The sequence below is a fragment of the Ascaphus truei genome, chromosome 3 (assembly GCF_040206685.1).
Source record: "Ascaphus truei isolate aAscTru1 chromosome 3, aAscTru1.hap1, whole genome shotgun sequence".
Lineage (NCBI taxonomy): Eukaryota > Metazoa > Chordata > Amphibia > Anura > Ascaphidae > Ascaphus > Ascaphus truei.
In genome coordinates, this window is record NC_134485.1 from 329,165,162 (window position 1) to 329,237,250 (window position 72,089).

General features: G+C 43.3%; 1 protein-coding gene across 1 annotated transcript; it reads right to left on the reverse strand.

Moving 5' to 3' along the window:
* Nucleotides 1-208: 208 nt before the first annotated feature.
* LOC142489890 (retinol dehydrogenase 7-like) lies at nt 209-30,912 on the reverse strand. Its single transcript, XM_075591453.1, has 5 exons — nt 30,725-30,912; nt 20,657-20,990; nt 19,922-20,180; nt 3,573-3,736; nt 209-1,895 (listed from the first exon to the last, which is right to left on the reverse strand). The coding sequence occupies exons 2-5, from the start codon at nt 20,967-20,969 to the stop codon at nt 1,675-1,677; spliced, it is 957 nt and encodes a 318-aa protein (XP_075447568.1). The 5' UTR covers nt 20,970-20,990; nt 30,725-30,912; the 3' UTR covers nt 209-1,674.
* Between the last annotated feature and the right edge of the window lie 41,177 nt (nt 30,913-72,089).

Here is a 72,089-nt window from a genome sequence, read left to right on the forward strand (position 1 = left end):
GCGTCCCCCTCCTCTGGTCCCTTCTCTCCCCCCTCCCCACCCTCTGCCTTCTTGCTTTTCTCTCTACTTTTCTTGAATCCCTCTGAGAGAGACTGGCCTGGAAGCGGCCGCTTCCCCAATATGTGGTAAAAAATGAAAATAAAAAAAAATAAAAGTTCTGTAAAATACAACAGTCGAAAATTAAATATGTAAGAAATGAAAACAACAAAATGCGATTTATGATGTAATGTAAAGGTTATTATTTCATTTTGCTGTAAAAGTTGAAGTTGTAATAGTTGTACGTTAAAACTTGTTATAATATGTCACTATCTTGAAAAACAATAAAAAAATTGAAACAAAAAGAAAATGAGTTGTGTAGAATGCTGTGAGCACACCCCTTCTGTAGGACAAGATGAACCGGAGCTGCTTATATCCCATACACACTCTAATCAGCAGGGAGAGATGACAGTGGCACCACAGGTGTACTCGCCCCAGAAGGAAGTTTAGCCCCCCCCATTAGACTAACCTATGATTCTCCTGAAGTTTTGAAATAAATTCCCATGGTTAGTATAGCTAAGTGGGTGATACCAATGATGCTAGAGATAGGTGATCCTGGTGTTGTATATTGTGGTGCAGTACTACTGCGGTCTGTGAGGACTGTATTTGTGTTGATTTCACTGTACCTATGATATTGTGTACATAGAGAGGAGGCATTTGTTAGATTATTCTTTTATGTATGAAGAAGTTCCTAACAAGATCGATGGGGACATCAAGTTTTTTTTTAGCAAGGAGACACTTTGTTGAATTAAGTAGCTCCAACAGTGTGTCACCACCATCACATAGGCCTAGATACCCAGGATTTGGTGTCCGCATACTCACTGACATTAACATACACTCATGCAGCATTTATATGTAATGTTATGTTGATATGCTGTAATATGACTGTAGTAAAACTTTTTTAAAAATCACAAAGTTCCCAATTACTATATATATACACACGCACGCACGCACGCACGCACGCACACACACACTAGTTTAGTTATGGTGGGTAAAAAAAGTAACAAAAAACCTCCACTGTAAAGCATATAGCAAATGGAAATATTACTGTGTACTCATTTGCATGTCTTAGACAGGTCTGCAACCCTACCTTTCACCATTATCTCCCAGCATACAGTGCTTCCACTGTAGCAAGGGATTCTGGGAAATGACATGCAAATGAGCACACAGTGCCATCTTTTGCTTCAAATCTATTTTGACATGGACCCTTATAAGCTTATGCTTCCTGCATTGCACAGCTTTTCAGCACAGCCTGGGTTAAGATGCATAGCCAGTAAACCTACCCACAGACAGCTGTTTCAGCCTTTTGGGTCTCATCAGTGTGAGGCTGGTTATACTGGCTTTGCAATTTGAAGCTTGGATAGGTATCCACCACACATTAGTTAAGTTGTGGTGGGTTAAAAAAGTGACAACAAGCCCTCCAGCGTATAGCATATAGCAAATGGAAATATTACTGTGTGCTCATTTGCATGTCTTAGACAGGTCTGCAACCCTGCCTTTCACCATTATCGCCCAGCATACTATAAACCATGTGTTAGTCCAATAAAAGGTATCATACTTCCCATTGTTTTCATTCATTAGCCTATATAACATTGAATGAACAAACTATAATGTATTGTTGAGTAATCAGAAATACCGTTACTCTGCTCTCTGAGCTGGTTTGGGTGCAGAGCGACATATCACATAATCAGATAGAATTGTAGGGAGGTAAGAAACAGGAATGTAGAAGAGCTTGCAGTCCCAGCCAGCGGAGTATCTTGTCCAGGGGTAAACGGCAATCAGGGCATGCTCCATGCAGTCTGTGACCTTGTACAGCTTGGAGTTAGCAGGTCCCATCAAATTGTCCAGGTTCTGAGCCCCTGTGTGGACAAAAAATACAGAAATAAAATTACTAGGATTGTTAATAAAGCCCAGCATCACCTTACTTTAGTCAATGTATTTCTCATTGCTGATTAGAGTTAATACAACTAATTGTAAGTGTAGCAGGCTTCCCCCTGGGCCGCCCTTACCTCCGCTTAGCGAGGGGACCACTGCGCTGAGTAAGGGAGCTGCAGGGGTGAGCGCGTCACCGGGGGCTCCAGGCGGCATCTGCAGTCTGGCGCCGCCATTTTGTGTGCGTTCGCGCATGCGTGGAAGCTGTGTAGCCCCAGGAGATGCGGCGGCCATTACAGAGAGGGAGGCAAATCGCAGATGGCACACCATAGTGCAGGGATCCCTAGAAGTCACACATGCACAGTAAGGGTGATGCGGCGGCCATGACAGAGTTGCGCAGGCTCAGTGGAGAGTAGCGGCGGCCATTACACATCGCGCACGCGGCCCCAATTCTAAAGAGGTCCTGAGTGGACTACAACTCCCAGCAGCCTCTGGAGACTGCCCTTTCACCCAGATCCCATGCAGCCAGGCAGCCACTAAGGCTAACAGATTCTCATGCTGCATGTGGATACATTGTTGAGTGCAGTCAGGAAGCAGACAGTGAACCACATGAGTTAGTCAGAGCTGGGAGCAGGTTAGAGAAGGGTGTGTGTAGGGAGCAGTATCCCCTGCATACTAGGCCAGGTAACCCCCCTAGGCCCCAGGTAGGCCCTGAAACATAACCCAGATTGTGGTTGTGACAGGGACAGGACCTATGTAGGTGCACTACCCCTTTAGTTATTTGTTACGTTCAAGGACACAGCTGCAGTGCTGCAAGCCACTGACAAGTGTGTTCTGGGACCAGACCTACCTCACTCATGATAGAAACTATCTGACTGAGATCCCCCAGAGGGGGAACCTCTGAATTGGAAGAGGACACCATTGCTGTGTATTCAGCGCTGGACGCAGACGGATCCTCTTACCATTATTCTGCTGTAGCTGGGTGCAGGAGGCCAGGGCAGGTATACACCAAGTGCACCAACTATACACCATCTAATGGGCAGCGCTGTCTCACACTTGGATGGGGTTGTGGAACCATTGGGACTCTTGAGACACTTGGGTATATGCTGGGGGTGTGCGGCCCAGTGTGACACTGCTGTGTTGCTATTGTTGCTGTATGTGATGTGATGTTATGTTTTAGTGCATATAGTAAACTGTTTTATCCATACCCTGGTGTAAGTACTTACTGTATGTGGTTCTTGTGTAAGGGGTTATTCTACACACTAGAATCCCTACACAGGTGGAGGCGCTGTAAGCAGTCTGTTCCAGGTTACACCCCAGGCTCCCAGTGGCGCAGGTTCAGGCCTCCTGTGAGCCTATCAGGTATTGCACCACACCTGGTAACATATGTAGATTTACCCACATGGTCCCTATCTGCGATTTATGTGTTACATAAGCTTCACAGGCAGGTATTTAATGTGTTCCTAGTCTCCGATGTGCAATGCGTTGCACAATATTACAAAGGGAGGAATACAAATGACTCATGTAAATGTGTGACCTGGAAGTGCCCATTTCAGAAGTCATGTGATCACTGCCCATTCTCATGCTGTCCCTTCTACATCTCTCTTCAAGTGGAAACATTTCCTTCTACCCTTAATTCCAAGCAGACAAACAGAGGGTCTTACAGTTCTTGTAATACTGCTCTCCATAGTCCTTCTTGACCTCTGCAGGTAGATTCTCCCACAGCCGCTTCAGGTTCTGCTTATGAGGTTCCAAGGCAGTAATTGGAGTTCTGAAAGCGCCAGGCTCTATGATGGACACTTTTACCCCAAAATTGCAGAGCTCCCTTCTATAGTGGGGAGAAAAATAAGAAAAATGCATCCTTACTATCATTGGGAAAGCAACTGTTCCATCAAGTATCAACAGTAGAATGGAGTTGCGATAAGTATTTACCCATGCAACACCTCTAATGTTTTATTTGTTCACAAACAAAACACACAACCCCAGCAAGCTAATTTTAGGAACCCCTGAGCCCCCACAAAATATATATGTATATTAGTGTCAAAAAGGATAGCTATTGAGCATGGCAAATGTATACAACAATTTGTTCACAAATTAAATGGCGCAGTGACTAGTACTAACAAACATTAAACCTATACACTTTTGACCAGAATCCCGATGGTAATTGACAAAGCAATGAAGCAACAAATAGGGCAGATTTATAAAATAGTTCTAAAATAAAACATAATAGTGGCCATCTTTAATGAGCCCTGCTATTATGGTCCATTCATGTTTTTCCATACAAGATGGGGTGTAGAAACAGGAGTAGCACTCTCAGACAGTTTTGTGCTTAAAACAATAATGTGCACTATATTAAACCAATAATAATCATGTTGGTTACAATGTGATCTTAGTTTAGGACGAATAATATCACACAATAGTGAAAAATTTATAAAGTGACTATATTTAAATAAATATAAGTGCAAGCAGTGAAACATATTGAAAGGAAACCTTTAAAGAAAACAGTTCTCCAGTTCTCCAGTGCAGCAATTCCAAAGAAGTAAGGGAGCAGATGGCATCAATGTGTATATGAAAAATACACAGCAATAGACCATACGGTAGTACTGTCAGAGTAGATAGATGTAAAACAAACTGGACCTCCAAAGGTTATACTCACATTTGTGTGAGTATAATTGAGCATATCACAATCTGTGGCAATGGATGCTCTGATGTGGGTTACCTCAAAAGAAAGGAGAACCGCATTGCGCAAAAATGTTGGTAGTGGGAAAGGAGAGAAATAACAAAGCACTATATCCAGTGCTGATGATACAGCAAAAAACCTTTCTAAGTCCGAAACGCGTTGGTGTGTTTTTTAACTTATATTCTTGATCCATTAAATAGCTTTATTTTTATGGGAACGTACTCCTGGTGGTTTTTTGCTGTATCATCAGCACTGGATATAGTGCTTCGTTTTTTCTCTCCTTTCCCACTGAAGACTATCTACAAACGGAGGCACATTCAACCCTGGGGCACTGGACACATTGGACTTGCTGCTTATCGTGGATAAAGAATCCCAAGTGAGTTTATTCCAGTTTGACCCCATTCATCTTGTCCTTTATGATAGGATGTTTCATTTACTGGTCACCGGCAGGTGTATATGATTTTATCCTTACGCTTTGCTTTGTGGGATTATTGTCTACCAGACCACATCCTTTTGGACATCTATACATTATAGGGTTGTTTTTCCAGTTATTATTCTACTTTGACTATGGTTTTGTCTTTAGAGCACCATCCAACACAGTTATTCCAAAAACGTTTGTAAACTTTTTATTAAAAAGAACACACAAGCCTCACAAATGAACACTCACATTTGGGCAGTCCTTTACAGCGTGATATACTAAAACAGTAATCTGTGTGGAGCGGCGTCCTCACCGCTTCCGCGATACCGAATGGATCAGATGTTTGTCACCGGCTGAAGTTACTTCCTGTAGCGGCTGCCCGGAACCTCGTAGACCTGGCAAACTTTCCTATCCTATCACTCCTTGATAAAGTGGCATACAGGCACGAAACGCGTAGGAGGGTGTTTACCTCTATTTTTTTAACTACGGACCAAGAAAGATTATAATTTTTTACTACTTTTTGTTTGGGACCCACTCCATTGTCTGTGCGCTGAATTATTTCTATTTGGGACTCCTACTACTTCTTCTGACTGCACGCCCTCCAAGACACACTGGACTTTGAGTACATCTATGTGAATACAACGACCTAATTCTATATATTTCAAGCTGTGTGCCCCGGACTATCCCAATGAGGTTCTTGACTGGGTTCACTACCCCCAGCCTTGACCTTCAGGAATAATTATGTCCCTTCAGTGACTCCACTTCTATCAAGATTTATGTTGTTATACCTCACTAGCCCCAGTATTCAGTGTTTGTGTCTATATTAATATGTCAATTACATAAAGGATAAGAATCCAGCGCTGGAGCGCATGAATCACTAACTTGCCCTATCCCACAGGAGTCCTGTTAAACGATGCACATGATTGGAGGTAGAAAAGTTTGCCGAGGTCTACGATGTTCCGGGTGGTTGCAACTGGAAGTAACGTCAGCCGGCGACAAACAGCTGATCCATTCGGTATCACTGAAGTGGTGAGGACGCCGCTCCACACAGATGACTGTTTTAGTATATCACACTGTAAAGGACTGCCCAAATGTGAGTGTTCATTTGTGAGGCTTGTGTGTTCTTTATAATATAAAGTTTGCAAACTTTTTTGCGCGATGCTGTTCTCCTTTCTTTCGAGATAACCCACATCACAGAATCCCTAACTGGGCCTGTATCTCTGGAAGCAGGGGGTCCCCGGACCTGAAATCAACACGGTTCTGCTCCGGAGACCCCCACCTCACGCATACTAGTATTACAATTTTTATAAAAACTGTGTGATCGCCTGTGAGAGCAGTGCAGGGAGAGGTGGCCCTCTGTGCAGCTGCAGCAAGATCGCACGAGGGAGAACTTTGAGAGAGGTTGAGATCTCTTTGCTGCTGTCCCGTACGGTTAGGCATTTTCTCACCACGTAGTTTGAGAGTGCTTCAGATTCTTTTTGAATACCGTGTTAACTCAGCTGACAAACTGTTCGGCGAGAACATGCCAAAGCGTTCGAGATAGCAGCAAAGTCATTGAGGCTACTAGAATACACTCCACTGTATGATGTGATGGTCTATTAAAAAGTAATACAGCTACACCCCGTTATAGCGCGGTCCTTGGGGGGCCACCCGATCGCGCTAGAACCGGGGTCGTGATAATTAAAAAAAATAAAAATGGCCGCCTGATTTTAATGACCAAAGCTTATCAACGGCCACTTGGCACAAAAAAGCTACAGACTTCCTTTGGTATACACCTCCAATATGTATCCTTGCTTTCTCTGCTCTAGTTGTTGCTTTCCTCATTTGTAACCAATGTGTCTCATTCGCCTGGATCCAATAAGCTTTGATGCAATGTATTGCACTGTGAGACAAACACAAAAAACAGGGGCGCTTGTAGTATGCAGCAGATGATATATTGGACAAGATCTATAAAACAACAGTTAATATGTCATACACTGGCGACACACTTTATTCGAGCTCGGCTAGTCCCACGAATTCGGGTATACCCGGGTGTATTGAGGTTTGTGACTGTTTTCTGCCCGAGTGCATTGAGGTATTTTCCAAGCAGGGATTGAAGCATTTTATTCCCCCTGGCTGCAATACTGCACAGTATATATATATATACTGCATTACAATTCATGAATTTATGCCATCTGGTAGACACGCGAAGCATTGCAGCCTATTAAATCCTAATCATTATCATTTAACAGATCAGCCGCCCGTCAGCCAGGCATGAACCCAGGCTGGGAAGGCAAACGCAACGGGGCTTGTCAGAGGTGAGGAGCGGCGCATTCCAGGTATCTGCCAGGTACATACTGGGTATTTGCTCGAATAAAGTGTGTCGGTGCAGTAGACTAAAACAGAAAATAACAACATAAAATGTCAACAAAAAATGTGAACTTGTAAACTAAAGGTGAATGAAGAACCAAAAACTTTTGCCTGTGAGGGTGTTGAGAGGAGATAGCCCGGTAAAGATGAAAGCCAGGACTGTCCTGTGAAGCGAGCGGTATGTGGTCCCTCCTGGTTCACCGGTGCTGCGCGTGTCCTCAGGAGCCGTTTCAGGAACCGATGGTACTGCCACTATCTCTCCCTGTGCGGCGCTCATCCCTCGGGTGTTCCCACTCGGGGGGGTGTCGCTCTGCCTTCTGCGGTTAGGCTGCTGGTATCCTGGCGTCCTGTTGGGGGTGCTAGCGTGGAGAGTTCCAGGCATCCGGTATCCCGTACTGAAACACCGGAAGTACGCAGTGTCAGAAGGGAGGAAACTGACCCCCAACCGTATGCCAGGATACCAGCAGCCTAACCCCAGGAGGCAGCGCGACACCCCCCCCCCCCCGAGTGGAAACACCCGAGGGATGAGCGCAGCACAGGGAGAGATAGTGGCAGTTTCATCGGTTCCTGAAACGGTTCCTGAGGACACGCGCTGCACCAGTGAACAAGGAGTTCACATTTTTTGTTGACATTTTATGTTGTTATATTCTGTTTTAGTCTATGACATATTAACTGTTGTTTTATAGATCTTGTCCAATATATCATCAGCTGCATACTACAAGCGCCCCTGTTTTTTTGTGTTTGTCTTGTTGTATATTCAGGATTGGTGATCTGTGGTTCTGGGGCAGCTTTCAGTCAGCACTTTGGACTTGAACTTTACTCAACTTCTACCCACATTTATTTATAGGCATTGAACCTATTGGATTGCTACACTTGTGGACAGTGGATTTTATTATCACACCTTTTGTGCATGTGCATACTTTGCTACAACTCACTGTCATGGCAGGGGTAGCATTGGTTATGACACTTTTTGCACCTAAATATTCCCTATATAGTGGTGCTTGCATTGATTGTCCCCCCTTACAGGCTGTGTTTCTGTGTAGCGCACTTCATTTCACCCCCTTTTTCCTTTTGTTGTTGCACTGTGATCCCGCATTAACAGCCATTGACTTGAATGACATTTAACGTGGGATCACAGGGCGATACCCTGCATCACCGCTTAGTGAATCTTACACATTGGGTACCAGGGTCTATTTGGCACAGACCCACAGAGCTCAGTAAGGTCACATAATATGATGTTGACTTAACTTATCATCCCGTTAATATTAAATGTGCATCTTTAGAGTAAAGTAAAATCATGTTTTCTCCCTTTAAAGAGCATAGTGTTAACTATAACTGCGTTAGTAATAAGATTAAAATAATAGGCAAATTAGGCATGATCATAACATCACAAAGTCAGTGAAGGTTAACACAGGGACTTAACATTGTTAGTCATACCTATACTTTTCATTGCTCACATCCAGACACAGAAATACGGCTTTTCAAGGGTATGGATGGGTGCAACGCCAGCCACACTTAGACATAATTAAACTAACATACAGTACTGTAGCAGTATTTCCTGTTGTTATTTACCTCTCTCTCAACTTCATTTAAATACATATTTCTGGTATTTCAGATCAGAGTAACGACAAGACATACTCAAAATCACATTATTGGCAGATCACGCAAGGTTATGCTACCACAGAGGGATATTAAGCCTATGCTAATGAGATGTAGAGCGTCTATTGTTTTAGTATATAATTTGCTTTGAGGATACCATGTTGACTCATGATCATAACATCTATTCCTGGTTACATTATAAGCACAGATTTATCTGAGCTTTGTGGATCTAGCCGTTAAAGCTCACGGTAAGAACCTTATTCAATATAGTGAGAAGCTGCGTAACCGCTCATTGAGTATCTTATCAATCACTATACTGAATTTGTTAGGAGGATTAGTAATCTTATACAACAAAACAACAAAACTTTTTAAGTAGTAGGTTTTTTCATGCACCTATGGAAAATGGTCTATTTAGACATTTCTCCCTCTATTACAGAGGTAAATGAGAATAATCACAGTTAGTTTTAGGACCTGCATTGTGGTCAAGCCGTGACATGGCTGCAAGATTATAACGCTCTGGCCAAAGAGTTTAATTAAATGACCCTTACTTATGAGAGACAAACAGAACAGAATTGAACTATATACTTTTGCATTTGGATATTGTATTTGGGCTTTTTGATTTATTGTATATAGTACATTTGGTCACACCCAACAGCACTTCTTTTTACACAAATATGTGCATATATATGTGTGTGTGTATAACATGGTAAGTCCCTTCTACCTGTCTCTCCTACCTGTCCCGTAAGCAGTCTGGGCAGCGAAAGGTTAATCTGTGAACTTTTGACCCCCTTCTCTTTCTCCTCTTATGAGTGACAGAAGTGAGGTGGTGACTCATAGCCTGTGTGCAGCCTATATGGTATAGGTACAGACCATGAGCCCACCCCTTCTGGATGCTCATGAGTGGAGTGCCCAATTTTTTCAGTCCTGCTTTTGAAGAGGAAGAGAGCAGTGGGCTGTGAGTCTCTCCCATTGCGGGATGAGCGTGCCCACCCATAGTCCCAGGGGCTAGGGAAACATCTGATTAGACCAACAGAGACCCTGTACTAGCTGCGGTCATGCACCATCTAGATGTCTGGCGTCATCTGAGACCTACAGTGCTGTGATACTATCTATACAGTGATTGCCACAATAAAGCCCGTTCTATTTTTACACCTGCCTGGATCTGAGTCAGTAGCAGGGTGTATGAGAGATTTTCTTCAGGGGGGGCTGCTTCCATTCTACATGGAGCGCACTGAAGCTGGAGGCGCTGAACCACAGATGAAGAACCCAGATGATATCAAAAGCCTGTCCTGATCTCCATACCATCACAGATCAGCTCAGCTCTCCTGACCCTAACAGGTATTCAAACCACACCCTAGGTAGCAGAAGTGGAGTATCGTCCACTGAGGGGGTGAGGGGGGGGGGGACGGGACTGCTGAGATCAGGACAGGCTTTCAGGGCTTTATATTGCAGGCATACTTTAAGTGCAGCAGGAGGATTTCTGTGTGGGCAGAAATAAAAGAAGGGCCAAGGCTGAGGTCACGGTTGGGCACAGGGCCCCAGATGCTACCCCAGGGACCCCTGGGCACCCATTTTCCCTGAAGGAGGGTGAACCTTCATACACATGCCAGTCCAGAGGCTGGGGGCTAGGTGATTGTATGAGACATGACACTAGGTACCCCTTCACCCAACTAGCACAATGCACTGTGCTGTGGGGGAGGCATACCGGATGGAGGCGCTCGCCGGTGGAAATATTATTATAGGGGCGACTACAACTTAGACAGGGATTGGGAGAAAAAAGGAAGAATAAAGAACAGAGAGGCACTAGAAGGGTGTTAAAACTGAGATAAGGAAAGTGAGAATTCGGGATGGGGGGCTGTACATCCACAGCAGCACAGAGGGGGAAGAGGATGCTGGGAGGGGATATGGGTGGAGGAGGGAAGTTTTGGGATGGCACAATGGCAGGGAGGACCATTACAACAAATTATGATAGTGTGTGAGAAACCCCATGTCTGCATTAAGTCCACTTGTTTTGGTGTCAAAGAGTTTCCAATCCCTGTCTAAGTTGTAGAAACCTTTGTATATCAGTATTGCTGACCTAAAGAAGAGAGGAAAACTCTCGAAAGCTTGTCCTATGACATAAATTGATAGTCCAAATAAAAAAGGTATCACCTAATACTGAAGAACTCATTTATTCTGCACTATCGCAACTGGACTAACACGGCTATTTCCGTATATATATAACGTAAATTGCCGTGTTAGTCCAGTTGCGATAGTGTGTACAGTACACTGGCGACACGTTTAATTTGAGTAGGGCTAGTACCGCAAGCCGGGGCATGTCCCGGCTTGCTAGCCCCACTCCCTCGACGTGCCGCGCGTCACCTACGCATGGTCACGCGTCATCGGGAGCCTGCGCCCCCTGCACGCGCGTCTAGGGCTCCCCGAGGGAGCCCTGGTGTCCCGCGATGTGGGGGACGGCGGCAGGGGGTTCCGGGGGACCCGGCGGACCCGGCGAGCGGAGGGAGAAAGCCCCGATCGGAGGGCGCTCCTCCGCGGCTTCGGCGCGCGCCCGACACCCTCCGGCGTGCGCCAGGTTACTGCTGCGGCCGAGACCGGGCAAATGCTCGAATAAACTCGGCCGCAGCAGTATATATATATATATATATATATTGGTTGTTGGGCTCACGACTTGCAGGGATTCTCTGTGTTTGTGAGTTTCTGGGTCTAAAGCTCTTTTGTGGTAGAAAAAAACTCATGTACAATCATGTTGGTTCAACGTGGGACATCATGACTGCAAACAGGACAGATAAAAATCTAGATTAACATTAGGCATTATTAGCATGTAATACTGATACAAAACGTTACTATACAGTGCTTTATCTTAGCAAACCTTATGTTCCATTAACATGAATGTGACTAACAATTTGTTTTTTAATTACACATAATGATCCAAGAGTTTCTTAGTATTTCTATTTATCAGAGACATAACATAAAACACAGACAAAGCTCAGTGCACATCCAGAAAAACTTATATACGGTACAGTGCCTAAATATACATATATAAATAACTAATAAATAAAATGGTCTTTTAGTTTAACATTTTGGCCAAATTGTTGTAAGCCCTTGAGCCAAACTTCACGGCAGACCACGTTCAAGGGTCCCTACACTAATATAAATTCTTAATAACCTGTGCATTGCCAGGAAGAATGATTTATAATAAATCTGTCAATATGAGTTGCAAAAGTTCTAAGTCTGATTGAAGCTTTCATTAACCTGTACATTACCAGGAAAAGCACTCTGTAATAGATTTGTCACAATCACACTGCATGCAGGCAAGTTCCCCTGATAGTTGGAGATGCCATGGAGTGAGCTTTTAACCATTTAAATGTGGGAGGGAGTGAGCTTCAATTGGATAGGAGGTTGCCACCCTCCAAAACAGCCAAGACTAGCTGCACAAGAATTATAAAACATACAGAACACCTACAAGCTCAAATTGAACCCCCAAAATACCCACAACATATATATAAGCATATAAGTTTCACAGAGGAGTGCTACTGAGCATGGCAATTTATATTTAAAACCAGAGACATAACATAAAACACAGACAAAGCTCAGTGCACATCCAGAAAAACTTATATACGGTACAGTGCCTAAATATACATGTATAAATAACTAATAAATAAAATGGTCTTTTAGTTTAACATTTTGGCCAAATTGTTGTAAGCCCTTGAGCCAAACTTCACGGCAGACCACGTTCAAGGGTCCCTACACTAATATAAATTCTTAATAACCTGTGCATTGCCAGGAAGAATGATTTATAATAAATCTGTCAATATGAGTTGCAAAAGTTCTAAGTCTGATTGAAGCTTTCATTAACCTGTACATTACCAGGAAAAGCACTCTGTAATAGATTTGTCACAATCACACTGCATGCAGGCAAGTTCCCCTGATAGTTGGAGATGCCATGGAGTGAGCTTTTAACCATTTAAATGTGGGAGGGAGTGAGCTTCAATTGGATAGGAGGTTGCCACCCTCCAAAACAGCCAAGACTAGCTGCACAAGAATTATAAAACATACAGAACACCTACAAGCTCAAATTGAACCCCCAAAATACCCACAACATATATATAAGCATATAAGTTTCACAGAGGAGTGCTACTGAGCATGGCAATTTATATTTAAAACCAGAGACATAACATAAAACACAGACAAAGCTCAGTGCACATCCAGAAAAACTTATATACGGTACAGTGCCTAAATATACATGTATAAATAACTAATAAATAAAATGGTCTTTTAGTTTAACATTTTGGCCAAATTGTTGTAAGCCCTTGAGCCAAACTTCACGGCAGACCACGTTCAAGGGTCCCTACACTAATATAAATTCTTAATAACCTGTGCATTGCCAGGAAGAATGATTTATAATAAATCTGTCAATATGAGTTGCAAAAGTTCTAAGTCTGATTGAAGCTTTCATTAACCTGTACATTACCAGGAAAAGCACTCTGTAATAGATTTGTCACAATCACACTGCATGCAGGCAAGTTCCCCTGATAGTTGGAGATGCCATGGAGTGAGCTTTTAACCATTTAAATGTGGGAGGGAGTGAGCTTCAATTGGATAGGAGGTTGCCACCCTCCAAAACAGCCAAGACTAGCTGCACAAGAATTATAAAACATACAGAACACCTACAAGCTCAAATTGAACCCCCAAAATACCCACAACATATATATAAGCATATAAGTTTCACAGAGGAGTGCTACTGAGCATGGCAATTTATATTTAAAACCAGAGACATAACATAAAACACAGACAAAGCTCAGTGCACATCCAGAAAAACTTATATACGGTACAGTGCCTAAATATACATGTATAAATAACTAATAAATAAAATAGTCTTTTAGTTTAACATTTTTGGCCAAATTGTTGTAAGCCCTTGAGCCAAACTTCACGGCAGACCACGTTCAAGGGTCCCTACATTACCAGGAAAAGCACTCAGGGGAACTTGCCTGCATGCAGTGTGATTGTGACAAATCTATTACAGAGTGCTTTTCCTGGTAATGTACAGGTTAATGAAAGCTTCAATCAGACTTAGAACTTTTGCAACTCATATTGACAGATTTATTATAAATCATTCTTCCTGGCAATGCACAGGTTATTAAGAATTTATATTAGTGTAGGGACCCTTGAACGTGGTCTGCCGTGAAGTTTGGCTCAAGGGCTTACAACAATTTGGCCAAAATGTTAAACTAAAAGACCATTTTATTTATTAGTTATTTATACATGTATATTTAGGCACTGTACCGTATATAAGTTTTTCTGGATGTGCACTGAGCTTTGTCTGTGTTTTATGTTATGTCTCTGGTTTTAAATATAAATTGCCATGCTCAGTAGCACTCCTCTGTGAAACTTATATGCTTATATATATGTTGTGGGTATTTTGGGGGTTCAATTTGAGCTTGTAGGTGTTCTGTATATTTCTATTTATCAACAGATTTTGGTCAAATTCTATTCAGCATTTTTTCAACAAATGTGCAGAAAACAATTATTTTGTCAACATGTAATTTTATCCAGCTTTTAGATTTTGAAGTGAAAAAAAAACTAGATACATTTCATCTGGGTAAGTGTTTATTCACTAAAGCAATGAGAGATAACTAGGTTCAGATTAAACAATTTGGTTTTTAAAGACAATTAAGACACTGTATGGAAAACGTCTCTATTTCTTCCATTGCTGGGTGTGACAGGGTGAATAAACGTCACCAGCCATATACCTGGCAAACCTATGTTTAGGCTTGCAGTGCAGCATTGACAAGGTTAAGTTTCAGTTGAGAAGGGCTGCTTAATTAGTCTGACCCCAGCTGCATAATCAAGGTGTTTTAAAACCCCCAGGCTGTACACACATGCAAGCTAGCAGGTCAGGAGACAGGACTAAATACTGAAGAGATTACTGCTATAAGGTCTGTTTTTCAAAGTACATGTGTGATAACTGTCTATGTCCTGCATGCTGAAGAGAAGCTGCCTTGTTTTCTATGCTGAAGAGAAGCTATTTTGTTTTTGTATGCTGAAGAGAAGCTATTTTGTTTTTGTGTGCTGTATGATTTTAAGGCTCAATAAATAAGCCTTATCAAGAGAACCCGCGTGTGTGGTTGCATGTACCCTGTTACACTGGGATTAAACTGTTGTTATGTTATCCTTCTTTAAAGAAAGACGTGCATATGATCTGATGACTGAGCATGTAAAGTCCAATCTGGGGATGATAGAAACATTATAAAAAGAGTTGGGTAACCCCACTGACATTGCAAATGCATTCAAAGATTATTTTGTGAGGTGTGCTACTAACTTATTAGCGAAACGCATCCCAAATCACAAACATGAATCTCATTCTGGGAGTACCCATATAGCCCCATCCCCTCCCGACACTGCACACAATTTTCAATTTGGCCCAGTATCCAAAGAGGAGTTTACACAAGCGCTCCTTAAATTAAAACTAAGCAACCAATGTGGACCTGATTTACAGCAATCTAAGTTCCTAAGACTTGGTGCCTCAGCCATTGCCAAACCAATTGCTTCCATAGTCAACTCTATCCTGTGTGCAGGCCATATCCCTAAGACCTGGAAAACTGCCAGAGTTGTCCCAATCTTCAAAAGTGGGGACAAAAACACTGTCTCAAACTACAGGCCAATCTCTCTTCTCTCAATACTATCCAAAGTCATGGAAAAATGTGTTCACTCCCAATTGTAACGATGCGCGGAACACGCCCCTGCGGCGTATTCCTTCCTTACCGTTTACTTCTGATCGCCGCCCTCTAGCTACGAGTCAAGATCCTGTGTCTTTAAGGATTCTGAAGCAAACAACGCCATCTTGCTTCCGGGCAAATCCTGCCCTCTTCCTCCTGACAGGAAGTAAGCCTCTCTCTGACTTTCCCATTGCTAACAGCTGCCGCTTCCTTTTAAAAGTAGTCAGTGGCTTCCTGCCCAGGGCCCTGCAAAGTACTACCCCAGTACTCTATGCTGTTCCTGCCTGAACTTCCTCTGGGAACTGTACGTATCTCCTTTGGATTCTGGAAGACTGGGACAGTCACTCATTCTACCACTGAGGTTAGTTTACCGTCGGGTAGTGTAGGACCTGCTGATAGGGTTTACCTTGACGTGGTAGCAGGCTTACAATACTTGGCCAAAGTATTCAACTAAACAACCCTTAGTTTGAACTTAGTATTTGCAGCACTCTTCTGTTACTGGCACTATGCCTTTTAAGGAGGCTGGACGTCCTCCAAGAAGCAATTCTATTGTTACCTTTTGCTCTGGACTCTACCTCCCCAGCTGCGCGGCAACTCACTTCCTTTCGTCTCTCCTGCGGATTCCCCACCTCGCTATCGGGTCCATTCTTTTTCCCTGCGCTTGTGTGTAGGAGCACAAGCGTAACATTATGCTCGGCCAACAAACGGTCCCCCAGAGGTGGCCCCGCCTTCTCTCCTTTTCCTGTACCCCTTTAAAGTTGGGAGATCCTAATAGTCCACCCTAGTCTAGTAAGGATCGCTCGTAGTTCGATCCTGAAGGGGGGGTACAGTAAGGAATCGGGGAACACGCCCCCCGCGGCGTGCTCCCTCCATACCTGCTGCATCTCAGTTCCCGCTCTCCTTATAGAGCATGCACGCACCCGCGGTTCCCTACTCGTACCACGGAGCCCAGCCACCCCCGGTCGTGTCGCGCATTCTCTCACACGTGGCGCGCACATGTGACGGCGTGCACCGTCCTCCAGCTGCGAGTCAAGTTTCACGCCCCTTGTGACGTATTCTCTACCTGTGCCTAGTTTCCCTGATGTCACCCTTTATGGCGTGTGCCGCCCTCCAGGTGCGAGTCAAGATTCTCTGATGTCTCTCTGTATGGCATGCGCCACCCTCTAGCTGCGAGTCAAGATTCCCTGTTCATTCTCTGTGTGGCGCTGCCCTCTAGCTGCGAGTCCTCAAGGCTGGACGTCCTCGAAGAAGCAATTTTATTATCTTGTGCTCTGGACTCTACCTCCCCAGCTGCGTGGCAACTCACTCCCTTTCGTCTCTCCTGCGGATTCCCCACCTCGCTATCGGGTCCATTCCCTTTCACTGCGCTTGTGTGTAGGAGCACAAGCATCACACCAATTAAGCGATTACTATACCAAGACAAATTTCCCTAGCCAATTCCAATCTAGCTTTCGCCCCAAACACTCCACCGTAACTACCCTGCTAGAAGTTTGCAATGAAATCCAGTGTGGAATGGAATTGCAACAACTCACTGTAACGGATCAGGGGACTTGCAGTTCCCAACGTGTCCCCGTCACCCCAGCTTCCACAGTGCTCCCCTATGTCCCCAAACTCTACCTTCTTCCCCCAGCCGTTCCTCCATGGCTCGATCCTCACACCCAGGCTTACACTCTGCGCACGCGCGTGGTCCCCTCACCAGCACGTGTGTTCACGATCGCAGGTTCCCTATCGCGGCTCACGCTCTCCTCGGCGTGCCTCTGTCACCCCTGTCCTTTCCTTACCTGGTTCCTCCATTCCTCCTTCCCCTCTGTCTTCTCTCCCGTGCGCCTCCTCCGCTGGTCTTCCCCCACGCTCTGGTGCGCGCGCATAGCAGGGTTACCGAGGGGGCGCACACCCGCTCTACTTACCTTTCCCACACTCCGGCCCCGACGGCTGCAGGCTATTACCTTAGATTACCTTCCTGTCTCCTCCCCTGCTCTCACAGACCTATCTCTGCAATTACCCACTCTAACCTCTGCTCCTCCCCTCACCCCCATTGGTCCTTCTTCCCATATAACCCCACTCCTTCCTCTCACTCCTTGCTCTGCATAGCTTCCTGTAGCTCCTGTATGTGCAGTGTCTATGCCTAGCTCCCTTGTCTGTTTCAGCTCTGGTTCCTGTCCCGGACCCTGTTTGGATTCCTTGACTTGAACTTGAACTCTGCTGTGGACTTGACTACGCTGCTTTCTCCTGCTCTTGGACCCTGGCTTTCGGACATCACAACGCTGCTCTCTCCAACCCCTGAACTCTGGCACTTGGACATTACCCTTCGACCTCTGGCACCCCAGACTCTACAAGTATTACGTTAACCCTTACTCTCCAGGCCCGGCAACGCTACTACCACACTCCGGACACGCCCTCACTGCTGTGGGTGCGTGTTATACCCTTACCCACCTCAGTACAGGGGACTGGCCAGGTCTGCGGGCATACAGGCATTGCACTCACTAGGGCAATATTCCTACAATTTGCAGACTTTTGATACTGTTGATCAAACTCCAGTGATCTGGAATAGGGAAGCATGCTTTAAACTGGTTTCAGTCCTACCTATCGGGTAGATCCCAACATCTGTCCATCTCAGGCTCTAACTTCAACCCCTTGGATTTCACCTGTGGTGTCCCGCAAGGCTCTATTCTGGGGCTCCTACTCTTCTCAGTGTTCATCAATGATCTTCCCACATTTTGTAAGGAAGCTTCAATACACATGTATGCAGATGACACAATCCTATAGCCTCCCCGACCTTGAACACATACGTCAGTCTGACTTTTGAGACCCGAAAACTACATTTCACAAAACAAACTGTTTTTAAACACTAACAAGACTGTACCAATGGTATTTGGGACCAAGACTACATTTTTAAAGCCTCCAGTGACTGAGCTTCAGATCAGAACAAACGCTAACACCACTCTAACTCCTGTTACTAGTTTTAAATACCTTGGCATATGGTTTGACTCCCACATAACATTTGGGATGCACATTGATACCCTGACATCCAAAACCTATGCTAAACTAGGTGTACTTTACACTGTAAAGTTTACAGGAACAAATCTTCCCTAAGTCTGCTGGTCAGAAAGCATATCGCACAGCAGATGCTAATGCCAATTATCGACTATGGAGACATTGTATAAGGCTCGGCACCCCAAACCCACCATAGCAAACTTAGCACACTCTGCAATTCAATATGCAGTTTTGTTCTCCAATGCATCTACACTACCGACACACTTTATTGAAGTGTGGTCGGTACCGCAAGCCGGGAAATCTCCCGGCTTGCTAGTGGCCGCCCCTCGGCGTGCCGCGCGTCATAGACGCGCGGTCACGCGTCATCGGGAGCGTGCGCCCCCTGCACGCGTGTCCAGGGGCTCCCCGAGGGAGCCCTGGTGTCCCGCGATCGCGGGACAGCGGCAGGGGGTTCCGGGGGACCCAGCGGACCCGGCAGCGGTAGGGAGAGCGCCCCGATCGGAGGGCGCTCTTCCGCTGCTTCGGCGTGCGCCCGTCACACTCAGGCGCGCGCCAGGCTACTGCTGCGGCACAGAACGGGCAAATGCTCGAATAAACTGTGCCGCAGCAGTACAACACACATCATTGCGAAATGCTCAAAGAACTAGATAGGTCATCACTTGAGTCGAGGCACAAAGTTCACCTTTCTTGTCTTGCCTTCAAATACTTTCTAGGCAAGCTACCAATCTATCTGAACAAGCTCCTCACCCCTAACACATGCAGCACTTATCATCTGAGATCTGACTCAAAAAGACTGTTCATGGTCCCAGGGTTCCGCAAAATATCCGTCCACTCCACCTTCTCTTACCGTGCCCCCCAAAACTGGAACAACCTACCGGAGACTCACATCCACCACCAGTTTAAGTTCTTTCAAAACTAAAGCTGTCTCACATTTTAAGCTGGTCTGTAACTTTTACTTAAGCCTATAATATACATCTTCTCTAACTGTGCATGCGATGTATTGCATATAATGTATACCCTGTTCATTTATGTAACTGTATTTTTAACCATGCATTATTTGTCATATTAACATACTTGAAAACGAGAGGTAACTCTCAATGTATTACTTCTTGGTAAAACATTTGATAAATAACAAATAAATAAATGGAAATATGGTCATGTCATTACGTCCTAAAGGATTAGATACTCTGATGGCCACCCAACTACTGTCATAGATCATAGCCAAGCTCTGTAATGTTCCCTGTTTATGTTGCTCACCTTAGACCATCGGAGAATGCTTCCACGCCAAACTTAGAGAGGCAGTACCCTCCGCCAACAGTACACAGTCTCCCTGCAGCACTAGAAACATTGACAATGCGTCCCTGGGCTTTTCTGATGAGATGCAGCAGATTCAGCGTCACGTCAATCATCCCCAGCAAGTTGACGTTCAGCAGCTTGATAAAATCCTCCTTCATTTGCCATTCATTGGGGGCTAAGCCAATCGCAAACCCAGCATTATTTACTAAACCCCAGAGCCCTGAAAGATATGGAATAAGAGGGAAAGGTACAAGGACATCAATAATAAAAACAATGTTTTTTCTCTCTGTTTTGAGGCCAAATAAAGGAGAGATCCTTAATCATATTCAGAACATGCAAGCCCAATTGGAACGCTCCTTTTGAGAACAAGTCACTTTTTTTTCTTGAATTTCTTTATTTGGTGCATCTAAAGAAAATACGATACATGTTTGCATGAGGTACATTGCAAGATTTGCCATACATGCATAGTGACACCATACAACACAAAATATTAGTAAGGTAACCCTTCATTATTTTTATTATTTTATGTCAAGGCCTCCTATATCTGCGAGTAAACACGTCACTTTTAAGGACATTTGCTCAGCATTTCCCTACTGATGCTGTAAAGTAAGTCTATACACTACACAAAAATACCCCTTTTTGTGAGTGATCCCTATTACTAAATAACATTTTCTCCTGACATAAAGCTTCACCCACCTGCATCTCCTACAGTGCTAGTGACCCACTTGGCAGCAGAGCTCACACTCTGACTGTCGGTAACATCCAGGATTACTGTTTGCAGTCTGCTGGATGTCTCCTTCTTCAGGTCCTCTGCCCCTCTCTCTGTCAGACAAGCTGCCAGCACGCGCAGCCCACGCTGGTCCAGCTGCTTCGCCAGTAGGTTTCCAAATCCAGAGTCACATCCAGTGATCAGCACATATTTATCTGAGAGATTCTGCAGTGTCTGTCTCTCCCTGTACCACCTGTACAGGAAAATCAGAGCCAAGAGCACCAGCAGAGGGAGCCACATGATTGGAGCAGGAGCTTCTCACTGTAAAATAAAGCAAATTGGACTCTGTAAAATTATTTGTACCTGGATTGAAAACTGGATGAAGGATAGACAACAGAGTGTTGTCATAAATTGAACTTTTTCAGGTTGGGCTAAAGTCTTGAGTGGAGTACCTCAGGGATCGGTACTGGGACCCGTGCGTTTTAACTTGTTTTTTTAATGACCTAGATGTTGGCATAGAAAGCAAAGTCTCAATTTTTGCTGATGATACTAAATTGTTTAAGGTAGGAGAATCAGAGCAGGATGTAATTTCTTTCCAGAAGGACTTGGAGAGACTGAGAACTTGGGCAGGTAAATGTCAGATGAGGTTTAACACATATAAATGTATGTTAATGCATGTTAATGTATGTTAATGCATTTGGGAATCAAGAATAAACAGGCGACTTACAAATTAAATGGGGATAAATTGGGGGAATCCTTGATGGAGAAGGATTTAGGAGTTCTTGTAGACAGAAGGCTTTGCAATAGTGCACAAAGTCATGCAGTAGCTGCAAAAGCAAACAAGATCTTATCTTGCATTAAACGGGCAATGGATAAAGGAAAGTAAACATCATTATACCCCTTTAAAAAGCATAAGTAAGAACATGGAGAACATTGAACATGGTGTACAATTTTGGCACCACTCCTTAGAAAAGACATTATGGAACTAGAGACTGCAGAGAAGAGCCACCAAATTAATAAAGGGGATGGACAATCTAATTTATGAGGAGAGGCTAGCTAAATTAGATTTATTTAAATTAGAAAAGAGGCATCTAAGAGGGGATATGATAACTATATACAAATATATTCGGAGACAGTACAAGGGGCTTTAAAAAAAACTATTCATCCCAAGAGCAGTACAAAGGACTCAGGGTCATCCCTTAAAGTTGGAGGAAAGGAGATTTCACCAGCAGCAAAGGAAAGGGTTCTTTACTGTAAGGGCAGTTAAAATGTGGAATTCATTACCCATGGAGACTCTGATGGCAGATACAAAAGATTTGTTCAAAAAAAGGTTGGGCATTTTTTTTAGAAAGGAAAGGTATACAGGGATATACCACATAAGTAAACATGGGAAGAATGTTGATCCAGGGAGTAATCTAATTGCCAATTCTTGGAGTCGGGTTGGAATTTATTTTTCCTCTTATGAGATATCATTGGATGATATGTCACTGTAAGTATAGATATAGGATAAAGTATCTGTCGTCTAAATTTATCATAGGTTGAACTTGATGAACACATGTCTTTATTTAACCTCATCTACTGTACTATGTAACTTTGTAATACAGATATATAACGGCAAATTGTTTAAGAATGATTAATTACAGTTCTATTTATCTCACTGGTTGTACATCTTTCTGTCTTTCTGAGCTATCACGGCAAGTGCAGAGCTGCGACGTCTGTATGTTATTTCATAAAGTTTTAATTATTTGTTTCCTCCAGTGCTGTTCAATCAAATAGTTGAGAATTGTCCGGCTAAAGTGTGAAAACAGTAAAAGCAGGGTTCCTGCGGTTAGGACTGGTGTAGCAATGTGTGTTATTTATATCGGATGGAAGCTACAGTAGCACTAAATAGCAGTCACGGATTGGCCTTCCAGGTGTAACGATGCGCTCACCACAAACAAGTCGTGACCGTGAGGCCGAGGTGACGATTGAATAAACGCCAATCCACAGCCACAAGAGCGCGTCTGGAGTGTAGATAGGTTGAGGTAGCCCGTCTAGTCTGGGTAGGAGAGGTCAGGATGGTTAGTGATACTTGCTGAGGTCTGGATTGAAGAGGTACGAATCTTTGTAGGTACTTTAGCCAAGGTCGGGATTGGAGAGGTGCCGATCATCGTGGGTAAGCTGGATTCAGGAGCGGAGAGGTATGGATCGTTGTTGGTAAGCCGGGTCAGGAGCGGAGAAGTGCGGAATCCAAAGAACAAGCAAGGTAGGCAAGCCAGGACAAGACAGGCAAGGCTCAGAGAGGCGGCAGGACTGCACACAGCGCACATAAACAAGGTTAGGATCAGTCAATGTGTCAGAGGACAGGCTGAGCATACAGTATATAGGAAGAACAGACCAATGAGGAGGAAGCATACTCCCTAGTATGCATGGCTGTGGTTGGCTGATGGAGACAAGACAGGTGAATGCTATTACACAGCAGAACGGAGGAAACTACGCGTGTTCACGGGTGCTATGCATAGCGGCTGCGCGACGTTGATGTCACCGCACGAGTGAAGCCTGGAGGCGGGACCAGTGGGGATGGCATTTAGTGCCAAGTGAGGTCCGTGCACGCCCCTCTGATTTAAAAATCCATCAGTGACAGTGCCATTTTTATTGATTAGGATAGAATAACTGTGAGCTTTATAGAAAACCTTAAACAGTATGCTGTTTTTTTCATGCAGCATACAATACTTTTTTACATACTGTATAATAAATCCCAAAAATAAAAAGTATGTATTTATTGTACAGTATACAGTATACGGATATACAGTCCGCCCCCCCCCCCCCCTCCACCGAGCCATTCATGACAATTCTTTTAGCCTTCTTGAGGGACTGACTGATTTTAATCAACCATTACTGACTGACTGTACAGTATGTTTTAGAAACACTATATTTTGTTATAAAAGGTGACATAATTAAGCAATTTAAAAGAATCAACATTTTTTTTATTTATTTGGAGTAAGTAAAAACTTTATTTATAACTTTTGAACAGACGAACTATCACGCAGCGAATTCGATTCCCACCTCTCTGTCCTTCCAGGGACGAGCCTCAAAATGCCATTTATGGAGTCTTTCACGATTCTCATTAAATAATCGCTAATGGTAAAATAGCGCCGCAATTCCTCCACAATAGTTCTTCTTAAATTTTCCGGAAGAGCCTTTTTGACGCGTAATTTACGTTGTGGGTCCACTCGCAGTACAACTCGTAACTCACGTGGTGTTTGAAGATGTTCATGAGAAATCTCTGGGATATACCAGCACTTGCGACCCTATATTTCTCCCTGACTTGCTGGGGCAGGTCGTGCAAGCTGATGTCGGGCACCGTTTCAATGCAAGCGTGTGTGGGTGTGCTTCTGGGAGCGGGTGTGCTTGTGGCAGCAGGCGAGGTTAGGTGGTCTGGGAGGATGATTTCCTCCTGTCTTAGTCGCCTTATCTGAGTTGTCATCTCGTGGCGTGGTCTTGACGGGGTTGTCATGTCATCCTCATCAATGGCATACATGTACACATATTCTTCTGATGGAGGGGTGCACTTGGTGATGGAAGGGTGAAGGTCACATCCATGCCACCTTCCTGCTCCTGTATCCGACATACAGGGGCAGGAACTCCAAGCAAACTATGTATCCCCACTATGTCAGTCTCTGTCTTCTCCATGCGCTTATCCATCTTCTCCATCAGCTTATCCATCTTCTCCATCCATCTATCCATATTTACTGCACCGACACACTTTATTCGAGCAAATACCCAGTATGTACCTGGCAGATACCTGGAATGCGCCGCTCCTCACCTCTGACAAGCCCCGTTGCGTTTGCCTTCCCAGCCTGGGTTCATGCCTGGCTGACGGGCGGCTGATCTGTTAAATGATAATGATTAGGATTTAATAGGCTGCAATGCTTCGCGTGTCTACCAGATGGCATAAATTCATGAATTGTAATGCAGTATATATATATATATATATACTGTGCAGTATTGCAGCCAGCGGGAATAAAATGCTTCAATCCCTGCCTGGAAAATACCTCAATGCACTCGGGCAGAAAACAGTCACAAACCTCAATACACCCGAGTATACCCGAATTCGTGGGACTAGCCGAGCTCGAATAAAGTGTGTCGCCAGTGTAGCATGGTCTCAAAAAGAAGATCTATCTTTACCAACATAGAGTTCTCAGGGATATCGACACTTAACCCAACCAGCATGCGGGCGAATGAGCTGGACTTGTGCAAGGAGTGTTGTGGAGATCTGAGTGGATGGGTGCTGGACCGGATGAGATAGAGGTTCCCGGGAGAGCAGCGTCGTCGAAGAGTGCAGGAGAAGGTGGCCTGGTGGTTCCCGGGAAAGCAGAGTCGTCGAAGAGTGCAGGAGAAGGTGGGCTGGGGGTTCCCGGGAGAGCAGAGTAGTGGATGGGTGGCTTCCATTGGTTTTGCATTCTTGCTACATCAGCAAATTTCTTCTTGACATAATAAGGCCCAGGCTTCTTAGCCTTAGCCTTTGGAGTCGTCAGAAGGTTTTCGTTATTAGCCTTGGCCTTTCGCTTTGGCATTGGCTTGGAAAAGGCTTCCGCCTTTCGCTTTTTCGGCATGGCAGAAGAAAGCAGATTCCTGCGTCCGTAGAATCAGTGTTGATCCAAGTATAAAGAGTTCATACTGTGCATAAATATTCTTTCTTCCCTCTGAAGTCTCTCTCGTCCCCAACTCTTGCAGCAGTTCAGAGGGAAGAAAGAATATTTATGCACAGTATGATAGTATTGTATGTAAGTAGGCATCACATACGAGCCAAGACAAAACATAGAATTTTACACAAATTTAAAAACTGTCTACACTTAGATTGTTTTTTTGTCTTTTTGTTCTATTTCTCTCCATGCTCCCCCTGGATTACAACGAGAGTGACGATTTGTGGGACTAGTGAAACCAGTCCCCACCAGCCGGGTTTGAGCAGGGGGTTTGAACTTTTTAATATTATTTGCACGTTATTTGAGGTGTTTGCTGCAATCAGGATACATCACCTTTGTGTTCCTGACCCCAAGCACTGCTGCAAGAGTTGGGGACGAGAGAGACTTCAGAGGGAAGAAAGAATATTTATGCACAGTATGAACTCTTTATATTTTTCAAGGAAATGGTAGGAATGAAGTTCCTGAGAGGAGGGGTTGTTGACCAGTTTGCCTTTGTCGCGGCCGGCTTTTGGGGGATACATTGTTGCTGAGCTGAGAATTGGAGACCCCATCACTGAGTGGAGAACAACATTTCTAGCAGAGACCATTGTGTGTCAAAACCGCTTGATTTTAACTTACATCTTGTAAGTAGGCATCACATACGAGCCAAGACAAAACATAGAATTTTACACAAATTTAAAAACTTTCTACACTTAGATTGTTTTTTGTCTTTTTGTTCTATTTCCCTCCATGGTCCCCCTGGATTACTACGAGAGGCTTAATACATTAACAGATATGTTAGATGATGTCCTCAATCACACCACTACAGCCATTGCATCAGATTTGGCTTATGGCCTTACAAAGCAGAATGGCTTTAAATTATATTTTAGCATCAAAAGGAGGTGTATGTGTCCTAATTAAAGAACATTGCTGTGTTTTCATCCAAGATCAGAGTGGCAAGGTATTTACAGTGGCGGCCGCCTTTGGTCTCCTGCGGCCGCCACCGCGAGATTTTTAAACGTGCGGGCTTTTTTCTTTCGTTTCGGTGCCACGGGCGCTTTCAATGTTCAGCACCATTACTGCTGAACGGGAGATGCGGCTGGCGCGTGGCCAAGTTCGGCTGGAAAAGCAAACATCCCCGTATTAATACGGTGATGTTGGAGGTATAAAGGGGCCATGACAGTAGGAAAGGAGGTGCAGAATGGAATCCTTTTTGGGCTTTGTAGATTTCTTTGATCACTGGGAGCGAAACCTTTGAATGCCGTAATGTGTCTGCTAGTGATACTCGTCATATATGTTTGTGTCACGTTTGTCAAAGGTATGATCCACAAATGTGCTACCCCCTCTGCAGACCTGATGCCATTGTTTGCAGATCCAATCTACAGCAGTCCCTTGGAGAAAGAAGATGCCAAGTACAGTGTTCTAACTTTGGAAGATAGTTTGGCCGCAGCGCCATACGAGACTATGACTACATTTGGCAGGCACCCTCTTGCACTGGCTTATACCCTCAAGCATTATCAGATCATGGAGCACCCCTATGTCTCCCTACGTTTCTCTGGACTAACATCATCCCAATAACTCAAAAAGCAATGTTTTAAAGAATCAGAGGAGGGACTGATGAAGTTGAGACATTAGGGGGTCTGACGTAAACAGCATTAGGGTCTAAGCAGCCATTTTGTTTGACTACTTTTGTCAGCCATCTTGTCATTGTTTTAGTCCTTGTCTGTAATTTATGTTGTAATATGCTGTGTTTGTGTCATCCATTTTGTCTTCTGTCTGTATGAAAGCTGCATGAAAGTTATAGTGGGTTAAAAGATGTTTCGCTCTCAGTGTTTACTGATACCAGCTCTGGCCAGCCCAGCTGCAGAAGAAGGGAGGGGGCATATAGAATTAGAGAAGACTTCTCACATTTAAGTGCCAGGTGAAGTCTTGAGAAGTTAGATCAGAATTAGAACCGACTTCTCAGCATTCGAGTGCCTGGGGGAATCAAAGATAGAAATCATTTCTCACATTCAACCCTTAAAGAATGTATGTATCAGTTCATTTTTGTTATGCATTACAAGATTATGTCATTTTAGTTGATGCACACTTACATCATTTGTTATGTATTACAAACTTACATCAGTTTTAGTATTGTTATGTATTACAAAATGATGTAATATTTAGTGATGCGCAAGCCCCCCCAAAAAGGGGTGGAGCTTTAGTTTTTAGGGTATAAATGTATCTCATACCGTATTATCTGGGAGAGAGCTTTTGTTTTGAAGCTGTCTCCGCTGTGTGCACCTGAAATAAACTGTGACCTTGAGAAAGAGCTCACGCTCTAAACGCGTTGGTGGGGGTCTGTTTACCCCGTAATGTAGCTGTTTTTTGCATTATCCATTAAATTATTTATGTTTATGGGTACACGCTCTCTTGGACATCAATTATTTTTCCTGTTTCCTGAGTACTAGTGCCTTTTTTTTCTTTTTACTTGTGTTACTTACCTCAGAAAAAATGGAAGCACACCCCTTGTTCTGGAAGAAGGCTGTTAGCTATGTGGATATCACCAACCCTAACGTGAGTTATTTATCATCACATGCAAATTCTCCATTCCGATATTATATGTCTGGACACTTTATTGTGAGGTCCCTTACTGCATTGTTTGTGGGGACCCTAGCCTGCTAGTCGGATTACAAAGGAGTAGTGATTACCAATACGGTTGTTCCACGTGCCTATGGGTTGGCAATCCCTTATTCATTATTCAGGGGGTTATACCACAGGAATCATCATTCAACTTCATTGAACTTTATATTCATTTTTGTTTTATACAATTTCTTGGCTTGTTTTTAGAGCACCACGCATTTTTTTCTTGTTAACTGGAATCTTTAAGTGACTACGGAAGAATTTGCAACACAACACAGCAATACAGGGAAAGAATGGAGGCAAAGTTGGATCAACTTTTGGAGAGAATGGAAGGGATGTAGAGGGGCATGGGCAACATTGACAATGACATTGTTGGGCTCTATTATTTTGTTTGTGTCCATCCCCCTGTATGTCCAATGCAGGAGCAGAAGGGTGACCTGGAGGAATGCCGTCCACCACCTGCACCTTCTTCACCGGAACTGGCCTGCACGCCACCAAGACAAAGCACACCACCGGAGGAAAGCATACTACCGTCACCCACTGACCGAAGACAACACCTCTTCCACCAACACCTTCTGCACCCAGAGTTGTACTGGTTCAAATGAGAATCCCCATAGACCACCTATCCTCGCCCAGCGAATTAAGCACACCTGCTGCATGACCCACAGCACCCAGGAGAGTACAGCTTCAAATGTAACTCGATACGTGCACAACCCTAGACATAACGCTAACATCCCGCAGGGCATACGGGAAAAATACTTTTTGAGAAGCGCTGGAAAAGTGACCATACTAGCCCTTCTCATTATGAAACACCATGCCAGTTATGACGGGTATCTTCAGTGGTTTAAGGTGGTTAATTATGGTGGCAATAGGGGCAAGAAAGCACTGGCTCCGAATTTGCGCAGAAATATTATGGACGAAATAAAAAGGCATTTCATTATGACCCCGGTTCTTTTCCGAGCTGTGACAGACAACATAAATGTCTTTTTAAAAGGCATAAAAGGAGTCTTCCCTGGAACACCCAAGGCTGTGGGGATGAGCACTTATTTCATTCATTTCACAATTATTAACTAAAAATATACTGGGAATGTTTTTCAAATAATAAAAAAAAAGTTTTGTTTTATAAAGTGTTCACTGGTTTCAGTGTTTTAAGACGTATTTACTTTTTAGCAGTAAATGTAATACACTTACAGTAGTACTGTACATAAAGTACTAAGGTGAGTGCCACTCAACCTAGCCCTTGTCAACATGTAACATTCATTACCCATACAGCCTAGCCCTTGTCAGCATGTAACATGCAGTACACATACAGCCTAGGCCTTGTCCTCATGTAACTTGCAGTAAAGGAGTGCCACTCCACCTAGCCCTTAGCAACATGTAACATGCAGTAGACATTCAGCCCAGCCCTTGTCAGCATGTTTTTCCTACAGCTAGACGTGAGGAGACACAATAACTCGTGATTATCGACTTGAGATCCTGGCTGGTATTGCATATATCAAATTTCTGCCAGGCCTTCAGGCTTCACTTCACCCAGGTTAAATCGCGGATAACTTGCACCAGTTTCTTGGGAAATCTCACGTAAGGGATAGGCTCAGGAAAACCCGGATACAAACAGACTACATCTGTACTGTAAGTACAGATATAGGATAAAGTATCTGTCGTCTAAATTGAGTATAGGTTGAACTTGATGGATGCATTTCTTTTTTCAACCTCATCTACTATGTAACTATGTAACCTCTGGAGTTAGGTTACCATATGAGCATCCTTTGACTCCTGAATATATTACTAACCTATTGGAAGTTCCCTGTTGCTTGGAAGGAAAGATACAATACAGAGTTAGATCCTATACTTTTGGAGGATATCGCATCTCTTTATTGACCCTTTGTTTCCAGACAAAAGTACTGAGTTGGATTATATAAACCCACAATTGGTTTAGCCCTTTCTTGAAATGCTGTTTACTTACAGTATAACTTATTTTGTAAACTCAAAAAAGCATAAAAAGGCACTCACCTTAAAAGGTTACAAAGCCAAATATCTGAACAATCTCTGTAGGTCAGTGGTAACGTGGCTCCCAGCTAACAAGTCAAACATGCACATGCACACAGAACTCTGCTGCTACTGTATAACATCTGAAGGAGGGATTAGCTCTCAAGTAAAAGGCACAGAATATTTATTCAGCAGGAAGGGGGGGCGAGGGAGGGAGACAGAGACACTAGAGGAAAAAGCAAATAGGTTCAGTTGGGTCAGGTCTGACTTAAGTTTCTCATTTAACCTATTTATTTAAATACAATGAATACTTAGAAAAACTAGTCTCTCTCTCTCTTTCTCTGTGTTAAATTCTTGTAAGCACTGAATGTGTTTCATGTTTATTCTGTTCAGTCCGATTTTAAAGTAATCAAGTCATGAATTTAAGCAATTGCCTAATTTCAAATGAGCAAGAAATACGATATTGCAAAGGAATATAAGAAGAAATATAAGGCATAAACAACCTGGACTTGAAATGATTTTATATGCATAGAATGTTCAATGATGCAAGCGCTCTAGTGATGGATCTATTATATAAGTCTTTGTTATGTAAATACACAGCACTGGTACGGGGGCTACAGAATAGATTAAACACAGTTCTTCAGTGGTATGCCGTCTTTAGGGGGACCAATAATCCCTGAAGGGGCAAGGTACCAGGAATAAACCCACCACAGAGACCCTCATTGGGATGATCCCTGGATCTAGCTGAACCACATAAATAAAACTATAGAAACTGTAACTCACATATCAGAAGTGCCCCCGTTCTGTATCCGTGCTCCGGCTGTCCGTGCTGTCACTGTTGAGACGTCCAGAAGCAATTCCAGAGAGAGTATAACGCACAGCCAAAAGGAGTGGTCCACAAGATCATAAAAAATATAAATTCCTTTATTTATCCAACAAAACAAAAGTTAAAACCTCCGTGATAAAGTGCTGGGGCAAGAAACATGTAGGAGGTTTTCACTTCTGTTTCTGCATATGGACAAATAAAGGATTTTTTTTTTTTATGATCTTGTGGACCCACTCCTTTTGGCTGTGTGTTATACTCTCTCTGGAATTGCTTATGAAATGATTTTTATACTGGAGCTCCTGCAGTGCTTGGAAAACATTGAAAAGAGCTAATCTTTCGACACACAAGAGTTAAGGCATCAACAGCTGCATGCAGGTGAGCTCAGGTGAACTACGCAGTCCTAATAACACTGACTATTAATGCAGCCAAAGATGCACAGCTCGCTCAAATAATTTGGAGGGAAACAGGGAGGAGGAAATAAAAAAAAGACGCTGATGGGGAAATAAGGGAGGAGAGAGGAAAAATTAGTGAAGCAATAGAAGGCGGCGAGGAGGAAAAAGTAATGCTGTTATGTGTTATATGGTAAGCTCACCCAGCACAAATAGTACTGTAAAGGGAAAAAGAGAAGCGCAATATCAAAAACAACAATAAAGCAAATGGAGCTTCTCTGTTCAGTTTTAAATAAACGGGATCTAGAATACCGTGTGTAAGTAATAATGTAAAGAAAATAAAGCGCAATAGAGTGCTAACCACACTATAACTCAAACCAAGAAATACCCAGTGAAAGTTGTGTGGAGGTGATGAAGTGAACAAATCACTCGCATAAATATCTGCAGGAGAATAGTCTGGTCACGCGTAACTGTCTTTTGAAAAATAGATAAGGAGTACATAGCGTAATATAGTTTGATGCACAAGCAAATGGATTCAATTGGGGAAAAGACACACTAACATTCTCCCAATTCTTAAATCGCAATGATGCAACTTTGCAAACCTATGCCGTGCTGCCATGTTCTTTTTAGAGAGAAGAGGCTTTCTCCTGACAACGCTCCAAAACAAACAAGACTTGTTCAGTCTTTTTCTAATTGGATTGTCATGAATTTTAACATTTAACATGCTAACTGAGGTCTGTAGAGTCTGAGATGTAACTCTTGTTTTTTTTGCAATTTCTCTGAGCATTGCACGGTCTGACCTTGGGGTGAATTTGCTGGGACGTCCAATCCTGGGAAGATTGGCAATTGTCTTGAATGTTTTCCACTTTTGAATAATCTTTCTCACTGTAGAATGATGAACTTTAAATTCTTTGGAAATGGCCTTATAACCCTTCCCAGATTGATGGGCAGCAATAATTGCTTCTCTAAGATCATTGCTGATGTCTTTCCTCCTTGGCATTGTGTTAACACACACCTGAATGTTCCAGACCAGCAAACTGCTAAACTTCAGCTTTTATAGAGGTGGTCACACTTGCTTATAATCAATTAATCAAGGGCATTTGATTAGCAGCACCTGTCTGCTACTAAGCATCTTAATTACTATGGAAGCAGTAAGGGTGTACTTAGTTTTTCACACATTGCTTCTCCATTTTGGCTTTATTTTTGCTAAATAATTCATGACACTGTGTAATATACACTGGGAAAGAAACACCGGGTGGAGCAGAGACACTACCACCCGGATAAGTCCCTTGATATTGCACTCAGGATCTGTGAGGGGAGAGTGTCCTGTCTAATGAGTGATATACAGTCAAAGACAAAAAATCTGGTCCTATATGTAGTGAAATATGAGTATGAGTAAATTAAAACCAAATTTATTGGGTATATAATGGAATAAAATATATCGGACCAGATTGGTACAAAGTGAGTGTTATAAATGCCTAAAAAGGGGTTGTGCTATGAAAGTGTAACTCTAATAATAAGAGCCTGTGTAGTAAGCACAACCGGCAAGGTTTCCTGTAGAAGCACAGGTAAGTGGGTGCAGATAAATCAAGTAACAATTTGCTGACAAATGCTTCTAATGAACATCATACACAATGCCGAACAATAAACCATGTAAATAAATCAATTGTGATTGTTGCGTGATTCTTGACCAGAGCCAATAGTGAAAAACTGCATACGGGAATACTCAAAAATCCAATGGGTGGTATGTAACCACTAGTAGCCCCATATATATCCGCCGCGTTATCCTATATATAAAGGAACACGAACAGTTGGGTCTCGTGTGATTTATGTTAGACAGTCAGTGGGTTTTGTGTACTCATCCACTCACCCATCTACTGTTCCTTCCCGGTTGAACAAGAATATGAAGGATATCTGGCGCTTAAAAAACAAGAGTGTCCATACAGTGCAGTTCTTGAATAGTCCAAATTAATACTCCAAACCAATGAAGCAGATCGTTGTTGATTTCGAATGTCCCCCCTATAAAGGGTTAAACAAAAACACACAAATTGCGCAGTATGTCTGGGTTGGTGTAATAGAGACAATGTGAACACAGTGCATCTACTTACAAGATTTCTCTTGTTGCTTTCAATTGAAAGGATCTGTGCTTTAACCTCTTCTTCCCTGCTGCAGTCACGAATCCCACGTTCCTATATTCAAGCCTTTAGGTGTCAGTGTCCTCAGTGTGTATATCCAGAAGCTTTCCTTCTGGATAGACTCCTGAGTCTGTCACCTCCTCTCCAGTTTATTTTAGGGCACTCTATCCCTTTGCATACTAGTCCTTCAGGATTCTGACTATGAGCTATTTTAAAATGATTAGAAACCCTATGATTTTCGAACCCTCTTTTTATATTATACATGTGCTCAGCTAGCCTATGTTTGAGGCGTCTGCCTGTTCTCTCCAGACCCCTCAAACGTAGGCTAGCTGAGCACGTGTATAATATAAAAAGAGGGTTCGAAAATCATAGAATCCTGAAGGACTAGTATGCAAAGGGATAGAGTGCCCTAAAATAAACTGGAGAGGAGGTGACAGACTCAGGAGTCTATCCAGAATGAAAGCTTCTGGATATACACACTGAGGACACTGACACCTAAAGGCTTGAATATAGAATTCGACCTAGCCTCCTTCTTAAGGGATTGACCCACATTGTATCCACTGCACAGATAATGTCTTTATGTTTTGCATTTAACATGTCATTGAATCCCAGGGCTCAGTCTCTTTGGACTTGTTTAAATGACTAACATTTGTGATAGGAGATTTTAATTATGTTGTTTCATGCCAGTATGCACTGTTGTACGCCAAGGGGTTACAGCTGTCCCTGGGGTATAAATAGTGTGCGTTGACACCAACTCCTTATCCTTTGAGAAAGTGACGTCCCCACATCACGAAACGCGTTAGGGGGGAGGAGTTTAGAGGTGCCGTCGGCAGAGGAAGTCCCCAGTCACGCGGACGACGCACAGGTGGTGACGTCAGCAGAACAAGCGCCGGAGTTCACCACGGACAGAGAGGGGAGCTCTGAGTATTGAGATACTGCAGAGAGGAGTCTTCATTGTCCTGTCTGAGTTGCGGCTAAAGGGACTTCTTAACAAGTAGCGGACGGCATGCTAGTATTGATCTTATATCACATCTACATGTGAGTTTGCATTTGGCTGTTTTTATGTTTTTTAAATAAATTGTTTTGTACCATCTACACTATCCTGCTGTATTCTCTCCTCTTCTATGCTATCTACCATCCAATCCGGGAGAGACTAAAGAGGAAGAAGATTGAGGAAACTCACGTGGGATTCGTGACTTCAGCAGGAAAGAAGAGGCTAAAGCCCAGATCCTCTCAATTGAAAGCAACAAGAGAAATCTTGTAAGTAGATGCACTGTGTTCACATTGTCTCTATTACACCAACCCAGACATACTGCGCAATTTGTGTGTTTTTGTTTAACCCTTTATAGGGGGGGACATTCAAAATCAACAACGATCCGGTTCATTGGTTTGGAGTATTAATTTGGACTTTTCAAGAACTGCACTGTATGGACACTCTTGTTTTTTAAGCGCCAGGTATCCTTCATATTCTTGTACATGATCTATGTGTAGGTTGACGAGATAACCTACACTGTTGGAAACCTTAGGCTGCTGTATATTTTGTGTTTTGGCTCATTTATGTTATATGCTCATTAATGTTCACATCATTCAGATATTTTGTTATCACGTTAGAGCACTAGTTTAGTTATAGGTCAAGCGCTTGTTTTTGGTGTTTCTAGTTAGCTCCTTTCCAGTTGTGCTTACTACACAGGCTCTTATTATTAGAGTTACACTTTCATAGCACAACCCCTTTTTAGGCATGTTTTTTTTTGTTTCAATTTTTTTATTGTTTTTTGAGAGAATGACATCGTAAAACAATTATTAACATACATCTGTTACAACTTTACATTTTACAAAAGGAAGAAATATAAAACATTATATTACAACATAAATAATACTCTTGTTGTCTTCTTTTCTTATATATTAACTTTCATCTGTTGTAGTCTACAAAACTTTTCTATTATTTTTAAATTTTAACAGCCTATTGGGAAAGCAGCCGCTTCCGGACATCTCTCTCACAGAGAAAATCAACAAGGATAGTAAAGAGAAAAGCAAGAAAGAAGAGGGGGGGGAGGGGTATGGGGGAATGAGAGGAGTGGGGGGCTTGTTAACTCCAGTTTTGTGTGGCCCATTTATTCTTTTGTTAATTGTCTGGCCATACTGGCCAAACCTTATGGAATTTATCCACCTTTTGACCCAGCTGTGCCGAAAGGAGTTCCATTAATCTTATTTCCCTGACACATCTCAATACTGTCTGCTTGGAGGGGGCGTTTATTTTTTTCCATGCCGCAGCTAACGAGCAGCGAGCTGCTGTGAGAACGTGGCTTATTATTTTGTTCTCTTGGGGTTGTAGTCCCTCTATTGGTTTAGCCAGCACCAGGACCAGTGGGTCCACCTCTATCTCTACCCCCAGGAGTTCTCGTATCATTATTTGTATCATGATCCAGAGCCCCTGAATTTTTGGGCAATTCCACCAGATATGAGCCATGTCTCCTTTTTGCCCGCATCCTCTCCAACACAAATCTGAGGACCCGGGGAAAATCTGGCTCAATCTATTTGAGGTTAGGTACCAATGAAACAGAATTTTGGATATGTTTTCTTTTATAGTTGTGCAAATTGATGTTTTAGAGGCCGCTTCCCAGATATCCTCCCAGTCGTCCCTGTCCAAGTCTAGGTTTAAGTCTTCTGCCCATTTTAGCACGTAGCTATGCTTAGATTGTGCCGCAGTTGACGCCAGGCTCAGATATAAAAATATCCGAAATCAGACCTTTACAATAATAGGCTCTTCTGCATAATCTCTCAAATTTTGTCATAGCAGAAAACACTGTGTCTTTTGAGACTGTTTGTAGGTAATGTCGAATTTGCAGGTGACCAAATACCGGTAAATTTGTAATTTTATGTTTTTTCTCCAGCTCTGGGAGTGCAAGAATCGTATCTTTGGATACATAATCCTCCGCTATTACCAACCTTAGCTCTTTATATTTACTAAGCCCTTTGGGAGGCAGCCTGGTATGAACTCAGGGTTGCTAAATATGGGGGTCATTAGAGTGGGGGAAGATGCTAAATGGTATTTCTCCTTATTTCTTGTCCATATCTTCCATGTACATCTCATTGCTCCCAGTTTTAATTAATCTGCTAGACTCTCCCTTCCTCCCACGGTCCAAAGGGTTGCCGGTAGAGAAAGGGGTCCTGCGTAGGTAGACTCAATACCCAGCCAACAACTTGTAGTTGGATCATTGTTCCATATTATTACTTGTTTTAGTTGGGCCGCCAAATAGTATTTAGTGATATACGGGACTCCAAGACCTCCGCAATCTTTTGGGGCTAGCAAAATTGCTCTAGCAACCCTTGGTCTTTTATTTTTCCAGATGAATTGAAAAATTCTATTCTGGGTATTTTTAAGATCTGCTAGTGGAATGTCTATTGGTAGCGTCTGGAAATAATATAGGAGTCTTGGCAGGATATTCATTTTAATTGTGGCTATTCTTCCTAGCCAAGAGATCTGATATTCGTTCCAGCTCTGAAGCTTTTCAAATCTTTTCGAAGAGAGGGGGATAATTGTGTTGGTATAGGGTCTTAAAAGAGCTCGTTATCTGTATTCACAGATATTTAATTTTTGCTTTTTAGGCATTTTTAACACTCACTTTGTACTAATCTGGTCCGATATATTTTATTACATTATATACCCAATAAATTTGGTGTTAATTTACTCATACTCATATTTCACTACATATAGAACCAGATTTTTTGTCTTTGACTGTAAATCTCTCATTAGACAGGGCACTCTCCCCTCACAGATACTGAGTGCAATATCAAGGGACTTATCCGGATTGTAGTGTCTCTGCTCCACCCGGTATTTCTTTCCCAGTGTTCATTACCTACCCTTGTGCACGATCTGTGTGTTTGACCTTTGGTCAATTTAGGATGAGCGGGTTATATTTCTTTTTGCCTTGATCATGGTGTAATATGTTGTGTGTTGTTGTTCATCTGAGGTTTTTGTTTACCTAATTTTAAGACCTGCTAAGGAACAGATGATTGTTATTATGTCTTGATATTTAAAACCATAGAATTCAAAGAGGGTGTACTTTCTTTTTCACACAACTGTATATACTGTATATGTGTGTGTGTATAATGTACTGAAGGGGAATGGGGTGGGGGGGGGATTACCTTCGCAATAGCTCTAATGACCAATATGTGGTATAATAGGGCTACAATCTTGGGTAAACAATGATAGCTAACTCTAAAGAAAAGGACCCCAATGACGAGAGCACTCAAACATACATTGTGTAACATAAACACTACCTATTAATGATACAGTTTGCCACTCATGTGCTCATTGCGGCATATCTTGTAGATACACTGTGTCCACTCACTGGCACCTAACTGATCGCTAGAGTAACACAGGATCCTACAGAGTGACTTACTATCGGATGACTCCTTCTCTTACTATAATTCAGCCGGGCAATTCTGAGACTATATAAAGGAGATGTAGAATTAACTATAGCTATTTCCAATATTTGACTTCCTTGCTCTCAATTACTGAACTCATTTAAGTAGCTCATTGTTGCAGGGTACATGCAACCACACGCAGGGTTTCTGGATAAGGCTTATTTATTGAGCCTTAAAATACAGCACACAAAAACAAAACGGCTTCATTTCAGCATACAAAAACAAAATAGCTTCTCTTCAGCATTCAAAAACAAGGCAGCTTCTATTCAGCATGCAGGACACAGACAGTTCATAACATATGTACTTTGAAGACAGACCTTATAGCAGTAGTCTTTACTTCAGCATTTCACTCCTATCTCTTGACCAGCTAGCCTGTATGTGTTTACTGCCTGGTGGTTTTAAACACCTTGATTATGCAGCTGGGACCAATCTAATTGTCAGGAGCTTCCCAGCTGAAAATTAACCTCGTCACTGCTGCACTGCATAGCTACACATACGTCTGCCAGGCATAGAGCTGGTGATGTTCATTCACCTTGTCACATTCCTCCCCTGTTACTGTGTGGCTGGGGCAACACACGGCTGAAGCCCGACCATCCACCCCTACTATATAAAAAAAATCAGAATTGGCATTTTTTTTCCAGGCCTGTGCTGAATCTCAAACAAGAAGGGTTGGAGGGCCATTAACCATTTTAATGGAGCATGGTCTGTTACCAATGTAAAATGGACTCCCACCAGGTAGTGCCTCAAAGCCTCGATTGCCCACTTTACCGCGAGGCACTCCTCAATCCATGATTAGTTTTTTTCCCTCGGGAACAATTTCCTACTCAGAAAAAGGATCGGATGTTCCACTCCTTCAAACTGTTGTGACAACACTGCCCCTAGCCCTATCTCTGATGCATCGGTTTGCACTATAAAAGGCCTTCTAAAGTCTGGGCTTTTAAGGACGGAACCCTCTGATAGACACCTTTTTATATCCTCCATGGCTCTCTGACACTCCCTTGACCATACCACTTGTGTAGGGGCACACTTTTTTGTGAGGTCCGTTAATGGGGCTGCAACTTCCGAGTAGTTGGGGATGAACCGCCGATAGTACCCTGCTAAACCCAGCAGAGAGCGTACCTGCGTTTTTGTTGGGGTGTCAGAACTTCTTTCAGGGCAACTACCTTATCGGCTAGTGGCCTTACTTTTCCACCTCCCACTGCATACCCTAAGTATTTGGTTTCCACCTTACCTAAAGCGTATTTCTTAGGGTTGGCTGTGAGCCCTGCCTCTCTTAGAGGTTTGAGGACCGCTTTCAGCCAAATTATATGGGCCCGCCAGTGTTTACTATAAATAACAATGTCATCTAGGTAGGCTGCGACATAAGCCCTAAGGGGTCTCAGCACCTTATCCATGAGTCTCTGAAATGTGGCTGGGGCTCCATGCAGTCCAAATGGCATTGTCACAAACTGGTAAAGACCCACAGAGTGGCAAAGGCTGTTTTGCATTTGGACTTTTCCTCTTAAGCAATTTGCCAGTATCCTTTTGTTAAGTCCAGCGTGGATATATTCCGCGTTACCAAGGGCGTCCATTAACTCGTTCACCCTTGGCATCGGATATGCGTCAAACTTGGATACCGCATTGACCTTTCAGAGGTCCACACAAAATCTTACCTTCCCATCGGGTTTAGGAACCATAAGTAGTGGACTACACCACTCACTGCATGACTCCTCAATCACGCCTAAGTGTAAAATTTCTTGTAACAGCTCCTTGTCTACCAGGGCCTTATGGCTTTCAGGCACCCTGTAAGGATGAGAACGTACTTTCAACCCAGCTGCTGTCTCTATCACATGTGACACTAAGGGCCTCATGCAGTAAGCGCCGATAAGGCTTTTATCAGCATTTTCCCGCCAAAATTGGATTTGAGATTCAGTAAGCGCAGATAAGTCCTCAAAATCGGCAGTTTTTCTTGACGAAATTTTTTTATCGGCATGCGGCTGCCGATAACCCACTTATCAGCACTTTTCGGCACTTTTTGAAATCGGCTGTATTCAAGTAGCTCCGATCAGCTTATCGGTTCTGATCGGCACTCAGAAATGGATATTTCATCAGCAATTGGTCCCGCCAACTAAAGTTGGCAAGTTGGAGGAGAGAACGATCGGCAACGTTGCCGGGACGGCACTTAGAAAAAAAATCTCATCTCTACATCAATGGAGTCAATGGAGCGGGGACTTATAACATTATAGTAGTGTTTACGTTCTATTGCTCATAATAAAAATGTGCTTGGCATTACAGTGTCGAGGTCATTCACTTCATCGTGTCACCCCTTACGTTTATTATTTGCATAACATTGTACTTTTCAATGTTATGATGATTTGCGTGTCACATTAGTCTTTATGTTATGATGTTCAAGGGAAAATCCTATACTCAACTCTTAAAGGAACAGGTCACATCATATCAAACATGTTACTTAAGTGTGCTTCAATTTATTATATGATGTAACACATTTCACACATCTAACAGATCCAGCGTATAGTAATGTTGCTATACATTATACAATGCTTGTAATGTGTAACGCATGATCAAACGTAAATGTAGCTGTTTGTTTTCATGTTTACATGTACTTTGTGACCTTCCTCTTTTGATGACGTCCGCAATTGGACACTCAATAACATTGCATGTTTACATTGTACATGATGCATTACAATCACTTCATGCTAACTTATACACACATCTATAATAGTTACTCTTTTTTACACGATTGAAACTGAATCAATAGCAACTATCCTGATGGCATAAATTATGCATATGCACTTTACAATTAGTTCATGTGAACAGGTGACAATAACATGCCAAATTAAACATGTTGCAACGTAGTTTCTCAACGTCAATGTCACGGTTGTATCCTAATTAGATGACTGAGTGTTGCGTTCTGAAGTGGTACATGCATTACACATTCCAGAAATACTTGACAATAAATGCTTGTACAAAGCTTAACGTTACATCATTCTCAAATATCATGATTGCCTGGTGAACTCACATAAATAATTCTTTTAATTGCTACTGGATCCACGTTGGGAGTGAACTACTTGGATATGTTAATGTAACACCTTGCACTTCAGCAAGTCACCTGACATCATCACATAGGTATTTAAAGGAGGGCAATTACCTGCGCATTCACAGCTTCAGACCTGAAAATGATGCGAATGTTTATGAGACGGAGGAAGATTCTATTGGACGAGAGACTTGCTGATGGAGAGGATGTCACAGGCCAAGGAAGGGACAGGGACAGAGGCAGGGAGAGTGGCAGGGACAGTGACAGGGACAGGCATGCGGACAGGAGAGGGAGAGGTCGAGGGAAAGGGAGAGGGCAAGGAGATGAGAGGAGAAGAGAGAGGAGAGAAGTTGTGCCTCGTCCTCGTTTGTACAGGGAGAGAACCCTGTTAGATGGGATGAGTGAGGAGGAGATTGTAAGTCGCTATCGTTTGAGTTCAGCAGCAATCTTAGCTCTTTATGAAGAGATATGGGGAGATTTAGATTTTGTGACAGCCAGAGGCCGTGCAGTCCCTGGGCTTGTTAAAATGCTGTGCTCATTACATTATCTTGCTTCCGCGTCATTCCAGACAACTGTGGGCATAGTGGGCGGGGTCTCGCAATCTACATTCTCACGGGCCTTTACCCAGTTTCTATGTGCACTCAATAGACACACTAGGAATTATATTCATTTTCCTACAGAGCACACAGAGTGGCTGGAAGTCAGGAATGGCTTTTATATCATAGCCAGGATACCATGTGTGATGGGTGCAATCGATTGCACCCATGTTGCTTTGATCCCGCCTAGTCAGAGTGAGCATTCTTACCGCAACCATAAGCACTACCATGCCCTGAATGTACAGGTGGTATGCGATGCCACGATGAAGATTATGCATGTGGTAGCCAAATTCCCTGGTTCCAGTCACGATTCCTCTATCCTGAGAAACTCATCAGTCTTCCATGCTTTCGAAGAAGGCTATTTTGGACCTGGTTGGCTGGTGGGTGAGTACATATTATGATGTGTTAACAAACACCTCTTGGTTTTCTAGGAAATGTTGTATGTAATGAATTGTTTCATATTTGTGCACGATGGATTATAGGTGACTCAGGATACGGAATTAGGCCATGGCTGTTGACCCCTGTGGCAAACCCTCAAAGTGAAGCAGAGGAGAGGTATAATGTTGCCCATATATCTACGCGATCCATCATAGAGAGGACATTTGGGCTTCTCAAGACAAGATTTAGGTGTCTTGATAGAACTGGTGGGGCACTTCAATATAAGCCTGCTAAAGTGTCTGATATTATAATTGCATGTTGCATTTTGCACAATGTGGCACTCCGCAATAATGTACAAACAGACATACGTCAGGGTTTGGAGGAGGAGCATCCCGTCAATTTACCAACTGACACTGACCAAACAGCCAGTGGTGTTGAGACACGTCTGAATGTCATAAACACCTATTTTTCATGTAAGCAAATACATTTATGTTCATAGTACTACATAGATGTATTCATTCTTTGTTATGATAAATATATTTGTCCAAATACCATTCACTTAGGAAACAGATGAATATGGTTCGCACACCTTTCTCTTCTCTGCTGTGTGGACAATTGCATGTGGTATGTCATTCATCAACAGGTTGTATTATACTTGTTACCAACAAAAGGTGTTGTGTGTACGTGAAGAAATAATGTGTACTAAATCTATATTTTATGTACATGCTCTTTTTGGTTATGCATACACAATAAACCTACTATGTCCATAGTCAATAGCTAGTGCAGTATGGTTACATACAATGTTTCTTTTGCAGTGTGACATGTGAGTCACAATGATGTGTACACTGTTGTGTATTTCAGATCATATTTGACGTATTCTATATGTTGTTTCATATCACACACAAAATGGTCGATTATGTGTGTTGCTTACCTTAATGAACATGTCATGACAATGATTTATATTCATTCATGTTTTCTTTTTCAAGGTATATCACTTCAATGACTGCTCATGATATGTATTTCAATTCACAACTGTCATAAGATGTGCAAACCTCCATACAGGTATAGTTACAGGATGTATAAACAGAACGTAATGAAAAAGATGTGACAATTGAAACATGTCATTTATGTATTGTGTACGTGCGTTTAGCTACACTTGGTGGTTATTGTGCAGTGTCTTTTAAAATCATTAAGGACATTACATAACATGTAATTTAGCAAACGTAACAACATCCATTCATGGAATATAGGGGTGGGGGGAGAGAAGGGGATAAACCTTGCTCAGCTATTGATTATGGGAGGAGAACATCCATTGATGCACATGAGCGATGTTAACACTCAATGCATGTTTGTATGAAAAGACCCCAATGTTTTAAACATCATTAAAATTGCAATGTATGTGATTAGTTGTTGTATCACTTCATCTTCATGTTGATTACTACATTGTCACATGTGTATGTATAAGTGAAAGATGTGTGTTGATTTGACGTACATGTAACATGTGTCAAAATGTTAACACCATTCCAAAGTATAGTTCTTTTGATTCTCAACTTTTCCTAATTCATTCAACACAATGACAATGTTGTTAATATAATTTTTATTTCATGCATGTTAGTTATTCATAATGATCATGATCCTTTATAACTAATGTCAACATATGAAAATAAATGAAGTGGACATTTGCATACGCACACATTTCAGCAACGGTGTGTGTGTGTTGTAGTTTTTGTGTGATGCATGTATTTCTACGTGAAATAATATAAACAAACATAATAATGTTGCTTTTATCATCGGCCTCACTTAGCTATGTATGTGTTGAACGTTTACTAATAACACTAAACTATAGTTACTCGTGTGAATAAAATTTACACACAAATGTTCATGGTTTCATGATCTTTAACTAACATTCATTAGCTCATACATGTTAGGTTAGCACTACAACTTAGGTGAAAATATAAAATGCACACGACTAAACAGTTTCTATCACCTCCCTATTGTTATTGTGTACGTTCAGATACAATGTCTACGAGTTCTTATGTAGCATTTATATTGTTTGACAAATCACACGTGAGATTATAATATATTGTAGATTAATGTGTTTGCTGAGTGATAATGTTGGTTGCATATATCACATGGCAATACATATAATGTTAGTAGAAAAGAACCAAAAAAACGATATAAGTTCTAACTTCAGTGCTTAGAAACATCATTATGTTAATTAAGTGCATAGTAAATATTTGCGTAATAGGATCACATTATGTACTGATTGTTAATCTGCGCACCAATCATTGAAAGCATTGTTACATATTTATTATAATAGTTGTTCGCTCGTCCTCACAATCATCTAATATAATGATTGGCTCATCTGAAATCATATATTGGTCCATGTATTCATCCTCGACATCTGTGAAATACAGCAAACACATGATGTTCAAAGAAGGCACATTTATATATGTCTCAGCATGACAACGCTTAACACATCTCTATATGATTGTGCATATTAATGCATAATTAACGTATATGTTTAAACTGCAAGCATAAAACTACAGATACAGAACGGTGTCATTTTTCGAATGGCGTTGCTGGCATTACTACTGATATGATTTTTCCGGTTCCTGTACACGTAATAATGTGCGCGCACAACGTCTGTTGCGCGCGCACGTCACGAATGTGTGGACTAAGTCTTAGCGCATGCGCAAAACGATGTGTACGCTGTGCGTTCAATACATGTCCCTCCATGGTGCTGCTAGCAGTACGCATATCATGGCTGGAAGTTATGATATGGAAGCGAAACAAATTAATTCTACACACGTACATATCTAAACTTTGTAAACGGACATGTGCCCACGGAAAAAACGGATGATCAGCTAATGAGCGAGCAAAAGACGTGTGACATCATGTTAAGGCACCGTGAAATGCACGCAAACACCCCTCCCACTGAATTAACATTGGCCTCCATAATAAATTTGTATGATTTACGTGGATGGCTGTGCAATGTGGAAGCTTCTGCCATTTCTTCTCTCTTCAAGTATACGTTGTGTGAAGTTGAACGCATACGCATGTCTGCTGAATGTGTGAATAGTTACATGTTATCTTCGCGGTTTCTTCCAAGTTTATAATACAACGTAGCAGTTATACGCCTAGGTTTTCTCCCACAAGAAAGTTGTTACAATAATTGGCTGAAATTCTTTGGGTAAGATACTCTTTTCACAGGAATCGAAACTTTACTTTCGGCTTAGGCAATCAACATGTGCAAAACAAGTAGGCTCTTTGAATTAGAATAACAATGTGTGTGAAATCATCTACAGTGCTATGATGAACAGATTTCTGGTTACACTTAGCTAGATGTAACCAAACACACACATCTGTATGTTTGTCACTTTTTCTGTTTTTCTCTCTGTCTGTTTATCTCTCTTTCTCTCTCTTTCTCTCTCTGTTTCTCTCTCTCTTTGACTCTCTCTGTTAGTCTCTGTTGATATATTCATAGATATATATATATAAATACATATATATATAATTAGATATACTGTACCGGCAGAGTTTATTCTTACATCTGCCCATAATGGCCGGGGCTTTGTTCGGCTGGCGCCCGGCTGGCGCCAAACGGAGCCGCGAGCGAGCCGCATCTTCCCGACTGTGTGTGTGTGTGTGTATACATATATCCATAGAGATACAGAGAGACTACAGATATATTCATACACACTAACAGATCTGTTATTGTAATCAAAAATAATACATGATCACATGCCAACATTATGAACTATGAAAGAAGATTAAGGTAAGTAATGTGTTACAGAGTTCAGACACCAGAAAACACAACATCAAAATGTATGCAGTTATATGGGGTAGTTACTTAAAGTTGTATGTCAATAATATTAGCATGAAATGACTATCTACATTACCAAACAAACCCACATACATCTAATCTTGAACAAGAGCTAAGTGAATGTCACGTTCTATAAACATGGCTTGTGTGTAATGTTGTACCATGAATCAACTGATGATTAATACATAGTCATATATTATTAAATATGCCTTAATTCAGTCAGTGAGCATTTCTAAACATTCATGTGTACAAGGACATACTTGAATGTTATCAAGCATCTGTACATGACCATACATACACTATGCATGAAATAGTCTGCAGTAAACACCACCAAGACACCAACACATTTAGTGAATGTGATTATTTAATTTTGTTTATCCTTTTGAGAGTGACTCACAGGCCTGCTTGTTGGCTGTTGTGTTTGCCTTTTCCCTTTGCCAAGTACTTTGGCCTTAACTGTATGACTTGTACTGGCCTGTGGCAGTTCTGTATCACTGGGTGTGGGCTGTTGCACTTCAGGGGCACTGGGTGTGGGCTTTTGCACTTCAGGGGCACTGGGTGTGGGCTGTTGCACTTCAGGGGCACTGGGTGTGGGCTGTGGCACTTCAGTGGCACTGGGTGTGGGCTGTTGCACTTCAGGGGCACTGGGTGTGGGCTTTGGCACTTCAGGGGCACTGGGTGTGGGCTTTGGCACTTCAGGGGAACTGGGTGTGGGCTTTTGCATTTCAGGGGCACTGGGTGTGGCCTGTGGCAGTTGTGAACCAGTTGCTAAACATTGCACAACTGAGGTTGGAGCAGTTTCTTGTTTTGGTGTTTTAATCTTTTTCCAAAAGCTGGTTAGTAGTAATTGTTGCCCTAACTTTCTTTTTCGTGTCTCATTTGTAGGTGTCCGTTCCTGATTTTGAACAGATGTAAGCGGTTGGATGTTGACAGGGACCTGCACAGAACTTGCACCTACTGTACCGGTATCATCCAGAACTGGGGAATGAAGAACTGATGACTCTGGAGAAAAAGTAGCAGCATGTAAAGATCCATCCTCAGATGGGGTAAAGTGGAATTGTTGTTCTCTTGCAGTAATACGCAACTGATTAGCTTGGCTTAGATTCACAACTATTGCTTGTAATGTCCTGTTTACATTTTGGATTTCTTTAGGAACTTGGATGATGACTCTTTCAATTGGTGACATTTGTGATATTGACCTTTCATGCATCCTTTCATTCAGTGATATCATCCTTTCAAGTACTGACATCATTTCTGAATGGCGGCGATTTTCTTCACCCAAGATTCTTTCTTCAGAAGCTGCAATAGCTGAGTAGGTGTCACGAGCAGGAGGACTTGAATGCTGGGTTAATCCAGGAGTGGGAACATCTTCATGGTCACTTGAGTGAATTTGTCCTTGAGTGGCAACATCTTCTTCTACAAATAAAGAAAGACATTATGAACTGACATGGAACTTTCACTTGTTTATCAATATAATGAGAGTTGTTCTCACAGTGTAACACATAACATGTTTCCATAATTTTTAATTTGTGTCAAATTAAAAGTGTATGCTTGAAGTAACAATGATGTTTCGACTCAGTATGAAAGAAGAATGAATGAAAGGTTGTTGTAACCTCACAACTCCTATCTGATAGTTTACAACACACACAATACATGTTGTCATGAAAAACTACATCTTCTGTGACAATAACTGATGTGAAGTTAATTACATGTGAAAGGCATTTATTTAGCATGGCAAATTAACATCTAGAAATGTACACATTAGATGTGCTGCACCTCATACACTCCCCTTCCATGCTTGATGATGAGCTGGATGAGCCAGGTGATGAGACATGTTCCGTGTCAGGTGACACATGAGCTTCAGGAGCAACTACAGTATATAGAAGAATAACATAAGAATTTTATTGACATGTGTACATAATTAACATTAAGTTTGTGTAGTGGGAGTATTTATGGCTAAATATCAGCATCACATAAGGAAATGACAATATGTTTCTGCCAAGCTGTACATTATCCATCTTAACATCAATGTACATGTGAACCTAATTGGCACATTTATTGTAAAAACCATACAACATACAATGTTCATGCAGGAATGGTTGTAAAATTAAGTGTTCTGTTGGACATACACTGCATATGTTGTGTAGTAATCTAACAATAATAACGTACATCACTACCATGACAGCAAAGTTGACTCTGCTTATAATTCAGTACCTAATTGTGGAAATGTGAAGGAATGTTTTTAGTGATCTGTGTGAACATTTAAGAGAAGCAGGTGTAGCACTCAATGTGTCTGACAGTCATCAACACATGCAGTGTGTCGCTCACAGATGCTACTGGTGTGATAATGTGGCGTATCTATAAGGTTAAAAGAAGATATGAGTGAATGAATGACTAATGTACGTTTTCATATATAGTGGCCTGGTGGGTGAAAGTCTTCATAGAATTACCATTTCAAATGAATGTGATGAACTTCTGTTCACCTTGTCAGCTTCTAACAACTGTAGTCCCTCCCCCAAGACGTGACAGCACCTGACCATTTATTTGTTTGTACCACCTGTAAGGCGTCCCACAAGACTTGAAAGTAACATGACCCTGTGATCTGGCTCGGTGCCCAACACCACCCCCTGTATTTTCCTCTATGCTGTGATTACATATTAATTGCAGCTGGTTTCACACACCGGTACATGAGCGATAGACAAATCTGAAGTGAGCTACATATGAACACAATTAAATACCATATGGTACATGTTCCTATTTATGCTCTCAGTATACTACATGAAGCAAAAAAAGAGCTTTAATTAAACATAACGAAATGTGTTTGTGCAAATTATGAATGTTCGCCTTTGAATGCACTATCTTCCATGCAAGACTTGATGAGGCAGTAATCGCCTGTTTATAGGTGTAACATAGATTATCACTAATTTATGTATATATATATATAGCAACTGTAAAAATTACTGTATGCTCATTTGCATGTCTTAGACAGGTCTGCAACCCTGTCTTTCCCCATTATCGCCCAGCATACAGCGCTTCCACTGCAGCATGGGATTCTGGGAAATGACATGCAAATGAGCACTCAGTGCCACCTTTTGCCACCATATATATGAATTTTTACTTTTTGGAGGACAACTAGATATAAATATAGATAGATAGATAGATAGATAGATAGATAGATAGATAGATAGATAGATAGATAGATAGATAGATACACTGGCGACACACTTTATTCGAGCTCGGCTAGTCCCACGAATTCGGGTATACTCGGGTGTATTGAGGTTTGTGACTGTTTTCTGCCCGAGTGCATTGCGTTATTTTCCAGGCAGGGATTGAAGCATTTTATTCCCGCTGGCTGCAATACTGCACAGTATATATATATATATATACTGCATTACAATTCATGAATTTATGCCATCTGGTAGACACGCGAAGCATTGCAGCCTATTAAATCCTAATCATTATCATTTAACAGATCAGCCGCCCGTCAGCCAGGCATGAACCATGGCTGGGAAGGCAAACACAACGGGGCTTGTCTGAGGTGAGGAGCAGCGCATTCCAGGTATCTGCCAGGTACATACTGGGTATTTGCTCGAATAAAGTGTGTCGCAGCAGTAGATATATAGAGAGAGACATATATACAGATATATATGTAGGTATGCTTATATTGGGAAGAAAGTATAAGTTGCAGCGGAAATATAGATAAGAACTGTAACCTACGACACGCCTAGTACAGTAACATTTGTCACCTGGTGGAAATGGAGCAGAATAAATTCCGATATCTCTGTCCCCGGCCAAACCCTCCACGACGACAGGAAGAAATTTTTCCCGCATCTGCTCCTCCAATGGTGGGAGGCAGCCCACCTCCAGTGCCAGAAGTATGCATCCATTGTGCTTATATTTTTTTCTTTAAGTTTGCCCTGATATCGTCAAATCTCTTCCGACAATTCTTCCGGTCCCTGACATGATTCCCACACGCAGACACAGCCAATGTTATTTGATTCCACATTTCTTTTTTTGATGCTGAACTTGTCCGCCCTTGAAATACATACAAAATACAGTATATGACGTTAATTATTATTATAAAAACGATCAGTTTCCTAAACTGCTACCTGTTCCAAGAGATACCAAACATGCTGGTTTAGGTGTAATATGTGTACCACATGAGTATTTACGTGTAAACATACAAATGTAAGGAAGCTTGCATGAATATTGTATGAACATTGGCAACATTTTTAGACTGATTGTTATGGTCGTTCCAAAGCATTAAGGAATATGTGTGTAACAATTAAGTTTAATTGATAGATATTATAGAATAATATTTTGATATTAAGACATCTCACATGACCTAGGATAACATGTCTTTGAAGAATCAATGCAAAGATAGACTTACCTAGTAAATGCCCATACAGACAGTCAAAGTGCTCCAGAATCCCTTTGACAAGAACTGTGTTTTCCTCTTCATTGAACTGAGGATTACGTGGCCGCTCCACACGTTTCTTCTGAATACGTGCAGGGCCAGAGCTTGGCTGCTGCTGACTGGACTCTCCTTCTTCCAATGGAAAAGACTCCAAAAGCGGGCCACCAGCAACCACCCCACCACCAGGCACCCCAGCAGCACCAGCAACAGAGCCACCAGCAGTACTCACACTCACAGCAACACCACTCGCACTCCCAGCAACACCATTCGCACTCGCAGCAACAGCACTCCCCTGAATCCTACGTTCACTCAGACGCGTACTCACACGACTATCAGTACTACTCACACCAGCATCACTCTTCCCACGCCTTGCAGCCATACCTCTAGCACTCACAAAGAACAGAAAAGAAATTTAAAGACAATCGCACTGAACACTTACAAAGTGAAAACAAGACAAAGATGTAAACAAAACAACACAGGACAAACCTCTCACAATACACCACAACTGTCTCAGTCAATATGAAATATGTAAATAGGCCAGCTCTGTGTCTCTCTCTCTCTCCCAACAACACAGAGAATTAATAAAAATACACGCTGCCTTTAAATGGGCCGCTCAATCCAAAACATGCTTGCTTCGGCAGATTCAGCAAGAAGTTTCATTGGGGAACCTAACACCACCTCGCCATGCACGCCGATACACCTGTGTGGGATCGGCAAATCATCGGCAGAGTGGGAGCAAATGTTTTTGGCTTGATTCGGAAGGGATTCGGCACTTATTGCATACGGAGAGGGAAAATCGGCAGAATCATGCCGATAAGGTACCCTTGGCGATTGCACTTTTTTGGCGCTTACTGCATAGAGCCCTATATTAGTTTTCCCTGGTAAATCAGAACTCTTTGATAAAGCGTGTCTGACCACGCAAAACGCGCAAGAGTGTTCTCTTACTGTTTTTAATGTGCCTTAATAAATTCTCGTGCCTAGACTTTTGCAGTACTGGTCATAATTTTCTTCAAGGTAGCTGCACCACCGCTCACGATCTCTGCATACTGGAACCCTTTGGTAGGAGCACGCCAAAAGCCTCCAGATCTCCACATGGTCATCAGCGAGTAATTTCATCATTATTATATGTTGCTCATGTATGTGACCTCTATACCATTTTGTTCCTACAGCCACTTGACACCCATATAAGACGTACCTATTATAGGCTATTGGGAGTCTATAGACAGTGACATTCAATGAACTTTAATAGTGGTATATCACAGCAATTGTGGATGTTGGAGTTCTGAGTTCATTAAGGCTGTTTTGTTTGGAAGGATTATGAAGATTCAAATGCTTTAAATTTGCATATCTATTACATGGACATTTCCTGGCTAGCATCTCTAGGGGTTAAAATCCTCTACCTTCTCCTGGTAAATCAGAAAAAACATCATTGAATTGTGTAATTATTTCTAACAAGTCCCCTTTTTGTTCAGAGGACAATTGTCTACCAATTGGGATTTTCTCGTCACCACAGATGTTCCCCCGTGGGGGCTGAGGATCCAGATCCGTTTCCTCTCCACCGGATGGATGAATAGAGACCGCTGCACCTTCCAGGGTTTCAGCAAGTTCACATGGTAAATTTGTTTACCCTTCCTGGACCCTGGTTGAGCAATCTCGTAATCCACATCACCCATGCGGTGGAGTACTTCGAATGGGCCCTGCCATTTGGCTAGGAGTTTGTTCTCACCACTGGGTAACAATAACATCACCTGGTCTCCTGGGTGAAACACTCTCATACAAGCATTTTGATTGTAATGTCTCTCCTTACTGTCCTGGGCTGATCTAAGATTCTCCCTAGCAAAATGGCCGACCACATCTAGGTGCTTCCTAAGGTCCAATACATATTGCAGGGTATTCTTAGAAGGGTAAAACATACAGGACACCTACAAGCTCATATTGAGCCTCCAAAATAACCACAACATATATATAAGCATATAAGTGTCACAGAGGAGTGCTACTGAGCATGGCAATATATATTTAAAACCAGAGACAGAACATGAAACACAGACAGAGCTCAGTGCACATCCAGTGAAACTTATACACGGTACAGTGCCTAAATATATATGTATAGATATCTATTAAATAAAATGGTCTTTTAGTTTAACATTTTGGCCAAAGTGTTGTAAGCCCCTGAGACACAACACGGCAGACCACATCTCAAGGGTCCCTAACACTAATATAAATGAACACAATCATACCTAATTGAAGCTCACCCCCTCCCACATTTAAATGGTTAAAAGCTCACTCCAGAGCATCTCCCACTCTCAGGAGAACTTGCTTTCTTGCAGTATGATTGTGACAAATCTAATACAGAGTGCTTTTCCTGGTAATGTACAGGTTAATAAAAGCTTCAATCAGACTTAGAACTATGCAACCAATTTTGACAGATTTATTATAAATTATTCTTCCTGGTAATGCACAAGTTATTAAGAATTTATATTAGTGTTAGGGACCCTTGAGATGTGGTCTGCCGTGTAGTGGCTCAGGGGCTTACAACACTTTGGCCAAAATGTTAAACTAAAAGACCATTTTATTTAATAGATATCTATACATATATATTTAGACACTGTACCGTGTATAAGTTTCACTGGATGTGCACTGAGCTTTGTCTGTGTTTCATGTTCTGTCTCTAGTTTTAAATATTCTTAGAAGGGGACCGCTGTTCCTCCCAGGACTCCTTTAGGAGGTCTAGGATACCCCGGGGGTTGGCGGCCATACAGCAGTTCAAATGGAGAGAATCCGGTGGAGGCCTGGGGAACTTCCCGCACTGCAAACAGCAGAAAAGGGAGAAGTTCATCCCAGGCTCTCTTCTCTGAATCTACAAATTTTCTCAGCATCCCTTTTAGAGTTCGGTTAAATCTTTCCACCAATCCGTCAGTCTGTGGATGGTAGACCGATGTCCGAACAGACTTGACCTCTAGTAATTTTAAGACATCCTGCATCAGTTTAGCCATAAAATTTGTACCTTGGTCTGTCAACAAAACCTGGGGAAGTCCAACCCATGAGAACAGCTCCAACAACTTGTTGGCTACTTGCTTCGCCATTGCTGTCCTCAGTGGGAACGCCTCAGGATATCTCATTGCATAGTCAACTATTACGAGAATAAACATGTGTCCTTTTGCAGAAGGTTCTAGAGGTCCTACAAAGTCTACTCCAATCCTCTCAAAGGGAACTGACACCAAGGGTAGAGGAACCAAGGGGGCTGGTTTTTGTCCCTTCGGACTAGTTAGCTGGCACTCAGGACATGCCGCACATAACTTAGCAATATCACTATGCATCCCTGGCCAATAGTATCGGGACGAAATACGGTCCAAGGTTTTATCCCTACCAAGGTGACCACCCCAAGGGACAATATGGGCTAGGGTGAATACAGATTTAACAAACACCTTAGGAACCAATATTTGTCTGGTGACCTCCTCTGTTTGTGTCTGCCTATTCACCCTATACAGGATATCATTTGACAATTCAAAATGGGGGAATACTATCACCCCCTGTGCATTCAATATCTGCTTATCAATTTTTACCACTTTATCATATTGTCTAGCAAGAACTGGGTCTTCCCTTTGCCTCTGGCGAAAATTAGGGAGGTATAGGTCTGGTAAATCTCCAGGGCCCATATCCCCCTCCTTCTGACCATCCCCAGCCATCACTTGTGACCTCTGGCTACTAGTACGGTCACCTTGAGACCCAGATTTCTGCAACCAGTCCTGTTTGTCAAGCGTCACTGCTTTCAAGTCTTTGGAACCCGGTGTCTACTGGGAAAAAGGTCTGCCGAGAAGGGGAACAGTTTACCAGGGTTCTCCTGAGCCATAGAATATGGCTCCTCGTGAGAGACTGGAGCCATTAGGTCTGAAAAGAAAGACCAGTCCCGGCCAAGCACAACGGGAGCAGGGAGCCCAGGAGCGACTCCTACTTTGAGGTAGGCCTCCTGACCTTTTACCTGTAGCCGGATTTTGACCATCGGATACCGTTTTACATCACTGTGTATACATTCTATGCTCCATGGGGAGTCAAAGGAACACACGGTAGGCGGTAACAGTTCCTGGAAGACCAAAGTTTTCCCAGAGCCTGAATCTACAAGGGCCTGGACGGTTTTACCCCCAATCTGGGCTGGAAGTAGCCAGGGCTTGTAATTTTCTCCAGTGAAGGCCGAGGCGACGGTAATGCTGAAGGAACAATCCATCTGTGGACAGTCCACATGCCGGTGGCCTTGTTCTCCGCAGGCGGAACACAGAGAGTGTTCCCTCGCAGTAAGGTACCGTGGATAGCACTCCGCTGGACCGGATACTGGAGACCAGGCATCTGGTGGGTCCTGTGGGCGACGTCCTCAGAAGTTCCTCTTATTTTGCGACAAGCTGACATCAGGAAGGGGATGAGGGTCTTGCCGGTGCCCGGCGTTTTTGACTTCTTCCTTGTTGGAAGGACTGCTCCTTTCGTGGCATTTGGCGGTTGCGTATGGAGGGGCCGTAGTTTCCCCGTTGTTCCGATCTCCCTCTTTGAGTGTCCGCATGTGCTGGTGAAGTTGGATCCGTCGGGTCCAGGGCACTCGCCTTATCCTCGGCCCCAAGGAAGTTCTCAACGAGTCAGACCGCCAAAGCTAGGGTTTCATCAGCATGGTATTTTACCCACGAGCGTGCGGAAGGGGATATTATCTGTAGGAATTGTTCCAAAACTACTTGCTCAAGAATTGCCTCCTTAGTGCGCTCCGCGGGTTGTATCCAGCGGTTACACAAGTCCAATAACTGCTGAGCAAACACCCGGGGTCTCACCTTAGTGGTGTACTTCAGGTTCCGAAACTGCTGCCGGTAGGTCTCTGGGGTCAGACCTAAACGATCCAGTATGGTGGCTTTTACTTGTTGGTAGTCCATTGCCTGATCTGCTGGGAGACCCTGATATGAGGCCTGGGCTTCTCCTATGAGGAGCGGGGCCAAAGCAGTTGCCCAGCGATCTGCAGACCAGCCCTGGGCTTCGGCAACCCTTTCAAATGCCAGTAGAAAAGCCTCTGGATCCTCATTCTGAGCCATTTTCCTCAGGAGGACCGGGGGTTTGCTTGCAAGTTCTAGACTTGCAGACCCCTGGAATTGGGTCAGCAGCCTGGCCATACGCTCATCCTGTGCTGCCTGCTGCTGGGTTAGGAGCTGAGTTTGCTGCTGCAATAGTAGTTGGGCCTGCTCCTGCATTAACAGTCCCTGCTGTTTGGTCTGCTCGCACAGAAACTCTTTTAAAAATTCTTCCATTTTTTTTTGTGTGCGTGTGTGGCTCTTCAACTTCAGGGGCCTCTCAACATCGAGGCACTTCTGACACCATATGTTGCAGGGTACATGCAACCACACGCGGGGTTTCTGGATAAAGCTTATTTATTGAGCCTTAAAATACAGCACACAAAAACAAAACGGCTTCTTTTCAGCATCCAAAAACAAAATAGCTTCTCTTTAGCATGCAAAAACAAGGCAGCTTCTATTCAGCATGCAAGACACAGACAGTTCATAACATATGTACTTTGAAGACAGACCTTATAGCAGTAATCTTTACTTCAGCCTTTCACTCCTATCTCTTGACCAGCTAGCCTGCATGTATGTACAGCCTGGTGGTTTTAAACACCTTGATTATGCAGCTGGGACCACTGTAATTGTCAGGAGGTTCCCAGTATATATATAAATATAATCGGTTATATGACACTGCATCATAGTTTTTTTTCCATTGTCTGACCTGAAGCCACGTGTAACATGTCGTTTCGTCATAAAGGACCCCTTCAAGGGCAAAAGTTATCAGTCTGGGGCCTATAAAAAGGGGGATTATATTGAATGCGCTTCTAAGATATTTAGGTATAGGCATACCCGGTTTAAGGACACTCACTTTAAGTACACTCGCGAGTAAGGACATATCGCCCAATAGGCAAACAGCAGATCACGCATGCGCCTGTCAGCACGTCCTGAACAGCTAAACCAGCTCCCTACCTGTACTGAAGCTGTGCACAAGCGGGGACACTTTAGAGCCTGTTACAAATGCGTTATTTACATCAGTTATGCACGGATATGACGATTGCAGTTCAGTACAGTACATGCTTTGACAAGTGGGAAAAAGGTAGTGCTTCACTTTAAGTACATTTTCGCTTTACATACATGCTCTGGTCCCATTGCGCATGTTAATGCGGGGTATGCCTGTGTTTTGGGTGTGTTGTGTGATATAGGCAATATTTTCACCTAATCATACGGTCAGACATGGTTAAATAATTACTCAGTAGTGTTTTGACTGGGCAAGGCAATAGATGTTTCTGGAACACTCACCTTCTAGTGCCCCTGCTGAACATCCCTGATTGAGAGTCAGACTTTGACCAAACTGATTAAAGGGTACCCACCACTGCAGGGACACAGTGTGGCAGCTGGGGCCACACTATATTGTAGGACTACTTCAAGATGAATGACCCTTTTGGAGGTACAGTAGATGGACTCCTAAGTGTGAGGAGACGTTCAAAGCCATCAAAACCTGCCACACTAATGCAAAAGTACTGGCATTTGCTGATCCTCAAAAACCCTGTGTATTACATGTGGACGCCAGCCTAGAGGGACTGAGAGTTGTGTTATACCAGGAACATTCCAAGGGACTTCAGCCGGCATTTATTTATTTATTTATAAAATGTTTTACCAGGAAGTAATACATTGAGAGTTACCTCTCGTTTTCAAGAATGTCCTAGACATAGTTAATGACAAATTGGTTACATATACAGTTACATCAATGAACAGGGTATGTACAATACATTGCATGCACAGCTAGAGGAGATGTATGTTATAGGCGTATGTAACAGTTACAGACCAGATTAAAATGAGAGACAGCTTTAGTTTTGAAAGAACTTTGACTGGTAGCGGCAGTGAGAGTCTCCGGTAGATTGTTCCAGTTCTGGGGTGCACGGTAAGAGGAGGAGCAGCTGGATACTTTGCGGAACCTTGGGACCATGAACAGTCTTTTGGAGTCAGATCTCAGATGATAAGTGCTGCATGTGGTATGGGTGAGGACCTTGTTCAGATAGATGGGTAGCTTGCCCAGAAATTATTTGAAGGCAAGACAGGAAAGGTGAACTTTGCGCCTAGACTCAAGTGATGACCAATCAAGTTCTTTGAGCATTTCACAGTGATGTGTGTTGTAGTTGCATTGGAAAACGAAACGACAAATTGAATGGTAGAGGGTGTCAAGTTTGCTAAGGTGGGTTTGGGGTGCTGAGCCATATACTATGTCTCCATAGTCGATAATTGGCATTAGCATCTGCTGTGCGATACGCTTTCTGACCAGCAGGCTTAGGAAGGATTTGCTCCTGTAAAGTACACCTAGTTTGGCATAGGTTTTGGATGTCAGGGTATCAATATGCATTCTGAATGTTAAGTGGGAGTCAAACCCTATGCCCAGGTATTTAAAACTAGTTACAGGAGTTAGGGTGGTGTTATCGTTGGTTCTGATCTGGAGCTCAGTCACTGGAAGCTTTAAAAATGTAGTCTTGGTCCCAAATACCATTGTTGCAGTGTTGTCAGTGTTTTAAAACAGTTTGTTTTGGGAAATCCAGTTTTCGAGTCTCAAAAAGTCAGACTGAAATATGTGTTCAAGGTCAGAGAGGCTATGGCTGTGCGCATACAGGATTGTGTCATCTGCATACTGCACCGACACACTTTATTTGAGCAAATGCCCAGTTTGTACCTGGCAGATACCGGGAATCCACCGCTGCTCACCTCTTGCATGCTTCGTTGCGTTTGCCTTCCCAGCCACGGTTCATGCCTGGCTGACGGGGGCCTGATCTGTTAAATGATAATGATCAGGATTTACTAGGCTGCAATGCTTCGCTTGTCCACCAGATGGCATAAACTCATGACTTGTAAAGCGCCGAATCAGTAATATGTGGGCTTGCAGTGGTTTCGTTTAAAAAAAGATACTGTACCACAGTGTGCTATTGTAACTTGGCCTTGAGACTGAAGGAAGACGTTGCAAAAATGTATCAATTTAGGCTTTACATACTGTATTAAATAAAGACAAAGAACAGTTTCGCTTACACTATTCTCCAGAGACCCACCCGCCATGAGTGTTCAAATGCAGCCCGTGTTCCAAAAACCTGACAGAAGTTATGCTTTCTGCACCGACACACTTTATTCGAGCAAATACCCAGTATGTACCTGGCAGATACCTGGAATGCGCCGCTCCTCACCTCTGACAAGCCCCGTTGCGTTTGCCTTCCCAGCCTGGGTTCATGCCTGGCTGACGGGCGGCTGATCTGTTAAATGATAATGATTAGGATTTAATAGGCTGCAATGCTTCGCGTGTCTACCAGATGGCATAAATTCATGAATTGTAATGCAGTATATATATATATATATACTGTGCAGTATTGCAGCCAGCGGGAATAAAATGCTTCAATCCCTGCCTGGAAAATAACCCAATGCACTCGGGCAGAAAACAGTCACAAACCTCAATACACCCGGGTATACCCGAATTCGTGGGACTAGCCGAGCTCGAATAAAGTGTATCTCCAGTGTATTTGATATGGGCCGCTATTAATGCAACAGAGGATAAGATGGCAACAGTTGTTCAAATTTATCAGTATTTTATCGAAAACTATGACTTTTACAAATTTTCGCCAACTCCTCATTTGTGGAAGCGTGCAATAAGGAAAAGGTTATGTAGTGACCCCTGTTTTCACCGTATTGAGCCCCAATTTGTTGGAGGGTATTGGTGTGTGTCACAGGGTTTTTCCCGTATCTATGATCATGGAGGCGGCAAAAGGCGAAGGGTCGTGTTAAAACCAACTAAGAAGCGACAGTCCCTGCCAAGCAATGCGCCAGAACCAGAACCAGCACCAGCACCAGCTTCTAATGATGGTCCCGCCGTCAGTGACAACCCTGAGACAGAGTCGGATTTCGCGGCCAGTTTTGATGAAGCTTGCATGTACCTAAGCAATTTCCCGCCTCACCTGCTGACTACAGGTGGGCTAGTCCCGCTGCATACTATCGACGTGGTTGATGATGAAAGCTGGACTGGCAGTGGCCCGCCGGCGCAAGCTGAATGGGAAATTCAGTAATACAGTATGGTGAGTACTGTATTGTTGCCGTATTATTTTGGTGGGGCTGGCTGGGTACTGTACTTCTTTAGGGAGCTGACCATTACTGTACATTAAAACTTTTCATTTTGTTTTTCCTCAGAAAAGAAAACGGCTAATGGGGGGATTTCAATGGATAATATTGTGCTGTACAGTATGCTGATGTTTTCCGGCCGAACAGTATACTGTTTAATAAACCCGAATAAATAAAACTATGCATTTATTCTACAGTACATGTTCAGTAAATTACTGCACATACTGGGGGCGAGATGTGTTTGCAGCAGAGAGAGAGATTTAATAATATTGTACAGTGAGCAGGGGTTTCCCTGAGCCAGAAATTAATGCTCAGGGACCCCCCCTGCTCCTGCTCAATATTATTAAAAATACAGAAATGCTGCGTCATTACCATAGCGGATAGCCGCTAAGGCAATGAAGGGGTTAACCCACCGTGCCCGCTTTATTGTGTGTAGTGGGGATGGGTGAGGGGGGTATTTGGCCCTTGGTGTGAGTTTAGGACTTGCGGGAGGGGGGTGGGGGTTGCGGGTGCACTTAACCCCTTCATGACCGTAGCAGTTAATACCGCTACGGTCATGAAGGGGTTAAGCCCTCCCGCTACCCCCCCCCCCCCGCAAGCCCTCCCCAACCATCATTGGGGCTAATACCCCATTCACCCACCCTCCCGCTACCCACAATAAAAAAATACACACACAGCAGCCGCCAAAAAATAAATAAATAAATCTAAATAAATAAATAAATAAATGACAATAAATACATTTGAAATACATTTTTATTGATAGTGTAGATGTGCATAGCCGCTAAGGCAATGAAGGGGTTAAGGCATAATAAACAATTAATACATTCAATACATATTTTTCATGTCTGTGTTAAAACTCCCTGCCTTCTCTCTAATCTATGTAAAACCCCCTCCCCCTATTCTCGCTTTTAAAACTCCCTGCCTTCTATCTAATCTATGTAAAACCCCCTCCCCCTATCCCCCTATTGTGTGTGTGCGTTAAGCTTCCCTGCAATCTATGTAAAAAAACCTCCCCCTATTGTGTGTGTGTGTTAAATCTGCCTGGCCTGTGTTTCTGAGTGCGGAGTGCTCTGCGTTTAAAGGCCCCGATCACGTGACCGCGGCCTGTTAAACCAAGCAGAGCAGAGGGATACCGGCACCCCCTAAAGGGGCCTGTATCTCGGGGGGCACGGGGTCCCCAGACCTAAAACCTGTGCGCTTCAGCTCCGGAGACCCCCTGCACATCTACACTTTCAATAAAAATGTATTTCAAATGTATTTATTGTCATTTATTTATTTATTTAAATTTATTTATTAATTGTGCTGCTGCTGCAAGTCCTAAACTCACACCAAGGGCCAAACACCCCCCTCACCCCCAATAAAAAAAATTCACGCACAGCAGCCCCACAATTAATAAATAAATCTAAATAAATAAATAAATACATGAAGAGAAATAAATATATACTGTACAGTATATACTGTATATATACTGGATATATATATACAGTATACAGTATATATAATAACAATCCCTATACAGTACATATACAGTATATACTGTGTACAGTATATATATACACTGTATACAAATATATATATATATATATATATATATATATATAGTATACAGTATTTACACACAGATGATGAACCAATATACAAAGACAGTACATGTAGAATGGTTATCAAAATCATACTGTCCTACAAATAACGCTTCTCTATACAGTACAGACAATAATAATAATAATCCATTTAATAATCCTGAACAGGAGGTTAAAGTGCGCAGCTAATATATAAACGTGATATATAGTGATAAAGTAATTAAATAATTAATTACGTGACCTTGATCAGAGCGTCTGCAGCTGTGATGGAAGGGGGGGCTCAGGAACCCCCTGGAGCTAACAGATAAATACAAAAAAAGACACAGCGCACAACGCTCATAGTGCAATTACAAAATTATATTAACATGAACAAATTATTAGGTGAGTATTGTGCGTACATCAGTGCAGTTAAAACAAGCAGTTTCGGGATATGTTACCCAACGCCTCAAATGACTGGAACAGATGTCCTCACAGGGGTAGAATTGCTGATGGCTCTGCGGCAGGATTTCAGTAGGGCAGATGGAAAGCCTCTGCACAGTCTTTTTTGTATTTAATAATCCGAACTGATTTTACAATATAAAACATAACATTCCAATCCACACAGTACATTGCATTTACATTGTATACTGTAAATGATGCATAACATTTCAAGTTAACAGCAATTCAAAACCTCAACACACAATAATAATAATAATAATACAGTACTGTATGATTATTTATTTATAATACAGTATACAGCTCTGTACTGTATATGCAGTATACAGTATACTGTACTATATTTGGGCCTTGTCTTTGGGGGTTTATTCATGCAATTATTAGGGTGACCTGCCGTTGGAAATACTGACACAGTACAATCCTAGCTACAGTATTTCAGCCACACCACCCACCCCCTCCCTTAGCGTTTTTAATCCCTCCCTGGCCAAGCATCAATCGTCTGGCTAATCCAATCCAAGCCATTGTTTTGTTAATCTGGCCCTGGGCTGGCTACGGTAACAAGATTCAGCAGGAGGCCAGCCAGAGTATCATCCCACCATCCACCTCCCTTAGAGGGAGGCCTGCCTGCTTTGGAAAAATCCCCTCTCGAATTGGAAATGTAAATCTGATGTGCATCCGTTTGCTTACAGTAACTGTTCTGTTCAGAACAGCCACTGCTTCTAAATTACTGAAAATATACAGGATAAATATACAGTAATGTGAAATAATCCGTTCTGTGGGTCTGAGAGGGTTGAAAGTCACCAGGTCCTCATACAGTACAGTACATTCTCGAATACCTTTAGAATAAAAATACAGTATATATAAATATACAGTATAAATATTGCACAGTATAATGTTAAATAACCCATCCTGTTCTTTTTCCCTTCATACTGTAACAGTATCCTCATTGTGTCTGCGGTACAGTAGTTCATTGAGAGAGGAGAGGTTTTGTGTACATCATTACTGCTGTTTATATACTGTACATTTGACTGCACAAGCAGATTTGACGGAACACAAGGCCCCCCCTCCCCCTTGGGCACCCTTTTTCCTGGAACGACAAGAAAACAAAAACTTTGTTCAGTTACTGTACTGTACTGTATGTGCGTACTGTATTGTGGTAGAACTACTGTACAGTAGGTGGCTGGTGCAGCTTTCTCTGGAAAGAAAAAAATGGAGCAGTTAGTAGGCAGTTACTGTAGTACTGTCAAACTAGTCTACTGTACTGTATACTGGAACTACTGTATACTCTGACTATTGGGAAAGAAAAAATCTGTGCCATACTTACCTGTATCATACTGTACTTACTGTACAATACTACAGCACTGTACTACTTTCCTGATGCTTGCCCATTGCGCGCGATGACAATGGGCAACACAGTGGCAATATGGTCTATATATTTATTGCATCGTTCCACGGTGAGTACATCGTTCCAAAAACTCATTATGGCTTTATACAACTCGTCCTTCTTGGAGGGTTTCGCCACTTTATGGATGTGGTCCTTCAGCTGATGCCAGACCATTTCGATCGGATTGAAGTCTGGCGATCTGTGATTGGAAAGAAAGGACAATTAGTTTAAGAGATACAGTACACAGTAAAAACAGTGGGGAACATAAATGGGACACGGTCTACTGCACTTACTCCGCTGGCGTCTTCACCCAGTTGATGCCGCGCTCAAGGATATGCGCCGTCGACGCGGTGTGCTTGGGATCATTGTCCTGGTAAAAGCGATGACCATTGGGAAAGTCTCGTGTGATGTATCGCACTATCACGGGCACAATGTTGTCTTGGAAGAAATCTTTATTCATGATTCCTATAGCAAGAAAAGAAAAGTGCTCAATAGTACAGTACAGTGCATACGGTAAGGCAACACTAGTCAAGTACAGTGCATTAGGCGGCATTATATTTGAGAAATTGTACCTTCAAAGACGACAATGCATCCCGGTCCATGCCTAGAGATGGCACCCCACACATGCAGCTTCACAGGGTGTTTTGGCCGCGGCTTCAAAGTTATGCGGCCTTTTTTGTGGAACGCAAATCTTGCAAATCTCTCCAGCGACACAGTAGACTCATCAGTGAAGATGCAATCCTGGAAAGTCTCACCGCTGTCGATCCATGCTTGGGCCTGTAGCACTTTTTTGATTTTGTTTGCGTCCCGTATCATGGGGTACGCTCTGTAATGACAATGAATAAAAAATGTTAGCGTCACAGCGCAGTACAGTTTGCAAAACAACACTTTTACTTTACAATACCTCCTGTACTGTCCAGTACTAACCTCACACGTCCATATTTCCATCCAATTCTGCGTCTCATCTTCTTTATGCTGCTCTCGGATACAGTCAGATTGTGGTTTTCCTGCAGAGTGTTTTTAACCCTTAATGCTCTCCTCTCATCATTCTCCTCACTTATTCTGTCTACCAGAAGAGTAGTCTCCCTACAATGCAAAGAAACTATATTGTGTTATTAATATGCAGCAATATAAAATGTATACTGTATACTGTACATGTAATGTTGTAATATACAGTAAATATAAATATACAAAAAATGTATACTGCTGTACTATAAATATAAATAGACAAAATATACAGTATACAGTACTGTTGTAATATAAATATACTATATAAATATACTGTTGTTATATCATAATAAATACACATCATATACTGTATATTCCGTTGTAAGATGAATTGCAATATACCAAAAGTGTATACAGTACTGCTGCACAAAAAATATAAATTGACCACACATACACTATATACTGTTGTAATATAATAAATATACTATATAAATACGGTATACTGTTGTTATATCATAATAAATACACATCATATACTGTATATTCCGTTGTAAGATGAATTGCAATATACCAAAAGTGTATACTGCTGCACAAAAAATATAAATTGACCACACATACAGTACACTACAGTATTGTCAGGGTTCTGCTCGCCACAAACCAGGGTCGGACCGCGAGGCTGAGGTGGGGTTGCAAAAGCACCGACCTGAGACCGCGCAGGCTGATCCGGATTGCGCAGTTCGTTGTCAAACGTAGCAGGATCAGGAAAGGAGAAGACAGCGTCATCGTTGTACAAGCCAGGGTCAGGACAGGAGATATCAGGATAACCATTGTTCAGGCAAGAGTTCGGCAACAGGTAGTCAGGAGAGCCCCGCTTCAGCTTAGGAGCGCGGGGTTGGCCTCTGCGCGAGCGACGACCATGGCCCATGGTACTGGTCACAGGAGATGGTAGGCAGACCAGAATAGCACACCGCTTTGCTGCACGGGTGCACCAGTGCTACAGCGCAAGAGTCCTGAGCGGCTGGGGAATCCTCTGTAACAGCGCAGGAACCAGGACACGGCCTCTCTAGATTAGGGAAAGAGTAGGCCCCAGGAACCAGGAAGCTGAAGATCCACAGGGAAACCTCCGCTACAGTGCAGGAATCAGGAGACTGAAGAGCGTGGGGGATACCTTTGCCTCAGTGCAGGAAAGCAGGAAGCTGAAGACATAGGGGATACCTTTGCTTCAGCGCAGGAGAACAAGCGGGAACTTGAAGGAAGCTGAAGGACGCAGGGCGGAACCTCTGTATCAGCATAGGAGAACAAGCGGCTTGAAGGGAGCAGGGCGGAACCTGGTATCAGCATAGGAGAACAAGCGGCTTGAAGGGAGCAGGGCGGAACCTGGTATCAGCATAGGAGAACAAGCGGCTTGAAGGGAGCTGAAGGACGCAGGGCGGAACCTGGTATCAGCATAGGAGAACAAGCGAGGGCTTGTGGCAAAACAGTAGACATCCAGTTAGGACTATGCTCGGCAGGGAGCATTATGGGAAGACAGTACTTAAAGGCCAGCGGGCCAATCCCCGGAGGGGGGTGTGAAGGTACTGCTCCAATGAATGAATGCAAGTCTAGGTTGCAGTGATAGGCTGCACAGCTGCAGTAGATACCAGAGGGAGTGTGTATTGCTTTGATGAGTGAATACAGGCTGCAGCAAACCTCAGGAGAGCTGATCCAGAACTGCACCGGTCTGCAAGGTAAGGCAACCAGTAAAACGTGGAGCGGATTCCTTACAGTACCCCCCCCTTCACGCGAGACCTCCGGGCGAACATGAGCACTCATAGAGTTGGAGGACCGGGAATTGTTGCTGAACAGTCTAGGATTGGGGTTAGAGTCGTACTCCAGAGACTCATGATTAGTCCTTAGTGTACCCCCACCCCCCGGTGAGAACTGTGGCCAGACAGGACCATCCATGGGCCTTGGGGACATTGAGTTGTTCCTAAAATTCTTTAGGTAGAAAAGGCATCCGTAAACAAGCAGTTCTTTAGTGAGTACAGTTCTAAGAAATAAGAGTAGTAGAAGAAACATCCTTGGTACATGGCTCGCCCCGCAAAATGACTTGGAAATCCAGGGTTGTGAAGAACCAGAGGGTTCCAGAGCAGAAACGGCAGAAGAACCCCTACAGGAAGCCCAGTCTTTAATAAAGGAACCTGAATCTAGGATCAGCGGCCCTGATAATTGATCGAATACACCAGGAGGAACTTTGTAACAGAAAAAGTCTTGTCTGACCACTGCATGTTGGAATTTGCGAGGAATTTTTCCTCTAGAAGGCTCCCAGGTAATGGTTAGTAAGGGTATAGGTTGGTTGGAAGCATCTCCCGGTATTGGTATGGAAGGTGACAAGGCAAGCAGTAAACCAGGCATAGGGACCGAAATCTTGGGATACGTACAGAGTATTTCCAACTGAGAGGAAATAACAGGGGCAACCGAAAATTCCGAGGGACAAAACCATGGTTTAGCAGGAGCAGAGAAGCAAACAACAGTAGAGCTCTCCAATACTGGGAAATCTTCATTGGGAGATAATATTGTCAGTGAATCAGGAATAGTCCTTGGGATCTTCAAATCAGTAGCTTGAGAAAAAGGCAGAGCCAGGGTAGTGGTGGGAGGGAAGCTAACATCAGAAGCTGAAGTCTGTACCTCAGTGACAGGGCCCTGAGAATCAACAAGCAGCAAGTATGAACTATGAAAACTCTTAATGACAGGCACCTTAGGAGTACAAGGAGTCTTTTCCGAAACTGCAATGGCCCTAACCACAGGGGTACCTAACCTGTCAAAAACATGAATAGGTGTGTTTTCTAGTGCAAAATCTCTGATCACAGGACTCCTAACCGATAGTGAGGGTGTCTGGGTTTGATTAGAGAAAAAATCAGATGTATTGATAAGTGACTTAGAAACAACTACTGAGGTTCTAGATTTGCTGGACATGTGAGAAAAAATACCCTTTAAGACAGGAGCTTTAATTTCCTCCCAGAGTAACCCCATGTTTGCTGGGACATATTTAGACACAGTACTGAGGGACTGGGTTTCAGCAAAGGCAGGACAGCTAAATAGCTCAGATTTAAACCCCAGGACTTGTAATATGTGCATGGTGACCTCAGACAGTACTAAGGGAGTGACCACAGATATGCTGATCCCCAAAGGATTAGCCTGGAGAGAGAAATCAGGGGGACCCCCAGACAGGATACTCATTGTAGAAAGAGCTTCAGAATCAGAAGGAGAATCATTACCTCTCAGAGTCTCAAAACTAGTAAGACACAATTCAGCGAAAAGGGAAACCGTGTGCAAGCTTTTTACTAATCTATATGAAAAAGCGTCACTTTTGGGAGAAAACCGTGTGTCAGCAAACATTCCTGGGAACACAATATGAACCATAGGAGGAACATACAGACTACTGTATGCTTTTAACCCTAAGCATAAAGAGGAGAAGAACTCAGACAGTACACGGGGGTTAATCATAACTGTACTGGTCTCTGAAGTAGGTATTTGGTAAGGAATATCTGGGAAACCAGAAATTACTGCAGACTCCATAATGTGGGAACTATGCGCTGAAGCAGGGATCACCGCTATGTGGGCGACAGGCTGGTTCAGTGAAATACCCGGGAGAAGGAACTCTGCGACCAAGCTTAGGGAAAAACCTGACTCCTGACTACATTTATCAGGAACCAGAACTTTAGCCGAAGTCTCCGGAGGCGAAGCTGCGGAAACTTGAGCTGAAGCAGGGGATTTATAGCAAAGAATATCTAGGGACTCCGTACGGTTATAGGAATCCCTCAATGCAACCTCTGCTGTCTGACTTGTGGACTCATTCTCTGAGGCTAAAACGAAGGCATTAACTTGGAGGCAGCAAGAATTTACAGGGGTTAATGCAGACAGTGCCTGAGAGTAAAACACAGGAAAATTTTTCTCTGTATTAGGAGAGACAAGGGATCTCTCCTCTGGAGCTAGGGGCGTGACCGTGGCTGGCAGAGAACAGGGAATTATCAAAGGAGACTCAGAGAGCTGCCCCTCAGGGGTTAATACAGAAATGACCCTGGGAACAGAACTTAGGGATTCTTTCTCTGACGGGGAAAGCGCACAGGACTGCCTAGCAGAGTTTAAAGCTGGAAAACCCTCAAGAGCTGGAGTGACAGGTTCGGAGTTAGAAATAGGGGAACAAAGGGACTTATTCTCTGATACAAGAACATTAGTGCTGGGTAGAGCAACATATGTATTCTCCAGGGGGACCTCACAGGACTGATCGGCAGGGGTTAACGAAAACATATCATTGGTGTCAGGGAACCCGGCCATACACTCAGGGCAAGGATCCGTGGTAGACCAGGGATACAGCCAAGCGGCAGCGAAGCTGGCGAGGGGAGGATCCTGTTCCTTTATGCAAATGTCCAATGTCATGGAAAGGATATGGAGTGTTTTTTGGGCATCAGCCAACATGAGGAGAGGGTCCACTTTTGCTATATAAATGTCTAAAGACAAGGCCAGGGAAGAGAGTTCCTTTTGGGCGTCGTCCAATTCTAAAGGGTACACATTTTCCCAAGTTAAGGGGTAACCAGGAAAGCAAATACAAGCGGCCAGCGATTGTTTTAAGTCCCGGAGGCGGTAAACCTTCATCATGAGATCACTACGGCATTTGTTTTGCAAATGGGTTAAACCTACAAACATAATCAGATCCTCAAGCATGGGTAATATCTCACATAGAAACTGGTATTCACACTGGGACTGGTTTACAGGCTGGGACAGGCTTTCAGACAGAAACTTACCAACCCTCACCACAGGGCGGTCCGAGTTTGTGTGGCCGAGCATACTGTCAGGGTTCTGCTCGCCACAAACCAGGGTCGGACCGCGAGGCTGAGGTGGGGTTGCAAAAGCACCGACCTGAGACCGCGCAGGCTGATCCGGATTGCGCAGTTCGTTGTCAAACGTAGCAGGATCAGGAAAGGAGAAGACAGCGTCGTCGTTGTACAAGCCAGGGTCAGGACAGGAGATATCAGGATAACCATTGTTCAGGCAAGAGTTCGGCAAAAGGTAGTCAGGAGAGCCCCGCTTCAGCTTAGGAGCGCGGGGTTGGCCTCTGCGCGAGCGACGACCATGGCCCATGGTACTGGTCACAGGAGATGGTAGGCAGACCAGAATAGCACACCGCTTTGCTGCACGGGTGCACCAGTGCTACAGCGCAAGAGTCCTGAGCGGCTGGGGAATCCTCTGTAACAGCGCAGGAACCAGGACACGGCCTCTCTAGATTAGGGAAAGAGTAGGCCCCAGGAACCAGGAAGCTGAAGATCCACAGGGAAACCTCCGCTACAGTGCAGGAATCAGGAGACTGAAGAGCGTGGGGGATACCTTTGCCTCAGTGCAGGAAAGCAGGAAGCTGAAGACATAGGGGATACCTTTGCTTCAGTGCAGGAGAACAAGCGAGAACTTGAAGGAAGCTGAAGGACGCAGGGCGAACCTCCGTATCAGCATAGGAGAACAAGCGGCTTGAAGGGAGCTGAAGGATGCAGGGCGGAACCTGGTATCAGCATAGGAGAACAAGCGGCTTGAAGGGAGCTGAAGGACGCAGGGCGGAACCTGGTATCAGCATAGGAGAACAAGCGAGGGCTTGTGGCAAAACAGTAGACATCCAGTTAGGACTATGCTCGGCAGGGAGCATTATGGGAAGACAGTACTTAAAGGCCAGCGGGCCAATCCCCGGAGGGGGGTGTGAAGGTACTGCTCCAATGAATGAATGCAAGTCTAGGTTGCAGTGATAGGCTGCACAGCTGCAGTAGATACCAGAGGGAGTGTGTATTGCTTTGATGAGTGAATCCAGGCTGCAGCAAACCTCAGGAGAGCTGATCCAGAACTGCACCGGTCTGCAAGGTAAGGCAACCAGTAAACCGTGGAGCGGATTCCTTACAAGTATATACTGTTGTAATATAAATATACTATATAAATACGGTATACTGTAGATGTACACTACAGTTTTCTATATTTTTTTTGGTTAAGTTTTATAAATACAGTATACTTACGCATTTGTTACCTTTGGTGCCTTTTTCTGGTTTCTGTTTTTTCCTTGTGCATGATAGCACACGGTGCTTGATGGCACAACGAGGCCAGAAGCAGTTAACCAGCGCTGGATATCTGCAATTCGTTTTCCGCTCGTGTACATATCCTTCATTCTCATGCTGAGATCCTTTGAAATCTTCTTAACAGGCATTGCTGCGAGTACTGTAGAAAGAAATACAAACACAAGAATGTGTATTCGATGTTTAGTCGATGTGTATTCAATGTGCAGTGAATCCACAAAATGGATGGTGTATTTATATGTTAATGACTCACATTACAGACCACCCACTTTCAACACCTGTACCTGGCCGCCATGCATAAAAGGTTGTACACGTTGCATAGCCCACCACTTGCTGATCTTTATCTGAGCCATTGTCCAGATACTGCATTGTGCCTCCCGCTTACATGGAGCAGCCCCGGTTCTATGGACGCAAGAACCATCTCACCTCTGCTGTGCCTGCCACACTGAAAAAGAGAAAGGCAGTTACCGTTTCCAAGCCAAAGGCAAAGCGACAGGCTAAGGCCAACAAAGAAAACCTTCTGCTGACCCCAAAGGCTAAGGCTTTTAAAACACGTCAGCCTTATTATGTGAAGAAGAAATACGGTACTGTGCTCGGTACGCAAGACGAATGGCAGCCAACTCACCGAATCCGCAGACCACTTGCTCCCATAAGCTTCGACGACTCTGCTGTAGCTGTCCCGGAAATCTTCAGCCCGGCTTCTCCACCCCCATCTTCTCCGGTTCCATCTGAAGATGCTGCTGCCTCTGAAATCCACGGGTCACTGTCTCCTTTGCTCTTGGACAACTCTGCTTCTCTCCCTGAAATCCAGCGGTCACCTTCTCCATCCCTCTTCTACGACGCTGCAGCTTCTCCTGTACCGGGCATCCCCAGGTCACCTCCTCCACTCTCCATCGATGCCGCTTCTCTCCAGAGAACCCCCATCTCATCCTCCGTTGCACCCATCCCCCCAGATCTCCAGATGCCATGCACAAGCAGCTCGTTAGACCGGATCCTGAATGGGCTAACTGTGGATCTCCCCGGGAATTCTATTGTGCTGGCAAAGCTAGATCTGCTTCTGGAGTCGGTGCTACATATGGAGCAACGGATGCTACAAATGGAGCAACGGCTGGATCAACGGATGCTACATATGGAGCAACGGATGGATCAACGGATGGACAAGATAGAGGCTGACATAGCGGGCATACATTATTTGCTCGGTGTTAATGCCCCTGTTTCCCCGACGCTGGAGCAGGGGGGTGACATGGATGTGATGCATGGTACCTTCGACCCCCTTCCATCACCAAGCACACCCCCTCCACCAGAAGATGCAGTGTACTATGCTATTGAGGAGGACATGACAACCCCGTCAAGACCACGCCAGGAGACAACCCGGCGACCACTACCGGAGGAAAGCTTCCTCCCAGACACCCTACCATTGCCCATCGCCTCAAGTACACCCGCTCCCAAAAGACCTCCTACACCCGCTCGCATACAAACAGTGCCCGACATCTCCCTGTGCGATCTGCCACCGGCGCTGAGGGAGAAGTATAGGGTGAGGAGTGCTGGTATACCACACAAGTATGCCTTGATCATATTTAAACACCATGTTCCCTACACATTGTACTGCGAGTGGGTGTTCAAAGTAAATTACGATGGGAATCGCCATAAAAAGGACCTTCCTTCTAATTTAAGGAAAAAGATTCTGGAAGAAATGCAGCGCTATTATCCTGTTACAGATCCTGTAAAGAGAGGCGTTAGAGACTGCATTAATGGTGTTTTGCGCCATGCAAGGCATCGGCCATGGATGGAAAATGGGGAGGACTTTCAGTGAGACCATATTGTAATATTGTGCTGTACTGTACAGTACATGTTTTACCCTATAGTACCTGCTGTACTTAAACAAAGGATACTGTATGTTGTTGTGTGTTGCACGGTTTTTGTACTGTATTTGTAAATAAAAGTTTTTGGTGGCGACTTCAGCAATAAAAGAACTGGTTCATTTATCTCACACTCAGTACTACTGTACAAACTGATTTTTGCTGCCAGACTGCAAACCCGCAAGACCAGCAACATTGTAACAAAAGAGCAATGAGCGCGCAATTGGCTGGGAACTTCTGTTCTAAGGCCCCTAGAAATAATATTCTTTATTTTATTTATAAACTCACATTTATAAACCCCGTCACCCACCCCCGCTACACACAATAAAAAATAATCACACACAGCATCCCCGCAATAAATAAATAAATAAATACAAATAAATACATTTGAAATACATTTTTATTTATAGTGTAGATGTGCAGGGGGTCTCGGGAGCTGAACCGCACTGGTTTCAGGTCGGGGGACCTCCTGCCCCCCGAGATACAGGCCCCTTTAGGGGGTGCCGGTATCCCTCTGCGTTAAGATCCCGATCACGTGACCGCGGCCTGTTAAACCAAGCAGAGCAGAGAGATACCGGCACCCCCTAAAGGGGCCTGTATCTCGGGGGTACGGGGTCCCCAGACCTGAAACCTGTGCGCTTCTGCTCTGGAGACCCCCTGCACATCTACACTGTG

Excerpts from the sequence above, each read along its gene's own strand:
- LOC142489890 (XM_075591453.1), bottom strand. The coding sequence starts at position 20,969 with ATGTGGCTCCCTCTGCTGGTGCTCTTGGCTCTGATTTTCCTGTACAGG. Across the intron at positions 3,737-19,921 it reads GCATTCTCCGATGGTCTAAG|AAGGGAGCTCTGCAATTTTG; the intron begins GTGAGCAACATA and ends TCCCCACTATAG. Across the intron at positions 1,896-3,572 it reads AGAGCAGTATTACAAGAACT|GGGCTCAGAACCTGGACAAT; the intron begins GTAAGACCCTCT and ends TTGTCCACACAG.